This window comes from Choloepus didactylus, chromosome 7, assembly GCF_015220235.1.
Source record: "Choloepus didactylus isolate mChoDid1 chromosome 7, mChoDid1.pri, whole genome shotgun sequence".
Classification (NCBI taxonomy): domain Eukaryota; kingdom Metazoa; phylum Chordata; class Mammalia; order Pilosa; family Megalonychidae; genus Choloepus; species Choloepus didactylus.
In genome coordinates, this window is record NC_051313.1 from 32,725,113 (window position 1) to 32,797,201 (window position 72,089).

Sequence of the window (72,089 nt, forward strand, 5' to 3'; positions counted from 1 at the left end):
ACACCCAAAGCACAAGCAACAAAAGAGAAAATAGATAAATGGGAACTCCTCAAGCTTAGAAGTTTCTGCACCTCAAAGGAATTTCTCAAAAAGGTAAAGAGGCAGCCAACTCAATGGGAAAAAATTTTTGGAAACCATGTATCTGACAAAAGACTGATATCTTGCATATATAAAGAAATCCTACAACTCAATGACAATAGTACAGACAGCCCAATTATAAAATGGGCAAAAGATATGAAAAGACAGTTCTCTGAAGATGAAATACAAATGGCCAAGAAACACATGAAAAAATGTTCAGCTTCACTAGCTATTAGAGAGATGCAAATTAAGACCACAATGAGATACCATCTAACACCGATTAGAATGGCTGCCATTAAACAAACAGGAAACTACAAATGCTGGAGGGGATGTGGAGAAATTGGAACTCTTATTCATTGTTGGTGGGACTGTATAATGGTTCAGCCACTCTGGAAGTCAGTCTGGCAGTTCCTTAGAAAACTAGATATAGAGTTACCATTCGATCCAGCGATTGCACTTCTCGGTATATACCCGGAAGATCGGAAAGCAGTGACACGAACAGATATCTGCACGCCAATGTTCATAGCAGCATTATTCACAATTGCCAAGAGATGGAAACAACCCAAATGTCCTTCAACAGATGAGTGGATAAATAAAATGTGGTATATACACACGATGGAATACTACGCGGCAATAAGAAGGAACGATCTCGTGAAACATATGACAACATGGATGAACCTTGAAGACATAATGCTGAGCGAAATAAGCCAGGCACAAAAAGAGAAATATTATATGCTACCACTAATGTGAACTTTGAAAAATGTAAAACAAATGGTTTATAATGTAGAATGTAGGGGAACTAGCCATAGAGAGCAATTAAGGAAGGGGGAACAATAATCCAAGGAGAACAGATAAGCTATTTAACGTTCTGGGGATGCCCAGTAATGACTATGGTCTGTTAATTTCTGATGGATATAGTAGGAACAAGTTCACAGAAATGTTGCTATATTAGGTAACTTTCTTGGGGTAAAGTAGGAACATGTTGGAAGTTAGGCAGTTATCTTAAGTTAGTTGTCTTTTTCTTACTCCCTTGTTATGGTCTCTTTGAAATGTTCTTTTATTGTATGTTTGTTTTCTTTTTAACTATTTTTTCATACAGTTGATTTAAAAAAGAAGGGAAAGTTAAAAAAAAAAAAGAAAAACAAGGAAAAAAACATGTAGTGCCCCCTTGAGGAGCCTGTGGAGAATGCAGGGGTATTCGCCTACCCCACCTCGATGGTTGCTAACGTGACCACAGACATAGGGGACTGGTGGTTTGATGGGTTGAGCCCTCTACCATAGGTTTTACCCTTGGGAAGACGGTTGCTGCAGAGGAGAGGCTAGGCTTCCCTATGGTTGTGCCTAAGAGTCTCCTCCCGAATGCCTCTTTGTTGCTCAGATGTGGCCCTCTCTCTCTGGCTAAGCCAACTTGAAAGGTGAAATCACTGCCCTCCCCCCTACGTGGGATCAGACACCCAGGGGAGTGAATCTCCCTGGCAACGTGGAATATGACTCCCCGGGAGGAATGTAGACCCGGCATCGTGGGACGGAGAACATCTTCTTGACCAAAAGGGGGATGTGAAAGGAAATGAAATAAGCTTCAGTGGCAGAGAGATTCCAAAAAGAGCCGAGAGGTCACTCTGGTGGGCACTCTTACGCACACTTTAGACAACCCTTTTTAGGTTCTAAAGAATTGGGGTAGCTGGTGGTGGATACCTGAAACTATCAAACTACAACCCAGAACCCATGAATCTCGAAGACAGTTGTATAAAAATGTAGCTTATGAGGGGTGACAATGGGATTGGGAAAGCCATAAGGACCACACCCCACTTTGTCTAGTTTATGGATGGATGAGTAGAAAAATAGGGGAAGGAAACAAACAAAGGTACCCAGTGCTCTTTTTTACTTCAATTGCTCTTTTTCACTCTAATTATTATTCTTGTTATTTTTGTGTGTGTGCTAATGAAGGTGTCAGGGATTGATTTAGGTGATGAATGTACAACTATGTAATGGTACTGTAAACAATCGAAAGTACAATTTGTTTTGTATGACTGCGTGGTATGTGAATATATCTCAATAAAATGATTTAAAAAAAAAAAAAGAAAAAAAAAAAAAGGGAACCTCAACAGGCCCCACTGGATCATCCCATGGAGGTAGGTATTCTTATTCCCCTTTTACAAGGTCACACAGCTAGAGAGGAGCAGAGCCAAGATCCCAGCCCAGGTCTAGCCGGCACCCACTGGACTCCACTGACTGAAGAGGGGTGTGGACAAACTCAACTGCAGGTCCTCGACTCCTTTTGCCTTTCCAACCTGGGTCTGGCCCAGGCAACTATCACAGATCTTGGCCCCTGGTAGGCACAAAATAAACGGAAAGAAGGAAGGGAGGGAGGGAGGAAGGAAGGAAGGAAGGAAGGAAGGAAGGAAGGAAGGAAGGACTTTTCTAACCTCTGCTCCCATGTCCAAAACTAGAACTCTACCTATTCTCTTCTCCCACTGCAAGGTCTTACAGACCTTAGGGGAGTTGCTAATGAGGTGTGACCCTAACCTGGCTGAGGACAGGGCATGAGAGTGATCCCAGCCAGGACAACCCATGCTCCCTCTCTGGAATTTGAGCTCAGAGTGGCAAAGAGACGGAAACACAAGTAAGTCCTCTCTTGCCTCCCAGAGTACACTTCGTCCTGCCTGTTGTTCTCCCTGGTTCTGCAGGCTTCCTGACAGTTCCATGAGCTCCCAATATCCTTTCTAAATTTAACCAAAAGAAATCAAAGCATTTGTCCACACAAAGACTTGCATGTGAAATGCTTATAGCAGCTTTGTGCATACTATCCCCAAAGTAGAAACAACCCAAATGTCCATCAACTGATGAATGGATTAACAAAATGGAATATTCTTCAGCCATAAAAAGGAATGGACTCCTGATCCATGCAACAATATGGATGAATGTCAAAAACATACTGAGCCAAAGAAACTGGACACAAAAGAGTAGATACTATATGAATCCATTTAATGAAACTCTAGAAAAGACAAGTCCAATATGCAGTGACAGACAGCAGATCACAGTTTCCTGGGGCCAGTGAAGGAGCGAGGGTTGACCGGGAAGGGGCATGAGGAGATTTTTAGGGTGATGCAAATATTCTGCATCTTGATTGTTGCACCAGATTCATAGGTGTGAGCATTCATCAAAACTCATCGCACTGTAACTTAAAACAGGTGCATTTTATTGTACATAAATTAGACCTCATTAAAGCTGATTTTTTAAAAATTAAAAAAAAAAAAAAAAAAAAAGATGTAGTGCTCCCTTGAGGAGCCTGTGGAGAATGCAGGGGTATTGGGCTACCCCACCTCGATGGTTGCTAACGTGACCATAGACATAGGGGACTGGTGGTTTGATGGGTTGAGCCCTCTACCATAGGTTTTACCCTTGGGAAGACGGTTGCTGCAAAGGAGAGGCTAGGCCTCCCTATGGTTGTGCCTAAGAGCCTTCTCCCGAATGCCTCTTTGTTGCTCAGATGTGGCCCTCTCTCTCTAGCTAAGCCAACTTGAAAGGTGAAATCACTGCCCTCCCCCCTATGTGGGATCGGACACCCAGGGGAGTGAATCTCCCTGGCAACACGGAATATGACTCCCCGGGAGGAATGTAGACCTGGCATCGTGGGACGGAGAACATCTTCTTGACCAAAAGGGGGATGTGAAAGGAAATGAAATAAGCTTCAGTGGCAGAGAGATTCCAAAACGAGCCGAGAGGTCACTCTGGTGGGCACTCTTACGCACACTTAAGACAACCCCTTTTTAGGTTCTAAAGAATTGGGGTAGCTGGTGGTGGATACCTGAAACTATCAAACTACAACCCAGAACCCATGAATCTCGAAGACAGTTGTATAAAAACGTAGCTTATGAGGGATGACAATGGGATTGGGAAAGCCATAAGGACCACACTCCACTTTGTCTAGTTTATGGATGGATGAGTAGAAAAATAGGGGAAGGAAACAAACAGACAAGTTACCCAGTGTTCTTTTTTACTTTAATTGCTCTTTTTCACTTTAATTATTATTCTTGTTATTTTTGTGTGTGTGCTAATGAAGGTGTCAGGGATTGATTTAGGTGATGAATATACAACTATGTAATGGTACTGTGAACAATCAAATGTACGATTTGTTTTGTATGACTGCGTGGTATGTGAATATATCTCAATAAAATGAAGATAAAAAAATTGATAAAAAAAAAGATTGTCTTTAAGAACTGCAAATTTATCAGTAAAAAAAAATGTCAATTTCTTTAATTAAAAAAAAAAAAAAAAAAAAAAAAGACTACACTCTCTACTCCTTTCCAGCCCGCTGGCCTCCCCTACAGATTTCAGACTAAGATTTCAGCATAAGCTCTTACCAGGTTTTTCAGCTTGCTGACTTCCCCTAAGGCATTTGTACTCAAGACGATAATATCACTCTCCAGAACTTCCAGCCTGCTCACCTGACCTAAAAATTTCAACTTGAAAGTCCTCACAATCACGTGAAACAATTCCTTAAAATAAATACTTAAAAATATCTAGATATAGATATAGATATATAGATATATAGATATATCACATATCCTTTTGGTTTTGTTCCTTTGAATAACCCTGACTAATACAGCTAAATTCATTTAACTAGGAAATAGAAGAGACAATTTGTATCCAGCCTTGGCTGACTCCCATGTTTTGCTTCTCATATGCCAAATAAGGTATCAAAATTCATTTTACTGATTTTTTTATTAGAGAAGTTATGGGTTTACAGAACAATCATGTGTAAAATCCAGGATTCCCATATACTACCCCACCACCACCATCTCTAATTGATGTGGAATACTTGTTACAATTGATAGATAGCACATTTTTATACTTGTACTGTTAATTAAAGTCCATAGTTTAGCTTTGGGTTCACTGTTTGTGTAATGTAGTTCCATGATTCTTTTTAATTTTTATTCTGTTACCATATATATAATCTAACATTTACCCTTTTAATGATATTAAGGTATATATTTCAGTACTGTTAATTGTGTTCACAATGTTGTGCTACCATCACCACCATCCGTTATCAAACATTTCCATCATTCCAAATAGGAATCCTGTGCATTTTAAGCCTTAACTTCCCATTCCCTATCCCCAGACTGTCCCCTGATAAACTGTTTTCTAGATTCTGATTCTATGAGCTTGCTTATTTTGATTGTTTCAAAAAAAGGTGAGATCATACAATATTTGTCCTTTTGTGTCTGGCTCATTTCATACAACATAATGTCTTCAAGGGTCATCCATGTTGTCGCATGTATCAGGACTTTATTCCTTTATATGGATGAATAATATTCCATGGTACGTATATACCACATTTTATTTATCCATTCATCAGTTGATGGACACTTGAGTTGATTCTATCTTTTGGCAATTGTGAAAAATACTGCTCTGAACATTGGTGTTCAAATATCTGTTCAAATCCCTGCTTTCAGTTCTTTTGTATATACCTGGTAGGCAGATTGCCAGGTCTTATGGTAGTTCTATACATAGCTTTCTGAGGAACTGCCAAACTATGTTCCACTGCAGCTGCACCATTTTACATTGCCACCAGCAATTAATAAGTGTTCCTATTTCTCCACATCCTCTCCAACATTTGTTATTTTCCATTTTTTAAAAGCTCCAATCTAATGACTGTGAAATGGTATCTCATTGTGGTTTTGATTTGCATTTACCTGATGTCCAATGATGTTGAGCAACTTTTCATATGCTTTCTGGCCATCTATATATCTTCTTTGGAGAGACGTCTGTTCAAGTCTTTCACCCATTTTTTTATTTGGGTTGTTTGACTTTTTGTTGCTACGTTGAAGGATTTCTTTATATATCCTGGATATTAATCCTTTATCAGATATGTGGTTTCCAAATATTTTCTCCCCTTGTGTAGACTGTTATTTTATTTCATGATAAGTCCTTTGAGGAACAACAGTTTTTGTCCTATTAATGTGCTGTATTTTATTAATAGATTTTCTTATGTTGAACCAACTTTGCATACCAGGAATAAACTCCACTGAATCGTGGTGTATAATTCTTTAAATATGCTGTTGGATTCAGTTTACTAGTATTTTGTTGAGGATTTTTGCATCTATATCCACAGGAGATATTGGCTTGTTGTTTTCTTTCCTTGTGGTGTCTTTATCCAGCTTTAGTATGAGGGTGATGTTGACCTCTTAGATTAAATTAGGGAGTGTTCCCCCCCTCCTCAATGTTTTGGAAGAGTTTGAACAGAAATGGAGTTAAGTCTTCTTGAAATGTTTGGTAGAGTTCCTTTGTGAATCCATCTGGTCCTGGGCTTTTCTTTTTTGGGAGTTTTTTTTTTTTTTTAATTCAGTTTTATTGAAATATATTCACAAACCATACAGTCATCCATGGTATACAATCAACTGTTCACAGTATGATCATATAGTTATGCGTTCATCACCACAATCTATTTCTGAACATTTTCCTTACATCAGAAAGAATCAGAATAAGAATAAAAAATAAAAGTGAAAAGAGAATACCCAAACCATCCCCCCATCCCACCCTATTTGTCATTTAGCTTTTACTCCCATTTTTCTACTGATTTTTTTTCAATTTTTTAACTTTGTTTATCAAAAAATTAAAAACAAACAGGCAAACAACAACCAAAAAAACCCCACAACATTTCAAACAAAGCAATGGATTAAGGAAAACAAATAACCTAAAATAACTACTTTGCTTCCAATATGTTCCTACCATACTCCAAGAAAATTAATAAACCATGTTTTTGGGAGATTTTTGATTACTGATTCAATCTCTTTACTAGTTATTGGTTTGTTGAAATCTTCTATTTCTTCTTGAGTAAATGTAGGGGGTTTGTGTGATTCTAAGAATTTGACCATTTCATCAAAGTTATCTTATTTATTGAAATAAAGTTGTTCATAATATCCTCTTTTTAAAAACAAGTTTAGAAGGTTTTATTTAAGTAATACAATTCAACTTCATTAATTTGAACTTTTCTAATTTGAAATCTAAAGCCATGTAGCTCTGGAAAACAAAGTTTGTGTAATCCATGCAAGAATACAAGGAGAATATTGAAGCTACTTAAAAGAACACATTATTTTGAAACTCTCCACACATAGAAGGTACACAATAGTTATTAAACACCTAATGAACATTAGAAACCTCAAGTTCTTCCTAATCATGATTTACATATTAATTACTTTAAAAGAATCCTTATTTGGCAAATTGGTCATTTTAGTTCAAGCAAATTAATTTGTGCATATGTTTTATCCTTTGCAGATAAAAAGTGAGCTGCCTGAGGGTATTACCCAATGGACATATTCCAGTTTGCTAATGCTGCTGTTTTGCAAAACACCAGAAATGGATTGGCTTTTTTAAAGGGGGTTTATTTGGTTACAAAGTTACAGTCTTAAGGCTATTAACTGTCCAAGGTAAGGCATCAACAATAGGGTACCTTCACTGAAGGATGGCCAATGGTATCCGAAAACCTCTGTTAGCTGGAAGGCATGTGGCCGGCATCTGCTTTCTCCCAGATTGTGTTTCAAAACAGCATTCTCCAAAATGTCTCTGTCAGCTTCTCAGGGCAAATTCTGGGCTAGCATCAGCAAAACTCTGCTTTCAATGCCCGTCTTCAAAATGGCTCTGTAAGTTGCAGCAGCAAACTCCTTCTGTCTGAGTTCTTATATAGGGCTCTAATAAAATAATCAAGGCCCAGGTTGAATCGACAGGACCACACCTCCATGGAAATTATCTAATCAGAGTTAACACCTACAATTGGGTGATTCACATCTCCATGGAAACAACCTAATCCAACGGTTCCAAGTTAAACAACACTAATACACCTTCTCCCACAAGATTGCATCAAAGAACAAGGCTTTTTCTGGAGGTCATAATATATACATACTGGTATAGGACATAATACAGTATCTTATGCCAAAATACAGTACTCAACAAATATTTGTAAAAATGACCACACAGCATGATGTACTCAGAGCTAATTTAATTGTCTTATAGTTCACATTCTTTTTCACTGATTTGTTCTGATCTTTCTTACAATTAGTCCTAGTTTTACTATACTTCCAAAGAGCAATCTGTCTACCCCTTTATTAACTTGTACAAATTTATTTTTAGTAAAAATTATGATACAAATATTTTTCCCTGGTGATTGGTAATATGTGGTACTCAATTCTGGGACCGCTACGTACTGCCTTGCAATTTCAGCCTTGTTTAAGAGAATGGCGCCCCTTAGAGCTGTGCAATGTGGCAGCTTGTTCATTTTCTTTTCTGGCTCAGGATAGAGAAAACCTAATTCATCAGATTCCCATTCTGCTGGAGACAGAGATTTATAATTCAGCACAATTATTAAAAGGACTACAAAGATAGACCATTCTGCTTAGAATAGAAAAGAATAAAGACATCTAATATTTAGTTTATTCCTTCAGTACTGTCAGAACAGAGGTCAAACTTCTTTCATAGTGTTATAATGCATATGTTCAGACTTTACTTCCCAATGAATCATTTTGGAATATTTCTTTGTAATATTAATAATTGTCTTTGAAAATAGGTTAATAACTGTCTTTGAAATTGTTCACTGATCAACTAAATATTTTTGTCCATGTGCATTCATATTTAATCACTGCTCTAAGATATACATAATTTTTCCAGTTTCAGTGTGCACATTTAACTTGTAGTGACAACATGTGGTTTCTAGTACCAGATCTTTTAATTAGTTTTATGGCCCTAGACAAGCCATTTTAGATCCCCACCTTCATCCAGATCAAACAGGTCTAATAACAGCTTTTTAACCTACCTTATAGGTAAGCAGACATAAGATTAACTAAACAAAAATAAGGTAAAATATGTTGGGTTTTATCATATTAACTTTTATAATATTTGCTTGACATTTTTATAATTTAACCAAAATAAAGATTGTACACTTCCAGAACTACAAAATTCAGTCATTATACAAGGTGAATTAAAATAGTAAAGCCAGTTATAACAACAAATCCATGTCTCATTTAATTACATTAAGAAATAATAATTATCAAAATAAGTAACATTTCATGAAAATATTCCTGTTTACTCTAGCTTAGGAGTTCTTGCCCAAATCAATGGATTGTGTGGCATCAGCCACTGCATAAGGTACTCAAACAGTTGTATTGTCCATAGACTTTGTCAAACGTATTCGGCAGCCCAATTTTCATGTGTCTGTTATTCCATAGGCCAGATCAAGCATGTAATTCTCCTCATCAGTGATTGCTTTTAACTTCTCAAATATGTGTTCTTCAAAGATGAGGTGGCAGGTAGACCAGGCTAAGGTTCCCTCACATGCACCAAAACCATCAATATCTGAATTATTTTCAACCACAGCATCTAGCAAAGAGTCACCAATTTTTCCTTTGGTTATTACTGTTTCACCATCATGGTTTATAAAGTGTATTGTTATTTTATCTTCTGAGCTGCTCCATGCCAGCACTGACATGCTCAGCACCCAGCTTGCCCCTGCACTCCCACCAGACCTCTGGGTCCCCAGGAGCCCACAGGCTCCCATGTGAGGTCGGGCGAGGAGCCACCACCAATGGGAGGCACTGCCAAGAACAGCGGTGGTGACATGCGGGAGGCAGGCACCACCAGTGGTGTCCATGGCCAGGTAAGTCCATAATATCCTCTTATAGTCCTTTTTATTTCATTGGGGTCAGTAGTAATGTCCCCCCTTTCATTTCTGATTTTCATTATTTGTAACTTCTCTCTTTTTTTTATTTGTCAGTCTCACATATGTTGGGTCACAAAACAAGTCATGATAAATTCAAAAATATTGAAATCATACAGCATATATTCTCCAACCACAACAGAATGAAGCTAGAAATCAATAACAGAGGGAGAAAGGGAAAATACACAAATATGTGGATTTAAAATAATGTACTTTTAAACAACCAATGGGTTAAAGAGGAAAGCAGAAGCAAAATTAGTAAATACCCTGAAGTGAAAGAAAATGAAAATACAACTTACCAAAACTTAGGGAATGCAGCTAAGGCAGTGCTAAGAGGGAAATTTATAGCCCTAAGTGCTTTCATTGAAAAAGAAGAAAGACCTCAAATCAGAGACCTAACCTCAAAACTGTGACTCAGCCTGATTTATTTCAAGTATCTTGTCTGCAGATTCACTGATTCTTACTTCTGCCAGCTCCAATCTGCTCTTAAACCTTCCTGGGCATTTTTTGTTTCAGTTATTATGGTGCTCAACTCCAGTAGATCTGTTTGGTTCCTTTTTAAAATTTCTATCTCTTTACTTAGATTCTCATATTGCTAATTCATTGTTTTCCTGATATGCTTTAGTTCTTTTTCTGTACTCTCCTTCATCTCCTTGAGTATTCTTAAGATCAATTTTTTAAGGCTTTGTTTGGTATGGCCAAATTCTCATCTTCTTCCTTGGTGTTTTCTGTATTTTTATACTCTTCCTTTGGGTGGGCCATCATTTCTGTTTCTTTGTTTATCTTATACTCTTTTGTTGGACACTATGCGTTTTAATATATTAAAATGTTAACTCTAGTATTTACTCCCTGGGATGTCTGTTTCTTGGTTTTATAAACAGCTTGTGATAAGAGAGAGATTTTCCTGAGCTTCAGCCCTTCTATCAGGAAGGTGTGCCCAAGGTAAATGCAGTGTACAGGGTTTTCCCTGTCTTTCTGGGTCTCTGTCTTGTCCTGGGCTTTCACTTGTTAGTTATTTGGCATTCCCCTGCTTACAGGGGTTGGTTGTCTCCTCTGTTTCCCAGGAAACAGAGCTCCCACCCCTGGATATTTGACATTATCAGGCCTTTGTCCCAGACAGTCCACCTCTATAGTTTTTTACACTCCTTTTCTTGTCTCACACTGCTTTTACCTGGAGGGCAAATTCTGGGAGGAGGGTCACCCTGAGAGGACTTTCCTAAGTCAGTATTTCCCAGCCAAAGTAGGGCCAGGGACCCATAAAGGGGATGCAGACCAGCTCCAAAATGCCCTGGGGAGGGAATCATAAAGGGCTTCACAACTCCTCCAACAGTTCCCCAAAGCTGAGCTTTCCTGGCCTGCAGCAAATGCAGCCCTTCAGCCCTGAGAAAGTGCTGCAGCTTTAAATCTCCACCACCATCCGCCTCTGTCTGAGGAGGATTGAAACAATGGCTGCCACCACCTTTGTTAGGGCAGAGTTGAAACAACAGCTGTTGTCACATTTTTCCAGGGCAGGTTGAGACAATAGCAGCCCTCAGAGCCAGGACCCAGTGATCCAAATTCACTAATCAAAAGCCATGATCAGCGATCAGCCAGGCACACCCCTGTTCTTGGGAAAGAGGATTTTATGTCCCTTTCTTTCACCAGCAGCTAGCCAGGGACTGGATCTTGCAGTGTCCCACTGTAAGAGTGGGGGACGGGCACTGGTAGCTGCTGTGTGGAGAGAGCAATGAATAGTTCCTCACTTGAGTTTGTCTGCCTTTTCCTCCTGCTCTTTCTTGGATGCTGTAGTGTTCTTCGGGCCTCAGAAGTTTCAAAATAGTTGTTTCAGACAGTTCCTGCCTATTTAATAGTTGTTTTGTTGGGAGGACTGCATTTTGGAGCACTGTACTCCACCATCTTTCCAGAAGTCTTCATTTACTGATTTTTAAAAGAGAACCTAGCTCAAATATGTGCTCTTGGCCATACCTCAATTTAAGGCATCCAATTATTGCCTAGAATATGCTTTGTCCTAGAAGTCAATTTGACTAAAATGCCCAGGGATTAAGTGAAACTAGCAAGTACTATCACCTTCAGCACCAAAAATGCAGTGTTCAATTCACTGCTCTCAAATGCCATTTCAGTCTCATTGTGGGATTTTATAGGCCTCAGTGAAAGCTCTAAGTTTAACAACAAAAGAACAATGTTTTCCTTACCTATCCATGAAGTTCTCCGATTGGATAAATCATATGTCTAACAAAAGTCTTGCATCCAAAATCTATAAGGAACCTTCAAATGAATAATAAAAAGAGACAAAATCCATTTTAAAATGGACAAAACAATTATAGGAGGCACTTCGTAAAATATATCTCCAAATGCCTGACAAGCATTTAGAAATGTGTGCGATGCTTTCGTATCAGAAAAATGCACATAATACCCACAATAAAACATACCTAAAATGAAAAAGACTGACATCACCAAGTACTGAAAAGGGTAAGAAACAACTGGAACTCTCACACATTGCTGAAGGGAATGCAAATTTATACAACCACCTTGGAAAACTATTTAGCATATTCTACTACAGCTGAAAATACACATACTCTTTGATCCAGGAATTCCACCCTTATGCATATAGTCAAAAATGCAAGCATATGTTTATTAAAAGATACTGCAACCACATGCACAGAAACATTACTTGTAATAGCTCAAAACTACAAATATTAATCAACAATATAAAGGATAAATAAACTGTGGTATATTTTTACAATGGAATGATATACAGCACTAAAAAAATAGAACTACAGTTTATGCAACAAAACAGATCAATTGCACAGACATAATGCTAAGCAAAATAAACAAAATGTTGCATCAGTCCATTTACATAAACTTTTAAAAACAGGCAAAACTCTATGTGATGAAACTCAGAAGAGTAGTAACACTTTGCAGAGGGTAATGACTGCCAGTGGGCACAAAGGAGGCTTCTAGGATGCTGGTGATTTTCTATATCCTGATCTGAATAGTAGTTACATAGATATGTTTTATTTTTAAAAATTCATCAAAGTATACACTCAATATTTGTGCTTTTTACTGTATGAATACCATAATTTAATAAAAATAGATAATAAATAAATTCCCAACTACACACAGCATGGTAAAAACGCAAAACAGGATGAATGGAAAATATGAAGTATAACCTGGGATAAAACACCACTTAGCTACAAAGGAATCAGATAAACAAATGGTAAACTTCTCTTCAATATGCAATTTATAGCTTTTAAATCAACATAGTAAAGGTGAAAGAAATAAAAAGAAAATGTATCATTCTAATATAAGGTAGAAAAGGAGGGGAGGGGAAATGTAAAGGAAAAAAATAGAAAACTAAAAGCACAAAAAAAGTGGCTGAAATAATTTCAGATATAACAGGAATCATATTACATGTAAATTGGTTAACTTACCTCTTAAACTAAAGAATTTTAACATCAGGTTAGATTTTTTTAAAACCTTGCACTGTATGCTGCTTACAAGAGACAAGCCTAAAACAAAAAAATGGCACATAAAGTTTGAAAAGTATGGGAAAATATATACCAGGTAATGCTAATAGGAAGAATATTGGTGGTATGATTTTAGAATCAGGCAAAATAGAATTTAAGGCAAAACACATTACTAGAGATAAAGTGAGAACTCCCTAAAGAAGATATAAGTATTATGAACATGTATGCACCCAGTAATGTAGCTTGAAATATTTACAGTAAAAACTCGCAGGATTTCAACTTGGCATTAACATATCAATAATAGTGGAGTTTTATTGTTTATATCATTTTTCCATATGCAATATACATACAAAAATATGTCATAAGCGTAGAGTTCAATTAATTTTCATACAATGAATGCAACACTGTATCCAGCACCCAAATCAAGAACATCACCAAGACTCCAGAAATTTGCTGGGCCCTTTAGAGTTACAGCTTCACAAAGATACACATCACCCTGAAGTCTAACACGTCAGATCAGTTTTGCCTGCTTCTTTCTTTCCACATTTTGTTTGTGAGCTGCATTCCATTGCTGGATGTAGGTGTCATGTGTATGGGTTAATATACCACACCTTATCTATTCTTGTTAGGGTTACTGGACATTAAGGTTGTTTGCAGGTTTTGCCATTTACAAACAGCACTTCCACAAAGGCTCTTGTGCATATCTTTTGATGAAGAACATGGGCTTTTCTATTGGGGATTTTTCCTAGCAGTGAAATTACTGAGTCACATGGTTTGCTTATGTTCATCTTTAGTAGATTCTGGCAAGCAGTTTTCCAATATTGTTGTAGCATTTGACACTCTCACCAACAGTGTATGAGAAAAAAATCTGGCTGCTAGACATCCCTGCCAATGTTTTTTCATTTTAACCCTTCTTAGGTATATAGTGGGATTCCTGGTTTTAATTTGTATTTCTGTGAATGAAGTTTCTTTCATATGTGTTTTTTGTCCTTTGAATATCCTCTTTTGTGAAGTGCCTTTTAAGTGTTTTATCCATTTTTCCATTGGATAGTCTTTTTTTTTTTCTTATTGATCTATTATATCTATATATGTGCTGGATAGGAGTACTTTGTGAGATGTATACAACCTCTAAACTTACCTCTAAACATGGGAGATTTTAACACACTTATGAGAAACTCATAGCTAAGAAAAAAGAATAAAATAGCAGGACTAAGGAATATTTATAAGGCTGACTATATACATTTTATGCCTGACAAATAGAGAATTTACTTCCTTTTTAAGGATACCTAGACTGCTTGTGAAAATTGATCATGTACTAGGTCACAAAGAAAGTCTTGACAAAATTTTTAAAAATCAGTATTATACAGATCATGTTCTCTAACCAGTATGCCATTAGAGTATCAATCAACAATAAAAAGCCAATTTAAAAAAAAAAACTTTAGTGTCCCAGACTCCGGAAAAGTCAAAGATACTTTGGAAAACAGGACTGTGGAAAGCTGTGCTCAGCATGACTATGGTTCTGTGAGAAGAAACAGGTGAGAAGGTCAAAAGTAACCAAGGGAGCTCCAGTAGCAGCACGTGCCATGCTCCAGGTCTGGGAAATGCTGCAGGCTGTACCCCTCGTTTGGAAGGCAGAATACCTTGAGGAAAAAACGATCTGGTTATTTAGTTTACCCCAATGTGTCCCGTTTTATTTAGACATGAAAGAGCATCTATTAACATCTTAAGGAAAAATTTGGGAAACACTGACCCAGAGATTTTAATTCTTTGTCTCTTCCTTTAGTAGCTCACTTAAACCTCTTTGTCAGATTTTGCTGACACCTGAAGTAGGCATGGGAAGCCTCTTTTGCTACCATGCTATAATTCACTGAAATTCATTAATGCTTTGCTCTTTTTGTATATCCTGGAAGATTTTTTTTTAAGTGGAGTTAAGTTTTTTGTTTACTGTGTTACAAGGAAATGTTTTTATTATCTTATGTTTATTATCTCTAGCTCTTATAGTGATTTTAAACTAACCAATGAAAGTGAAATGTAAAAATACACAGAATAAAAGATAGTAACAGGGTTCAGAAGTTGAAAAATGCCAATTATTATTCTTTTCCTGTTTTTCCCTTTACTGTCTTTGAAGAAAAATGGAGGAAATCCTTTTATCTTTTGCAATTCCCAAGATGTTAGGTAATCATTAGGTAAACAAACAGAAATATGAATCTTATGAAGTTCAAATGAAATGTTCCAGCCACACCTCATTAAAAATAATATTTATATACTTAGTAAGAGAAAAGATAAATAAATAGTTTGCATTTCATCTTTCATCCTATTTTATCTTAATATCTTAGGATAAATATAATAATATTGCAAAATATTGAGAAATCGTATATAGTTTTCTTGAGCTTTTCTCTACTTCAAATTACAGTCTGTATAGCTGTTTCAATTTGCTAAAGCTGCCAAAATGCAATATACCAGAAATGGGTTGATTTTCACAATGGGGCTTTGTTAGCTTGCAAATTATAATCCTTAGGAAATGAAAATGTCCAACTCAGGGCACTGACAGGATGATACCTGGACCCTGAAGAAGGGCTGCCAGCATCTGGGACACCTCTATCACATGGGACGGCACATGGCCGGCATCTGTGGGTCCTCCTTTTCCAGATGTCTTTGCTTTCAGCTTCTGGCTTCATTGGATCCCTCTGAAGTGGGGCTTTTCTCCAAGCTCTCTGGGTGTTTCTCTCTCTGAGCTCACTTGGCATTTTTTGGCTTTTAGCCTCTCACAAAGGACTCCAGTAGAGGATCAAGACCCACCTTGAATTGGGGGGGGGGGGTCACATCTCAATCGAAACAACCTAATCAAAATGCCCTATCCACAATAGGTCTGCACCCACAGGAATGGGTTAAAAGAGCATGGCCCTTTCTGGGGTACATAACAGCTTCAAACCACTACAATAACCAAGTAATTTGACTTCCTGAATATGCACCCAGCATCCTTAAGGTATCTGTGGATAGAAACCGAGAAAGGGGAAAAAGTAGAAATTTTAGAGTTGACAATTTTTCCAAGTAATTTTTGCAAAATAGACACTTGCCCTGAATAAAGCAATATCAAAAATTCTCTTTCTCTTTCCTTTTATAAAGTGTAAATTCTATATATCTCAGTAGAAAAGTTGTAAATAAAAAGTGGCCATTTCTAGGGAGTTCTTAAAATTCTTCGGACAGAGCAAGATTTGAATACTACTGAAGTATCAGAATATTATCGCTTCAAGATCAATTAGTTCTACAAACTTTTGTGGCATACTTACTTTTGACCAAGCATTATGCCTGGCATTTGGGATCTATAAACTTCAGTAAAAACCTTGAGGAAATCAAATTTTGTGGAAAACACAAGCAGATAGAAAATTGTTACAATACTATGCAACAAGTATTGAAACAGAAGCATTTAATTCCACTTCTGGGAAGAAAAGGGCACAATATTTTTCAAGTGCTGAAATAAAAGAACTGCCAATCAAAATCCTCTAGCAGCTAAAATACTTTACAGGAATGAACAGAAAATCAAGACACTCTCAGTAGAAGGAAAACTTAGGGACTCTGTTGTCAACAGACCTGGCCTAAAAGAACAGCTAAAGATGATCTCCAAACAGGAAAGAAATGTTAAATAAAGGAATCTTGAAACATAGGAAAGGAAGAAGGAACAATGGAAAGAGTAAGAATATAAGTACATATATTTTCCTTCTTCTCTTGAGTTCCTTAAATCATGATTAATAGTTTAAGCAAAATTTATAACACAGTCTGATATGATTCTAAATATACAGGGTAAATATTTCAGACAATTATATTATAAATTCATGAGGATGGTAAAGGGACATAAAGGGAAGTAAAGTTTTTATACTTCACTTGAATTGGTAAAGTGACATCAGTAGACTGTGATAAGTTTTGTATATGTAATGTCATCCCCAGAGCAACCGCTTACAAAGCTATACAAGGAAATACACTAAAAACATCACTAGATAAAACAAAATGAGATTCTAAAACATTCAGGTAATTCACAGGAAGACATGGAAAAAACAGAGAAGCAAAAAAAAAACAGAAAATAAGAAGAAAATGGCAGAGTTAAGCCCTAACATATCAATAGTTATGTAAAATATAAATGGCCTAAATACACCAATTAAAAGACAGAGATTGGCAGAGTGGATTAAAAATCATATGCTACCTACAAGAAACTTACTTCAAATATAAAGATACAGGCAGGTCAAGAGTAACAGATTGAAAAAGATGTATCACTCAAACATTAATAAAAAGAAGCAAGAGTGGCTACATTAATATTAGATAAAGTAGACTTCAGAGCAAAGAAAATTACCAGAGACAGAGAAGGCCATTATATAATAATAAAAGAGTCAATCCAGCAAGAAGACGTAGCAATCCTGCACCATAAAAAAGAGTTGCAAAATATGTGAAAAAAGAACTGATAGAACTGAAAGAAGAAATAGAAAAATCACAATGACAATTGGAGGCTAAAATCAGCAAGGATAGAGAAGAATCCAACACCATCAACAACCAACAGTATCTAATTGACATTTACAGAACATTTACTACCCAGTAGAAGCAAATAAGCATTCTTTTCAAGAATCCACAGAATATATACTGAGATAGATCATATCCTGTACCATAAAATAAACCTCAACAAATTTAAGAGAATTAAGTCATATGTCCTGGTCAGTCTTTGAACCTCTTCTCTTTAACATCTACACTAATATTCAGTGAGAAGACCCCTTCCAGATTCATGACTTTAAACACCATCTGCATGCTGATGATTTTCATACTTATATCTCTAGCCCAGACATCATCCCTTAACTTTACAATCATATTTCCAATTGCCTACTTGACATTTTCACTTAAATGTGAAGTGATAGATATTTCACACCTGAAGATCCAAAGTTGAAATCCTGATATTTCCCTCACTAAAGGCTACTCAAGTAATGGCAACTCGTTTAAGTAGCTCAGGACAAAATCCTGTAATCATCCATTACTTCTCTCTTTTTCTTACATCTCATGTTCATTATGTCAGCAAATCCTCTTGGCTCTACTGTTAAAATATGTTTTAACTAGTTGTCACCTCCTCCACTGCTATATGCCTTATCAACATCTTGCCTAAATTACTGCAATAGCTACCCACTCATCTCCAGTATATTCTCAACATGGAAGTCAAAATGATCTTTTAAAAATAAAAATTAGAACTTATCACTATACTACCCAAAGCCTTCCAAGAACTTTCCATTTCAGAGTAAAAACTAAAGTCCTTACAATGATTTGCAAGGTCTTCATTGTCGTCTCTTACTACTCTCTGCCTTTCTCCCTTCACTCTGAATACACTGGCCCACTTGCTGTTCTGGGGCCGTGTCAGGTGTGCTCGCTTCTTGATCTTGCTTCTACATGGGCCACTGTTCCTCCCATATCCACATAGTTCTCTCCTTCATCTTCTTTAAGTTGCTCATTTGTCATCTTCCCAGCAAGACCTGCCTTGAACAACTCAAAATTGGAACCCTATCCTGTTATTTGCTATATCCCTTTACTGCTTTATTATTCTTCATAACCTTCTTCATACCTTCCAATATATTATAAAACATAGTTTTTGTAATTGTCTGTCCCCCTCTCCCTATTAATTGGAATGTAAGCTTCATAAGGGATTTTTTTCTCCTGTTCTGGTCACTTCTTTTTCTCCAGCACCTAGAACAGTGCCTGGCATAGTAGACACACAATAAATGTTTGTTGAACAATTGAATGTACTATGGGCATGGTTTAACATGCCTTTTCCCCCTAAAACAGAAGGTATCTACAGGCAAATGCAAAGTGATTTTAATCAATTATCAGGTAATTGTCTGAAGCTAATTTACATAAAGCAAAACTCAGGTTAAAAATTGCAAATACAAATGATCCAAGTTTCCTCTATTTCCTCAAAGCTCTGAATTGCTACATAATCAGTTTATTTTTGACAGTACTTTGATAGCACCTCAGCACAAGCATATTTATGATTCAACCTCATTTCTGGTTTCCAACTCTCATTTTCTATTTTACTGACTTATAAAGGGTTATATATATTTATTTCTACATTATTTGAGGACGCAATGACGGATACAAAGAGCTAAATGAAACTAGTGGTCAATTGAAGAATCTAACCAACCGGGATTCTACACAGCAGTCACAGATCGTTCGTTATCTTTCTAAATTAGTTATCTGTTACACTGTCCTTTTCAGTCATAATAGACAAATTTTCTGTTTGTTTTCAATAGCTCTATTATCTCTTTCTACAAGTAAGCTTTTGAAGGAACCTTTCAATGACAGCTTGCCAACTGAGGCAGCCAGATCTGCAATAATTCACCAAACTAGTCTAACCTTAGTTGCCTGCCTTTGTTTTAGGGATTAAGCCTCTGATTGTCTGGAATGTCAAGGAAGGGGCCTGATCATGTCTCTTATACAGTGTCCTATTTCCCACTGAAAACTGTTAACCTCTTGTTTTGTATTATATTGATGAAGAAATCTATAAAGAAAGTACTCCTATTCCTGAGCAAACTTTCTGCAGTCTGTTCACTGATAACCCATTTCTATGACACAGTCCCTGAGTAGCTGTTGTCTAATTACTTAACAATCACGTTGGTCTATACCTCGCAAATGAATTGGGCCCAAGAGCTACGTATGTAGCATATAAAAAATTACTTATCCTTAAAACACAAACATGCCACACTCACAACATGAATTGTGAACCTGATGGGTTATGTAGGTTGCAAACAAATAATAAGTAAATAGTGAACAGTCTTGCTGGACCTACAATCAGCCAGGTGGTTACTACATTGTCTCATTAGGAGAGGAACGCAGAGAATGAATAAATAAGGAAGTAAGTGTCACTGATACCCCAAACAAATCTCATTCTGACCTCACAAACTGGAGAAAACCAATGTGAACTTGCATTTTCTGCTTTTAGTCTTCACCAATATTCAGCTTTCCGAGTTCCTTCAGGTGTTGCTGGTTCCTAAAGCTATGCCCATCCAGCTAAGAAGGGCAGTGTGGGCTGTCAGTACCCATTCCTGGGCTGCTTCAATGCACTCATTCATTCATTCAACAGCTAGTTATTGACTATCTGCCATGTGCTAAACACTTTATACAACACTGGAAATATGCTAGCAAACATGGACATAATCTCTCTCCTTATAGAGTTTTAAAATGTAATAGAGGAATGGATAATAAACAAATGAGGAATTAACAGTGACAGATATTCACAAATGTGAAGAAAATGAATGTATTCTCTGAGGAGATGATATGTACGCCATAATCAAATATACAAAGTTTGCAAGTAATCTAGAATCAGCATCTAAAGGGTAAAACAGAATACCCTTATGATCTCTCAACTTTGAGCTCAATCCAACAACCAGGGCAAGAAGGAATAGGTTTCTTATCAATTTAAGCATGAGTTGTGTGCAGAATGTTCTATTAGGGAATGTGGGAATATAGGAAGCACAGTTAGTAATTATTCAAGAATATTTATTTTATAAATTATGCAGTATTTATTTACCATGGAGAAAACAGAGCAAAGTAGCTCACTTAGACTATATCTATACACATCAAAAAACTGATTGAAAAGTGATAAATTCACTCAATCAACTGACAATTATATCAACACACTAAAGTAATGATTTGGCAGATTTGTTTTTCCATTAATTAACAATTCAGCTTCACATTAGAAAAGGCTTTCAAGCTTATGCAACTTGTTACACAAAACACTAAACTGTTTCATTTTTATATAAATACACTGAAAATAAAATATAAATATAATAGCTTAGGTTACAATATGACTCAATTTATACACAAAAGGAAAATTGAAGCAATGGTTGGACACAGAGGTAGATAACTGGTAGATGCTTTGAGAGTTTGATTTCCTTAACTGTTTTAGAATTAGTAGAGAGCGGTGAAAGGAGTACTTTTATAGCAGGAGCAGTAATATCAGGAATAACAGAAAGGATGATGAAATGCTACATTACCGTTCCATTTGAGACTGTGAATGCTAGAGCTAAATGGTAATGTAAAATATTAAAATTCTTTTCTTTAGAAGGGGAGAATACATATGTATATAATATTTATGTACACTAGATAGATATTTATAGATATACACACCATCAGATTACAACAAAATAATTATAACAGCACTGTTTGTATGATTAGTGGAAAAGAATAAAGAAAAAAGAAAATATCTTTGCAAATGAACACTTGACCTGTTCTGAACTGACTAAACAATATACACTGCTTCTACTGCTTAACTTTACCAGAAAACAACCATCCTTCATTTCATTTTGTGGTAAGTAATTTAAGTAGACATGTGCTTTCAGGGTAGTGATCTAGTTGTGTGCTACTCTGGAATGGATGAGAGGTGATTTATGGGTAATGATCCTTTGTTAAAATAATCTTTTGACTGGCAGTGTTAAATGGTGACGTGTATCAAGCACACGATGAAGTTGTTCGTCGAAGTCAAACAACTAGCATTGGTGGGGATGATTTGAGTAACGAGTGGGTAACAACAGAGGCAGGATGACTATCTTAGAAAACATTCCTGAGTTTCCTGGCGAAGCAAAGCTTAAATCTCTTCCAATAGACAGTGTGCTTAATTTTTCTAGGAATAATCAGCTCCTTTGATATTATGATAAAAGAACTGGATATCCTCTCCAGAAAAATCCACATATGCATGTTCACTCAAAATTTTCTTATATTTTCAGGGGATTCAGACTTCCATGGAGCCCATCCATAAAACTCCTAGGGTGTCCTTAGTAGGGCAATACCTCCTATGTTGCACATTAAGGAAAATCAATTATCTAATACTAAAACATGCATATTAAATCTAAAGTGCTATGAAGGAATAAACAGAGGTATGGATGAAAAAGAAGATAGTGCAGTGAATGGGGCAGAAGGGTTGCCATGATAAATGAAATTCAATATGAAATAGCACAGCAATGGAATACTGAGCCAAGGTGGGTAGGTACAGAGCAACACGGGACCAGACAATGGAAAGAATGAAAGGAGGCAAATCAATTAAATTCTTTTATAACCTTGTTAAGGACTGTGGGAAGTTGAATTAAGTACCCCAGAAAAACACATGTTCTTAATCTCTATCCCATTCATTTGGGTGTAAACCAAATGTAAATAAGATATCTTCAAGATGTTATTTTTAGTTAACATGTGGCCCAATTGAATGAGGTTGGGTCTTAATCTGGTTTCCTAGAGTCCTTTATAAACAGACAGAATTCAGAAATACTGAGAAAGAGCCATGGGGGGGAGTGAGAAGCTGGAAGACAACAGAACCTGGAAGAGGAAGGAGAGGACATCACCATGTGCGTTGCCATGTGACCGAGAAACCAAGGATTGCTGGCAGCCAGCCCCAGAATGCCACAAACATTGAGGAAAAAGCATCACCTTGCTGACAACTCAATTTTGGACTCCTCCTAGCCTCAAGATCGTGAGCTCATAAAACCTTGTTGTTTAAACCAACCCATTTTATGGTATTTGTGATCACAGCCAGGAAACAAAGGCAGGGACCAACCATAAATCAAACTAAATGGAATAAATTACTCTGCTATGTTCTTAAATGAGCCCATTGGGGATTTAGGCCTTTGCCTTGTGATTTTACCTCTAGCCAAGGCTTTGCTGAACTTTGCCATGTGCAGTACAATGGTATTCTTCTAGTACTCAATGAATTGGTAATTTGATTTTCACAAGTGAATAACAACCATAGACTATAAAAGATGTTGATCATATCTAGTGAGTACTGTAGCTTGGATTAGCTTACTAGCGCCCATCTATTCACTGAGTTTACTGATGACTTGTTAAAATGATCTAATTGAACAATTTATTTGTAATGTAGTCAAATACCTTGCAGAACTGTAGATTTTTTAAAACACTGAACTATTAGGTGATACAGAGAAGTATAAAACTCAATCTCAGCCTTCAAAAGCTTTATTCTAGTTGAAGATGTAATATAATAGTAGGTTCATAAAAAATTAGAATAAATATATATGTAAGACATTAACACAATATATGTCCATAGGAAACTGCCATACTACAGGATTCACAGCTCCATCTTTAGGGTTGTGTTCTTAAGGATACAGTCTCTCCTGTTGTGACTCCTTGATAAGGGATCATTGTGGAAGAGAAGTACACCACAAGCAGAAAACTATATTCAAATTTAATGTTGATCAAATAAAATGTCATTGTGGTTTTTGCTTTGAACACCTGCTTGTTCTGGCTAAATATATTTTCTTTGTGCAGTCCTGAAAAAAAAAGTAGGAGACTGACAATATGGCATGATGGACCTGACCATTTCTTAAGTTCTGTTTGTTTCCCCCCTAGGCTGTAGGTATTGGCATCTGCCTTCCTAATGTAGGTGTTGGTTTCTTCTTTCCTTTGAGAGTCAGCACTCTGACCTGTTCTGTCAGGCTGGCTCCGTGTGCCGGCAGAATACTCAGCTGCATGGGTGGTGTGATCTAGTGAGCTACGGTCCTACTGCATCTCCCAACCCCTCCTACAGATACCTGAAATGCCTCTTTTTAAAATTTATTCCTTTAATCTTGAAGTTGTTTCTGTTTTAACATCTCATTGCAGATACAAATAGCATTGAAAACAACTTTGGGGTGTCACCCTCAGTACGAAATTGAATGAAGTTATGAAAGAGGGCTGTGCCTTTGGGGAGGGTGGAAGGGAAGCTGGGATATCAGCAGGGAAAAAGAAAGTGTGAAAAGAAGATGGGTGTCAAACCTCATTGACCTGCAAGTTTCCTTGAGTGCTGGTGCTGTGTTCTGGGTCTCTGATCCCAGGGACTATTTCCAGCCTGACCCAATTTTCACTGCAGCCTTTCATCATGGGAGAACCCATTTCACCTTCAGGGCTCCCAACCAATAATGTCAGAACAAATCATCACAACCACTAATTATATTTCTCTATTGTTCTTGTCCAAACAGGGCGATGGTCTTTATGAGAATGCCTTGGATAGTAATTTCACTTCTGTACTATTCCCTTTAATTAATATTAACCAGATACCTCTTTACACAAGCTAGTTACAAAGAAATACAGAAACTTGAGATCGAAAGGAGAAACAAGCTAGTCCTATCAGTAAACAAATTCACTGCTTGAAGTTTATTCAAGAGGTTTAACCCTCCAAAAACAGCTGTTTAAGGTAAAAATCACAACTTGGAATATTAATAGTTATTGTCATTTGTAAGTGATTTTAAAAGGCAGAAATATGTAGTAGTTGGATTCTAAATTGTGGATTCTAAATTATGGCTAAAAATTCTGTCCCCAGTCCCCTAAAAATACTGATGACAATAATAGAAACTACAATTAAGGTAATATATCCAATGGAATCCCAAAGTAATTAAACTATTATATCTCTTTCTTCAAGCTTAATTCAATACCAAAAGTAGATTCACACTCTAAAGAGATAAAAAACAACTAGCAGTACTGTTACAAAATCATCATTTCTGCCAGACATACATTTAGATGTCTGAGGTAGAGCTCTGAACAATGATTTAGCCAGTTGTAGAAATCACTACACATTTAGAAATTAAAGACTTTCAATTTTGTTTTGAGAAAGGAAAGGAGGGTGCCTCCTAAATACAGGAGCTTTACATGTACAGCTCAGGCCTCACAATATACCCAAGAGATAGAGTATTCTGTCTATTTTATAGGTGAGACAATTAATGTTCAAGAGAAGTTAAGCAACACACTCGTGGCCACAGAGCTCAGAAATAAAAGGCAGAGCCAGGTCTGCCAGATTCCAAAGTCTGAGCCCTTCCCACCACCCGACACTGCATTTTATAGGGCAAAGGATGTTGGAAACTTTTTGTTTTCCTATCTTCAGAAGGCTCCTTTCTAGAAATAGATCTTCAAAACTTAGACTGTACTTACTAAAATAAGAAAATGTGGTTTATCTTTAAGTTTTGTCAAGTATTTTTAAAGCAAAGAATCACATGATTACAAAAAACCTAAATATTTTTAAAATTATAATCAAAAAATCATAACTTTTGTTACTGATTTTTCAGATAAATGTCAGGTCTGAGGAATACGACCACATGAGGCACAAATCTTTAGAATCAATCACTCTGAGTTGTTTAATGCCTATGATATACTCTTTTTAATGCATTTTTATGGTGAACTGCAACATATGTACATAACAGTGATAACTTTCAAAATACAATTCAGCAAATAGTTAGAGAGCAAATTTCAAAGAATGTCATGGGTCACAGTTCCACAGCTTCAGCCATTTTCATTACTGTAAAACATAACTTACATACAGAAAGGTGTTAACTTTCGACATACAGCTCACAAACAGTTATATAAGTAATTTCAAAAATTGCCATGGGTCAAGTATATAATGCCTATTATACACTTTTGCTGTCCAATTACCTAAATTTCTTATCTTTTAGTCTATCTTTGCCCCAAATCACTTTGAACTTGTAATTATATGAGACCTTTGAGGTGGTCTAAGCAAAGTAACTAAATATATAAAAGCATAAATGCATCCAATTACACAAGCATACATGTAGAAATGAATAATAAGATTAAGATGGGTAAAGCACAATAGCCAAACATTTTCTGTCTTCAAGCTTATGTGTGTTTATTAAGCTTTCTGGACAACTGAAGTTCACTGTTTTTGGTCCTAATAGGAAACCCTACACCCCGTAAAAAAAAAAAAAAAAAAAAAATTTAAGACTTTTAAAAGGTAAGACTTAAGCTGTGTGATGAGCTGTGACTCTTCAACTGGCATAATTCCATGTGTCCATGGAATCTAATGCTAATTTGGACAATGGAAAATACCATCGTGGTCACCACACTCTTTTATATTCTAAAACCCCTTTAAATGTATCTGCTCCCTGTCAAACAGATGTATTGGATTTGGAACTGCTTGCCCATGATATATTCCTTCTTAATCCAATATTTGAAGACAGATTTTGAAAAATAAATGTAAAAACCTTAAACTTTTTCTTAACAGTGCCTACGTCACTGAAGTTTAGCTATCTCTTGTTAAATTCCAAGAGATAGCCATAAACTCATTTAGTTCCGATTCCTAAGCCATTAAGACCACATAGCATGAAATCAGTCCCAGATTGATAAAAATGAAATACTGCAAACAACTGTGGATATGTCTGTGATCTATGACAGACCTTTCTGGTCCAAAGCAAAACACAGTATTGGGCAAGTCTCATCTCATTTTCGGTTTTGCCTAACATCACAAAACCTACTTATTTCTAACATATGCAAACTGGAAATGGTAAGTATGTGAACTTAACTGTATTTTGATTTTTTAAATAGAGACTTTCAAGAAAAGTAAAAATAGGATGCTAAAAATAGGATGCTATCTCTCTGAACAGTTTATAATCTACATTGAAGCTTTTGTGTCTTAAATGTGATCCCTTTGGAAATGCAGACCTGTCCATTTCTAAAGTGGAAATACTTCTCAAACAGCTCCCTCCTGAACATTCTGCATTCTGCTTCAAAAGGGGTGCCAGAATGACCCATCTGCGGCATATCAGTGGAGTAGAAGAACACTGTCAGGGTGAGGTCCATGCTTCTAGTTCTATCACCATCTACCTAATGTTACGATTGCACATCTCCAGCACTGGTGTGTTCAGAGAGTCTGATATGTCCTCCTTGGTGAAAGAAGTGTTTTGACTATCATCGAGTATCTAGTATTGAGTGTTTCTGGCATGTGATGCTGTCCTATACTTTTCGTGGTGTTTACAGGTGAAATAGGAACCACACCATTGGCACTCGGTGAGCTTAATGAGCCCCAAGAACTCACATGAAGTGGGCAAATGAGATAGGAACATGGCACTAGTGATTATACTGACTACCTTCTTTGTGATTATTCTTGCTCCTTCTCAGCCTTGCCAGACCCCTGATGACTTCGTGGCTGCCACTTCTCCAGGACATATCTTGATTGGAGGTTTGTTTGCCATTCATGAGAAAATGCTGTCCTCAGAAAACTATCCCAGACGGCCAGAAATCCAGAAGTGTTTTGGGTGAGTAAAGCCACTAAGAAAGCATTCAGATTTCAAGATTATACTGTGGAACTAGGGCATGTATAAAGGTTTACTTGTAGTAACATCCAAATTGCTTTCATAAAATTTAAATTCGCATATACTTTTTAAGTTGTTTACAGTTAGTCTTGCAATCATTCCTTAAAAGAGAGGAATATTGTTCTTATATATATAATCAAATAACCACTGTTATACAGCTAATGAATGCTTTTCGTTATTACAGTTATTTGTATTTTGCCTTTAAAAAAATCCCTGAAGCCACTTAAGAAAACCAATGAGAAGACACTGTAGCTTATCCTTCACTACCAGCACAAATAACACATTTATATTTCTATCACCCACAAAATCTATTTTGTTTTAAATATGGATCTATTATTTAATGCTCTGCTTAAAATAGACTACGTTTAAATTTTTTCTTCTATGCTGATATTTTTGCTAACACTGTATTCATTTCATTCCTGAAGCAATCCATTTGTTTCATGATAAATTAAGATACTACCTCAACTCACATGTTCCTTCTTCCTTGATGAACACTTTGCGTTGTGAAAGCTTGGCTACAGAAAAGATATTTGGCACAATGCAAGATGGAAAATAAAACCAGGTGGATGGAGGGTTGTTACAAATGGACTTTTTTGAGGGCAGGAGATTGAAATTCTAACTTCAGTTTTGGAACAAAACAATTTTTTAAACTTATGCAAATCACTTAAACTCTTCGAATTCCAGTTTCCATTTCCCCATCTGTAAAATAAGACCCTGGATAACCTCAAAGAGTGCAGGCAACTTCTGTCACTGTAGTGATGTGATCCCCATGCTCCCATCTAACTCTAAAATTCTGATTCTATCTTGATATTTTAAATTTTAATCTTCTCTTTTCTCCTCCCTCTTTTTCTTTCTTTATCAAAAAGTATTCATAAAGCCCTCCAAGAATGCTCTCAGATAAAATGTGATCCCACATCACTCTAAGACAGATTTCTTCTTGACATTCTCCCCCAAAGTTGGACACTTGGAGCTATTGTCATCAGAATCATTGATTATCAGGAATACCAGGGAATAACCCAAAACAATTAATGAAGATTTCAGAGCACCAAATTAGCACTCAAAAAATACTGCAAATTTGGGGAAAAGATAGGCTAAAAATTAAGAATGGAAAAGACTGAAGAATCATTTGATCTCATAAAGGGCAATTATTCTGAATAAATTCCACTGAATTGAAAATCTTTTCATCTTATTGTCACTCCTCAAGAGAAATAATATTAATTCAGTATTGAACAACACCTTACTAAATGCCTACATTTCCCAGACCCTATACTAGGCACTGGGGGTGCAGAGGTGAAAACAAGCACGTCCTGGCTATCACAGAGCTTACTTGGGGGACTCTGAAATATTATAAAATTTGATTGTAAGACAATTCATTACTTTAACCTTTCTCTCTAATTTTTTTTTTCTTAAATTAAAATTGTAATGCTGATTTGCCAAACTTTATGTTTAGATGGCTCACAATGACAAATCATTTTATTCAAATAGTATTATTTAATTTATCAGAACTATTAATGAATTAAAGGGAAACTTCAGATATCAAAACCCTGAACAATAATACCCTGCTTCCTGAATTTAAAAAAACATGCATTGAACCCTTATTTTGTATTAGGAACTGTTTGTAACCCTTTGTACACAGAAGTCTATGAAATGAACTTGACAGCAAATCAATAATCAAACAACTTGATGCTCTGGAATAATCACAGATCAAGGTATAAATTGGAAAAAGTCCTCTGAATGTGGAATCAGTTGTGCCTCAGAACTAAAACAGTGCTCTCTATCAAGATGAACCCTGTGGGTTTTCATTCAGAGCCTGTTTTACCAGTAATTCCTAAGAGTCCTGTTTACCTGGTTCCTAACCAGGTTTTCTGAGTCAAAAAAGCAAATATTTTAAAGCACCTGGGGAAAGCCAGGGTACTCACTGAAGACTGCTTGGAATAGAGTCACAACCCAAGGGAGACAAAGGATCTTCATGGAGAGGGGTCAGGAAGCTACGAGAACCAGGCACACCTTAACAGAAGTGGCCCACCCTCCAACATCCTCACGCTTTGGATACCCATATTCTAGAACTGACTCATTCAACTAACACAGTAACTGAGGACATGCACCATTTTAGGCCCTGGGAACAGAAGATAACCCAAGTTATCCACTAGCTTCCTGTTTAGGAAGAGAGCATGAGTATAGATAATCATCATTTGGGGCAAATAGAGGATGTTGGTAAATCCATCCATTGGTTACTGAGGTGTTTCTCAGAGTGGAATCCATGTGTACATTCTCTGGGATAGGACACAACTCTATGAAAATTTAATACATGTTTTCATTTGGATGGTAATCTGAAAGTATTGAATATGCTGGTTCATCTGGATAGTCACTTTATAAGTGAGAATTGCAGAAGAAATGAGTCATATACAAATAATGAAGGCAGGCCAAACACTCAGGAGGCTGCTCTGTAGCAGGCAGTATGATAGACACATGGCAAGAAGCAATTTAGCTTCAGCCACCACATTAATGTTGCTAACTTGAATTTTATTGGTTGGCAATTTTGTTTGTATTTCATTTGTTAATTTGTTTTGGTTTACAGTAAAACAAGAGCTACATCTAGTTTTTCACACATTCAAGGAACATCATAATAAAAACATTTTAGTTCAAAAAAAAAAGGCAGATGCTTTGACAGCAGTAAAATGCCGAGATCTAACTATGAAAAAGGAACAAAAATTGGATGCATCCACGTAACTGCAGAACACTAAACTGAGTGTTCAAAAATCATCAAGAAAAAGTTAAATCCTGTTCCATAGACTGTTTAAGGAAACTATGGGTTCATATATTACTCTTTAGAAAGTTTTCTTTCAAAAATTATTTTTAAATGAAGTTTAGATCCTCCCAAAGGTAACTTCACATATCCAGAAATTTTCAGTTATAAGGCAGAAGTAAGATATCACCATGTCTACAAAAGAGTAATGTTCTGATTCCAGAAAATACTTGTTTCCCAGCAGCTTTGAAATATCCGTCTTTCTTCAAACTCTCGCCATGATACACAGCATTGAGATGATCAATAACTCGACACTACTACCTGGAGTCAAACTAGGGTATGAAATCTATGACACTTGTACAGAAGTCACAGTGGCAATGGCAGCCGCTTTGAGGTTTCTTTCTAAATTCAACTCCTCCAAAGAAACGGTGGAGTTTAAGTGCAACTATTCCAGCTACACGCCAAGGGTGAAGGCTGTCATAGGTGCCGGCTACTCGGAAATAACCATAGCCATCTCCAGGATGTTGAATTTAGAGCTCATGCCACAGGTAGGTTTTGTTCTACCTCCTTGTGTGGGTTTTGATCATATTCATTATTATGGAAGGATCAGGGTAACTTTGGGAAATTAATTAAGGAGTTACTTTTACTTTAACCTTTCTTTCTCATCAAAGAAAGAAAGTGCCCTATCAGGAATAGCATAATGAGAAAAGTACTAGATGAGTAGTCACCCCTCAATCTTTCAAGTCTAGTTTCTGATGGTTTTCGGCATGATTTGAATAAGATGCAAACCTCTGAGGCCCCAACTGCCTTGTGTCCAAAAGAGTATCAGTTGGGGACTCTGAAGAAAGTGAGGGGTATGGGGGTATGGTGGCCAAGGACAGCCTCTCAAGGAAGTGACATTTAGCCCCTTGAGGAGGTGACACTTGAATGAAAAGGGGCAGTCAAGGGAAGAAGGGAAAATGGAGGAGAGAGTCTAGGCAGAGAAGTGACAAGTGCAAAGTTTGGAATGTCCAAAGAATAGCAAAAAGGTCAATTATGTCTAAGCTCAGTTTGAGGAGAAAAGAGTATATAGTAAGAGATACATTCATAGAGAAAGGCAAGGGCTGGGTCATACAGCATCTTGTAAGCCAGGGTACGGTTTAAATTTTGTTTGGAGTGTGATGGTGAGAGTTTTAGCAGAGACTGTAGAGCTGCTTCTCTCTGCAATGCAAGCCTATAAGCAGGAAGGGCTCTGGAAAACCCAAGTAGAAATTAGAGAGCCCATACACAAAGTTCCTGCACATTACTCAAAGTCAAGCAAGTCCCCTTGGCTTTTATTTAGAGGCCACTTACCTTTGTATCACACCACTCTGTTACTCCTTAGGTCACTGTTTTCCAAGCTCATGGAAGGTTAGAAAAAAAAGATTTATAATCAGATTACCAAGAAAGGACCACTGATAATCTGATGACAGTGAGCAAATAGGAAAAAATATAACATGATAAATATACATGGGAATTCAAAATACATACTGTTCTGGAGCTAAGTAAACAAATACATACATCTGTAAAAGACCCAGAAAAAAATGTAACATAATAAATGTATGTGAGAATTCAAAATATATACTGTTCTGAAGCTACAGTACATAAATGTATATACCCAAAAAAGATCCTAGAAGTTCCATTATATTATAGCCAAGTAAAGCCTATAATGAAAACTCAGTTATAAAGAAATGTTAAAATTATGTTTAATGGTTTCATTTAAGAAGGCAAGCAGATAAGAAAGTTATTTTTTAAAAGAATGTAAGCTATATATAGGCAAAGATAATATTTACTGTAGAGTTATTTTTAATAACAAAAATGAGGAACAGCTAGAAGTGCAGTAAGAGACAAGCTTAAGAGATAATTGTGATGACTACAGTGTGTCACAAAAAAATACTTATGACATAAATTTAAATGAATTTTATTCTAAAATTATAATTATTTAAAATGAATGTATGCTCAAAGATTGGAAGAAAACAAGAGATAATGAAAATAGTCAATATATTAGAATGGTGGCATTGGGGGTGATTTTCTTTATTGTTTTATGTCTACACAGTTCTTATAGGCAAAAGGCACATGAGCAATAATATGTCTTATATCAAAACAAATGAAGAGATTGTATGGTATGTGAATTTTTCTCGCTGAAACTGCTTTTAAAAAAAAAAGTGGGAAGGGAGCCACCCAATCATTTCAGAGATAAGATTTTGATTCAAAATTTCTGGACTATGTACACTGCTAGCTAAGTGATAAGTAAGAAAAGTAGATGTATTTCATGATGGTTAACTCACATATATATGTAATTTCCATGATAAACAACATGGAAAGTAAGGCAACCCTCCACAAGTAACTGATTTCACAGAAGCCCAAACAGTCTGATTCCAAAGTCTTTCCACCATACCATCTGGCTGCTATAAAATATAGTAAAAAATCACTGGGTGCTGACTGAGCAAGTGACATGGTGCTATTACAGCTATGGAAGGCAATAATTCTACCTAGAATAAAACCACCAAATCTATAAATCAAGCAAAAGTTTGCACACATTAGGTCTCCCAAAATTCTGATGCTTATTAGATTAGAACAAGGGTCAGCAAATTACAGCCTTTGGGCTAAATGTGGATCTCAAGCTCTAGAACAAAGAATGGTTTATTTCATGTTTGAAGGGTTGTAAAAACTACGTGGAATATATGACAGAGTATATGTGACCCACAAAGCCTAAAATATTTTCTGTCTGGCCCTCTACAGGAGAAGTTTGCAGAGCCCTTTACTAGATGATTATTTAACTAGATGATTTCTTTTACCTAGAATAAAATTACCAAAGTTGCAAATTAGACAAAATTTTGAACATTTTGGGTGTCCCCAAATATATTTTCCCTGTTTGACTAGCTGCATTTTTTCTAAGTACTTAGATAACATCCACTATTGGCCCTGGCCTGAGATGTAAGATAGATATAGATGGATATGGTGGTGTAGATGGAGATGTAAGGTACAGCCTGAACCCTAAAGGTGCTCATGCTGTATGGAATATGACGTGATTAGAGATCAAAAAATTTAAACCCATCATCAGGTGTTAAGTATCACAATTGAAGCTAGTTGTAAAGTGGGTATTAATTGAAGGGAAAGGATGGGAAGGACCAAAGAATTTAGAGAAAGTTTTTGGAGACTTACAGAAATCAAAGAGAGGAACACCTGTGGTGAACAGCTGCTTGAACTCATCAACACCATGGCTAAAAGATTCTGTCAATTTCCAGGTTAGTTATGAATCAACTGCAGAAATCCTGAGTGACAAAATTCGCTTTCCTTCATTTTTACGGACTGTGCCCAGTGACTTCTATCAAACTAAAGCAATGGCCCATCTGATACAGAAATCTGGTTGGAACTGGATTGGCGTCATAACCACGGATGACGACTATGGACGATTGGCTCTCAACACTTTTGCAGTTCAGGCTGCAGCAAATAATGTGTGCATAGCCTTCAGAGAGGTTCTCCCAGCCTTCCTCTCAGATAATACCATCCAAGTCAGGATCAATCAGACACTTGAGAAAATCATTGCAGAAGCCCAAGTTAATGTCATTGTGGTATTTCTGAGGCAATTCCATGTTTTCAATCTCTTCAATAAAGCCACTGAAAGGAATATAAGTAAGATCTGGATTGCTAGTGATAACTGGTCAACTGCCACAAAGATTATCACGATTCCTAATGTTAAAAGCATTGGCAAAGTTGTGGGGTTTACCTTTAGAAGAGGGAATATGTCCTCTTTCCATTCCTTTCTTCAAAATCTCCATATGTTGCCCAATGAGAATAACAAACCCTTAAAAGAATATGCCATGCTCTTGTCTGCCTGTGCAGATGTCAAAGACAGTGACCTGAGTCAGTGCATTTCCAACCATTCTCAGGGGACTTTGGTCTACAATGGTGTAGAAAGGAACTTCTCCCTGAGAAATGACTTCTTGTGGGACTATACTGAGCCAGGACTCGTTCACAGTATCCAACTTGCAGTGTTTGCCCTTGGTTATGCCATTCGAGATCTTTGCCAAGCTCGAGACTGTCAGAACCCCAACGCCTTTCAACCATGGGAGGTACTAACTCACCCAGCTAAAAAAACTCCCCTACCATCATTTCCCCCATTTCTTCCCCTTCCTTAAGTTGCAATAGATTTATATTACCAGCTCTTAATCTTCTCTCTTGTATAAGTAGACATCTTCAGTGTTTATTAACTTGCATTTCTATCACAGCTCTTTGTTCTTGTGTATAACAGACAGCCGTGTCATTTTACTTTCAACTCCTCCACTGAGCCACCATAGTTATGTTTTTTTATTTTCTCAGCTGATCCTGTTGCTGGTTCCATTTTCCTTGCATTTATGGATTTGTATCAGATCTTGCTGTTTTTCAATGCTTCCTATAAGTTATCTCTTTTATTGCTTTTAAATACAGAAGTTAGACCAGGCAAATCTAATGGTGCTTTTTATTACTAATAATTATTATGGATGAAAAAATTAAAGCTAGGAAGTACTAGAAATATGACTCCATGCCCACTGCTTGTCACCGTGCCGCTTGGGGGTTAGTGGTCCCCAAATCTCCAGTTGTGATTCTTTTATTTAGGGTGGTCTCCCTAGGATTCCAGCCTTCTTCCAAAGGATGCAAAGGAATTTTTTTGGTCAATCATAGCAGTGCACATGATATCCCGGTTTAATTGAACCACCAATTGCATGTAAAAGAAGTCTTTCCCTTTATTCTCTTTGAATAGTCTATAGAAACTCAAATTAAAGCTAAATGTGGCCCTATTTAGTGAAAATTTTCTTTGTGTTTTCTTAATGCCCATGAATAAGGCATTTAAATTAAACTGCTTTTTTAAATGGTGATAGATTTTATTCATTAGAGACAAAAAAATTTCTACAATGTGTATTCAAAGACAAATGTGTATGTCTTGAATCAGAATCATCTTCCAAACATGTATTTGAAATTTGTAAGAGAAAAAAAGGTAAAAGAGAATAAGACTCAACTCTTCCAAATGTAAGTGGCCATCCAGAGCAGGTTATTTCTACTTTTTTACTTTTTATTTTAAATACCTGCAAGCACAAACTCCAAGGTTTGAGATAACCAGCTTATATTTAGGTGGATCATGAAATGGTAAAACAATTGTAGGCCAAAAATCTGATGAAGAGGTAAGACTAGAGATTAGGATCATTTTGTAATTAAAACTCTTTTAGAAAATATGTATTTCCACATCTAATGTTTTTAAGATGCTTGTTTAAAAGCATACCTTTTGCAGTGTAAAACTTTATTGGGGCATTGTTATAAGCTGTAAATTAACTTTTTTAGGGTGCCACTCTTCACTACCCTACAAGTTCAGCCAGACATTTTCTAATACATTTCAGTAGATTGCACCGAGTGCATTACAGAAAAACACTTTCCATTTTAAAAAGTAGACCATCATGGTGGAATTTTAAGAATGAGACCTGGAAAAAGAAGAAGGAGAGAAAGAGACAACCATAGACATGGAGGGGATAGAGAAATAACATAAAGAGACTCATAAGTAAAGAGAGAAACAAATAACAAGACAGAAAATTTCCTTTACCCCCTTAAGGATCTGGGGAAGTGTATTAAGTCAGGAATAAGTGTGAAACATTCTGAGGAAAAGGTTTGAGACAGTATAATCTAAGAAGAGTTCTGTAAAATGTTTTATTTAAACACCAGAAGCCTGGGGTCAGTCTCTATGCCCCTGAGAGTCTGTTTATTTAGATACAAACAGAAACAGATTGGAAAGGGGGAGTAGGGGTGACTTGCTCTTTTGATCACAATGTGAGTGCCAGATCCAGTCAGATAAATAATGCAAACAAATTGTCTTTTTTACAAAGAGATCTCCCTAGACATTAAATTAAAAGACCAGCAACCTTTAAGGCCTCTGATCAAAGGTACACTACGGAGGATTGTTTTGTCCCCTGGAAAAATTCAGCAATATTTAAATGATATTTTCTGAGTGCATTCTTAGATTCAAATAATTTTAAAGGACTTTGTTTTCCCAAGGCTTGAGGATAATACTTAGGTTCTCTATTAGAGTGATTTGTGAGCAGTATTCAGAGACAGGGCAGTCATGCTTGTTTTACTTCAACAGATTTTTAATGTTTCTCAGATGTGCATGATGATATAACTTCCTTATTGTCACTGGTGATTTGTGTTTCTTTTTTTTTCCCTTCACTTCTCGTTATATATGAGATAGTAAGAATGTCAAACTTGTTTTCATACACTTCCTTACAAATATTTGTTGGGTATCATAATATTCCAGGCACTGTGTTGAGTGCTACAAGATAGTAAGGAGAACAGGACAGAATTTCCACCCGGAGTCCTCTGCCTACTGGCGTACAAATCAAACAATAAAGGAGTCAGTTACAGTGCAGACTGGTGCATTACAGCGCTTCATATAAATACAAGATGGCAGCTTGTGTTAAAAGCACATTGCTGAGGCAGCTATTCTATAATTAGCAGTTCAGGGAACATTTTCCCAAAATCATGATGTCTATGATGAATACAATAAATGGATAGGAGTTAGCCAGGACAGAAATTCTAGAGCAAAGTCCCAGAGGGGAGAGGAAACATGGCATCCTCAGGGAACAGAAAATAGGGTCATAGGACAGGAGCCACATGGAAGCTGCAGGCAAATGAGCCTGGAAGGGTTTCTGAAGGATGCATTATGTGGGCCTTGCCAACCTGAGACACCTCAAACAGTATGTGCAGCAATCGTGTTAGAATAAAGATGCTGATTCAGTAGTCCTGGGTTGGGGCATGAGGGTCTGCATTTCTAAAAAACTCCAAGGCAATACTGGTCCTGCTGAACAGGAACAGTCCTTTAAATAGGAAGGTTGTAACCTATGTTCAGAAGGTTGGACTTGATAGATGAATGGGGAGCCAATTAAAGATATTTTAAGCAGGAAAATGATGTTTTCTATTTCAGAAATAAAATTCAGACCATAGGGTAAATTGATTAGAGGACTCAAGACTCAGAGGGAGAAAGACCAATTTGGTACTACAGACATAAAATAAGGACGCCTTGTGCGTGACAATAAAGATGGAGAGTGGGCGAGTGTGTACATGGATATTTGGAGGAGGAATGAAGAGTATTTGGAGGCAGATTGGATGTAAAAATGATGACAGACAGCAGAAAAGATATTGCAAATGATTGGGCGACTGGTGCCATTTATTGAGATGGAAACAGATAAAAGTGGAGGTCTTGTAGAGAGAAAAAATAAGCATTCCATTTTGAATGTGTTGAATTTGAAACCTTACGAGACATCGAAGTGTAGCAATCTAATAGGTGGTTGAATATTAGCCCAAAAGTCAGGAGAGATACATGCTACGATGGGAGTGATTTTGGAGCAGTAAGGATAATTATAACTAATAATTTTTAAGGTCTACTGTACTGAACACTGACATTCATCACCCCTAATGTTTATAATATTATGGTAAATCCACAGGACTCATTCCATCCTAAAGAACTTGCAAGGGGAAGTGCTGCTGATGAGCCAGACTTACAGGAGTTTAGATAGAGGGGACATGGGAGTAAGGGTGTGCTCCATAGTTGCTCATGTAATTAGCAGTGAAGCTGCCCCAGATGTGGTCCAGTGTGCTTTCTGCTACACCATGGGAAACTTCACGAAAGAAAAGACATGAGCTGGACACTAGGACAGAGATGTAATCATGCTGTCTCTGCTAATCCCTAGTTCACTGATATAGATAGCTCTTTTCTCAAGCACAGCTCACTTGTGAGAATACATTGCCCATCAGGGCAGTTAGGGAAATGGAAATCAACATCAACCATAACAGCTGAACTGGCATGGCCTCCTGGCTTTGTGTTCTTAAAGACAGGACATTACCACACGAAGGCACACTGTATAATAATGGAAACGCAAATCCTACTCTCTTACCTTTGTAGCATCAAACGTATAATGAATTTCAGGGTTTCTACAAAAAGGTAATAAATAATTGGTAGAAAAGTCACTTAATAGCTTAATAACAGAAGTGTTAATGTCAAAATTTTACCTTAATCCAGAGCAAATGTTCTATCATATTTAGTGAGTAATGACTGCACTGTTTTATTTGCCTCCCCACCCTCTTTCCTGTAAGAACAAGCACAGAATTGCTCTAGTTTATTTACATTATTCAATGTTATCATTATTTACAGAACGTGTAGGTGTCAGAACTTTAGCCTATAAAACCTAATTAAATGCAGGAAAAAACAGGTGGAAATTGTAGTTCAAACAGAAGAGTGGAAGAGGATATGCTCCATAGAGAACTGAGTTACTGGGGCTTACATATGTTTATTGCTTAAGGAAGGAACAGAAGAAAAACCAATACACAGGTAGAAGTGTGAACATTGAAGGTAGGCCCTTACTTACTCTTTTTTCTTCATTCCCTCCTTCTTTTTTTCTTCCAGGCAATTTCTAGAAAAAGGTTTTGTTGGTTAATTCCACCATGTTAGATCTCATACTAGCTTCTTTCAAGTGATGCTAATTAATTTACATTCATTAGAAGGATTAAGTATCTGTGGAGACTTGTAATAAAATCAATACATCTACTTACAGATTTTGTTAAGAGACATTCAGTCATTGCTGGGACTATTATAGCTAATATATTTACCTTAAAATATAACTTGATTTTCTTATATTCTAGTCACAAGAAGAATTGAAGGAAAGAAATAGTCATAAAAGATTAACTGAGAAGAAAGCCAAGTAGAATGATTTTTACCTCATTCCATATATTTTTGTACCCCACAAAAGCCACATAGAATCATGGATTTAGATTATCAGTGGGTCCAATGGATCCAGAAAAGGTACAGACAAAGCCATGGTTATATATAAAGTTAATGGCAGAGACAGAATTGAAACCTGTTTTCCTACCTCCTAGTCCAGTGTTTCACTGCAGCACAAGTTCAATACGGCTGCCTCATTTGTCAGGAAAACATATTCTGTCCTAGCTGTATTGCACACAAGTTCTCACTGTACAAACTGGGTAAAGAGACAAGTAATTTCCCATTACATTTCTTACCGCTCAAGTTAAAAAAAAATTATGAATTAAATTAGAAATAGAATTTAGAAAAAGTCACGTTACTATGCACTCATTGAAACAGACTTGAGAAATGTTAGAGAGAATAGGTCCACACCTACCAAATGAATGACAAAGTATGAACTTAAAGGCTCTCCAGTCACCTAACTCCCACCCGCTAAACTTCTCTGGTGGGGATGTTCCTCAGAACACACCCCGGGAGCAGGATGCTTTTGTTAACTGGGCTGTCTTCCAGATTTCTAGTCTGTCTCCTTTGCCTTCTTTTGGAGATATACAACTGCGGGCTTGGATCTCCCACTCAAACCAGCCCAAAGACCTGGGCCAGCTGTAACCCTAGAAGGAAGGAAGAATTTCCTGCCTTCTATAGCTCCAGAAGAGTAATCATTGGAAATTATTTTAGAGTCAGAAAGAAAAAAACTGAAGAATTATTGAATTAATATGTTGTTAGATGCAATGGAAAGAACACAGAATGAAAGTCAGGATATGTATCCTCAGGTCATTCCTTGTACCCCTTGCTACCCTCATCTAAAAAAAAGAGGAAATGATCCCTACTTCAACCTGCATCACTGAGTTGTTATGATATAAAAGGAAATTACACATTCGAGTCTTAACGAATCATAAATGAATGTTGATAGACTCAAAATGCTTTTATTTACTTGCATAATGTCCCTACTAGTTAGTAATAATAATACCTTAATCTGTGCCAGATACTGGGCTAAATTCTTTACATGCATATTTACATTTAATCCTTACAATAATTTTATAAGGGAGGTCCTACCAGCCTCATTATACAGATGAGGAAGACAACCAGAGCCTAGAAAGAAATCGAACTGTCAAGATCACACCACTAATGAGAGATAGAGCCAGGTGTCTGTCCCAGAAGGCACTTTCTGAAATGCTGCAACAAGGATAAATACAGATGCTTAGATTTCAAGATCATAAACTGGAGAAATTGCCATCAGTATAAATCAACTTGCTTTCTCAAATTCACATAGCAAGACTGGCAGAAATGAGGCTGGAACCCAGGAAGAACCATTCTGAAATCGTTGCCAGGTGATTAAGAATCTTTCTTAACTGGTTAGCATACCCATTGGTCCAGAATGCCTTTTTTTCCCTTATTTTTAAGTGATATTCCTTGTAAGACTATTTTAAATAGGGTGATGGGTACACTTAAAATGTTCATGTGAAACATTTGTTTCTGATTTTATTTTTGATAGTTACTTCATGTACTGAAAAATGTGACATTCTCTAATGGAAGGAACTCATTTCATTTTGATGCTCATGGGGACATGAATACTGGATACGATGTTCTGCTCTGGAAGGAGATCAATGGCCACATGACTATCACCAAGATGGCAGACTATGACCTACAGAATGATGTCTTCATCTTCACAGGCCAAGAAACAAAAAAGGAGTTCAGAAATCTTAAGGTAATGTTGTTGTGGGCTGCTTTGTAGCATTCAAATCAACTGGTCCCTCAACTGCAAAAGTCCTTGACCCCACCTGCACCTGCAGTGATCCACCTATCTGTTCATTGTCCCCACCTTCCCTCCTTACATTCCATTGTCGACCTTGAATAACCTTGTACACACCTTCAATTCCCTTGTCTCTCTATCTCTCTTCATCCTGCTCATTTGACCAAAACACAATCCTGATTAAGTTCAACTCTTTGCCTAATCAATGTAGCACTCATGAAGCTGAACGTGGATGAAAAAGAAAAACCTCACTGACTGGACTCACTTTAATCTGGGATCTCTAACCGCAAGTGGGTTTTTAAGGTTGCTGAGTAATCGATTGCTCTGGCCCATTAACACGTCCACCTTCCTAGGAGACTAGTTAGATTTTCCCTTCTGACTGCAGTGCATCCTCCCCATCCTCACTTCCAGTTGACCCCACTTTCGATTTCACTAAAAAGGCGAAAACAATCAGAACTCCCAAGATGCCCCACCACCACACCTGTGCCCACATCCCTGCCTTCCATCTGGCACTCGGGATGGACTGCCTGTGCTTCTAGCCAAGATCAGTTCCTGCACTTAATTTCTGGATCCCAACCCCTTTCACTGACTCAAAGATATTGCTCCAGCAATTCATTCTCTCCTGCATCCTCCATTATCCTCTCTTCTGCATTATTCACATCATGATACAAATATGCTATAATGACACCCATCTTTAAAAAGAAAAAAAAAAAACTACATTGATTCCCCTACTTCATCCTCCATATACTTCCAATTCTTCTAGTTCTCTTTACAGCAAAACTCCTTGAGAAAGTTGAATATATTCACTGGCACCAATTTCTCTCCTGTCATACTCTTTCAAACCCTCTCCAATCAGGATACAATTCATCAAAATTGTTCCTGTCATTTCATCCATATTAATAAATCCAAAGATCATCTAAGCAGCTAATTATTCTCCCCTCCAAGAAATGCTTTCTTTACTTGCTTCCATGATACTCCCTTGATTTCCTTCCTATGCCTCTAGCCACTACTTCTCAGTCTCTTTTACTTGTTCCTTGTCATTCCCACTACTTCTAAATATTGGTGTACCCAGGGCTCAGAACTGCTCTTCTTTTCTGCTAAACTTTTCCTTATTGATCTCATCCAGACTTATGTCTGTAAATGTCCTATATGCTGATGACTCCCAGATTTTTTCTCCCAAGTTCCAACCCAAATAATTAAGCAATTGCCTAACTGGCATCTCTACCTGGATGCCTTATATGCACCTTATCTTAGTATTTCTATAATTGAACTCCTGATGTGTTCTCCCAAACCTACCCTATCTCTGTAAATAACTCCCTTCTCCTAGTAGCTCACTCAAAAACTCTGTAGGATTCTTGTCTCCTCTCTTTCTGTCACCTTCCACATCCAATCGCAGCCACACTTGCAAAGTGTGTCTAGAATCTGAACACGTTTTACCACCTATTCCACTGCTGCCACCCTCTGGAAGATCAGCAATCTGTCATCCAGATTATGATAATAGGCTTCTAATTGCTCTCTGCTTCCATTCTTTACCCCTTCAACCTGTTGTCAATACAGCAGCCAGATTAATCATGTAAAATATAGTACTCTGCTCAGAACCCTCCTATGGCATCTTGTTTCCTTCAGGGTAAAAGCCAATGTCTTTAGAAGATCTTTAACCCTACATGATCTGCCCTCAATATCTCTCTACCATGTCTCTTACTAACCCCCTAACCTCCCTTACCGTTGCCCCTCCTACAACCCAACAGGACTCTCGCTGTTCCATATATGCCATGCCTCCTCTTAGCTCTAAGCTTCTGCCCCTGCTGTTTCCTCTGCCTGTGACAATCTTCCCTGATGTCCATGTGACTCCATTTCTCACTTCTTTTCAGTCTGAACTTCTCCCCAACCTAGCACATACATTGTACTGTCTTTATTTTTCTCCTTAACATTGATCACTCTCTAGCTTTCTTTACATTTTGCTTATTTTTATTTGGTTACTGTTACCTTCCAACTAGAACTTAAGGTCTTTGAGAACAAAGATTTTTTCATTTCCCTCCTTGCTGTACTTCCAACAACTAGAACAGCACCTGGCACATAGTAGACACTCAGCAAATATTTGTTGAATGAAAGAATGAATATACTGATGTTGTAAATCGCTATCCTTAATCAAATTTTCCCTGTCAGAATTTTCAGTAGAGCCAAATACTTTTTCCTTGGAAAATAGAAATTTAGCTTTTCTTCTGTGTTCTCAAACTTTCATTGTGTCCTTCATTCTCACAACTACCTTGTGAGCCCAGCACGATGCTAAACACTTTAACTTACACTGGACCTTTCGAATCATGCCATGACTTATTTTCTCATTGAATACAGAGAAGATTCTCTATTATTTTTTCAGGAAGAGCCATTATTTTAATTGTTACCTGGCCTTATCTCCAGACTCTATAGAGAAGGCAACCCCAGGAAGGGAGGTGATAGAATGAAAAATAACTGAGTGGAGCTTTTAGTGACTAATGGAAGGGTCTGACCTCCATGAAAAGAGGGGCAAGTTCCCCTTTATAATGGAAACACCTATAAATATCTCAAGAATGTAGTGGAAGCCAAAAATATCTGAGATCAATTAGGTCAAATTTTGAGAACTGCTTGTCATTCTGCAGGCTAGTTACGGTATTGGCATTTCTGATAAATCACCAAAACTCATAGTCCAAAATGTCAGATAATCCTACATCTATTGATATCCCCAAATTATAATACTAAACTTTAGAATATGTTTGCTGTCTCTTGATGTGGGGGGAGGTAGGAGGAGAGAAGGAGTGGTGTTGCTGGAAAAGAAGTTTGCACATTTATCCACCTAATGATGACTCTCTTTATCTAAAAGCTAAATCTTTTTGTCTTCTGGGCACCTTCCAGGAGAGTGATTATTTCAGATTAAAATTTTGCCCTGGGGAATCCACAAGGCAAATATCCTGCCTCCTGAAAACCCAGGTGACAGTTGTGTTGAGAAGAAAGCAAGTGATTATGGACACAGGACCACTGAAGTTTGGCTGCTTTTCTCTGCCAGCAAAATCATTTTCATCTTCCATCAACAAATCAGATTAGCTTAGTGGTTTTACTGTGTTCCAGTCAAACCAATAGCAGTTCAAAGAGTCTTGAGAAAGCCTCATTTAACCATTCTGCTTTAGCTTCCCAAGTATAAGAGTGAAATGATGGCACTAATTTACTTCACAAGATATGCCATGAGGAAAGGATTATGAATGAAAATAATAACATAACTGAAGCACAAAGAATTATAAGCTAGATAGGAAGTATTGGGTTCCATAAAAATAGAATGTTCCTGCATGTGATTCACATTGTGACATGCAGAATTATAATCTAAATCTTCAGAATGATTTAAATATTATTAATATCTTTAGGGTTACCTTTTTAACTTCCATTCTAATAGTTTTAAATTCAAAATGTTCTGTTGTTTTGTTTTATAAGATTAGACTAGACATGATCCTTGGACTTGGACCTTTACACAACATGAGTAATAACTTTCTTCTACAGAATAAAAGCCCAATAGTTTACTATTTTCTTATATAGTTGACCTCTTTACACAGCATGGAATTGGAAATTTTCAGGCCGTCATCTCTTTCCTTAGTTCCACAGCTACACATTTCTTCTTCTGCTAAGAACTTTTTGAAAGAGCTAATTATTTCCATAATTTGTTCACAGAAATTGTTAATTTGACAAAAACTGTGTTTTTCCAAAGATGAATCCTCCATCTGAAACATTTTATGTTTTCTAAGCTTGTTCACCTTCCTCAGGATGGCAAAAAAATTCCATTATGTGTTGAAAATATTGTTTAGTGAACATATCTTTATATTAAGTCAAAAATAGGATAATACTTTTAAAAAATTTATTTGCAATTTCTTTCCACTTTTACTATAGCAAATTCAATCTAAATGCTCCAAGGAATGCAGGCCTGGACAAATGAAGAAAACTACAAGGAGTCAACATACCTGCTGCTATGAATGTGTGAACTGTCCTGAAAATCACTACAGTAATCAGACAGGTAGTTAAAGTCACTATAACACAGACTGCAATACACCGGAACCACTTCTCTTGGGCTGATTTAAAAAACAAAAACATAAATCCTATTTTTGTCCCATGCTTCTACTAGATTAAATTCTGGGCGATTTCATTTTTTCTTGAAATCTGATACATTATACAATAGACACACAACCAATAAATAATAGAGATATAAATGTAACTTCACTTCCAAGGGAAGATGGCATCCCCTCACCTATACTTCCTTTCCAGCAAACCTTAAAACAATGCAAGTACTGTCCATTTTTGTCTTTGTATTTGCCTACAGACATGTATGACTTGTAATTGGGGCAAAAGACATATAAATAAGTAAGTGCTGAATTAATTAAACTGAGTAAAATAGAATCCCAGAGGTACCTGGAGTTAAGAAACGGGTGTGGGATCTCATCATTCCTACCAAAAGGCAAAGTTAAATCTTAAAAGACACAACCTTCTGAGAGGCAAGAGGACCACTGACAGAGAGGAGGTGCTAATAACTGATTGTTTGCCAACCCTATCTTTAACAGTTTTACAAGATCAGAGCAAAACGCACAAACTAGAGAACAAGAGTGTGGTCAGCAGCCTTAGAAGCCCTGAAGGAGCTATCAGCACTTTCCCTGGAGTTAAACCTACCTTAAAAGCATCATACTCCCTTGTTTATTGCAGTACTTCTATTCATCTTCCACAAAAGCTGAAAAACCCAGAGCTGGAATAGCCCCCAAATGGTTATTCTCCTTTCTGTTGGCTTCAAGGGTGAAAATGTATTCCAATGTAAATATTCCAATATTCACTTTCTGTCATTATCTGACAAAAATGTCATTTATCTCAACCTGACATGCATTGCGCTGCCTAACTAATTAGATATTTGGGGAAAAAGTCAATTTCAAGCAATATGATCTCTTAACAACCGTCTGCCACGTGGTATCAATAAAAACACCAAGAGATAAATGTAGCATTTATTTCCCAAAAACATGTACAAATGTCTTTCAAAATCCAATCTGTTTATCTTTTTATTACGAGGGCAAGTTGCTTTCAGGAACAAGTATAAAAAACTGAGGACACTTTGGATGAAAATCAAATTAGGATAATCTGAAAGGACATCATCTCCTATTCTCTTCTCCACATCTCCAGCACCAACCATAGCTCTAATACATAGAAAAGGCTAATAAATGTTCACTGAAGGACTGAAATAGCAGACACTAGCAGTCACTGCTCAAAGGGACAACAGGAAGTGGCCAAAGCAGAGGCAGGAATTCTTTCTGACTTCTGAAATCCTCAGTTCTCCTTTAAGACTCTAACTAATTGGATGAGAAGAATCCCCTCATTGCTGAGGGTAAGCTCCTTTGCTGATTGTAGATGCAATCAGCCATAGATAAATCAACTGACTACACATGCAAATCCATCTACAAAATACCTTCATAGTAACGATCAGGCCAGTGCTTGCTTGACCAAGTAACTGGACACCATAACCTAGCCAAGTTGACATATGAAATTAACCACCACAATTAACTTGTTCAAGATGACAGGAACAATAAGTGGTAGTGCCAGAAAAAGATATAGAGACATGTCTGATTCCAAAGCCCTTACTCTTAACAGAGCCCCTGAACTGCAAACTACAACAGTGAGTTGATAAATGGCTAAGTATCGATCCTGAGTATATTAATTCCTAATGACTAACAGTCCAGTTTTTTTCTTTCTCTTTCTTTCTCTTTCCCTCTCCCACTTCCCCCACCTTTGCCCCTTCTCCCTCACCTTCTTTGAGTTCTGTGCATGTTTCATTTTAACATACAACCAATGTGACAATTATCTATATTGGTTTTCTAGTCAGGACCAGATAACTACCTAGAAGGAGCCTCATTTATAGTAGTGTGAACTACAGGTGTCTCTAGTTTAAATGTTGACAATGTAATTGACTCTCCTCTGTCTTTTAGATATGGATCACTGCCTTTTATGCAACAACAAAACCCACTGGTCCCCTGTAGGGAGCAGCATGTGCTTTGAAAAGGAAGTGGAGTATCTCAACTGGAATGACCCCTTGGCTATCCTGCTCTTGGCCCTTTCCCTAGTGGGAATCATGTTCGTTTTGGCCATTGGCATTATATTTACAAGAAACCTGAACACCCCCGTTGTAAAATCATCGGGGGGACTGGCAGTCTGCTATGTGATCCTCCTCTGTCACTTACTCAACTTTGTTAGCACGGGCTTTTTCATTGAAGAACCACAAGACTTCACATGTAAAACCAGGCAGATGCTGTTTGGTGTGAGCTTTACTCTTTGCATCTCCTGCATTCTGATGAAGTCCCTGAAAATTTTGCTAGCCTTCAGCTTCGATCCTAAGTTGCAGATCTTCCTGAAGTGCCTCTATAAACCAATCCCCATTATCTTCATATGTACAAGTATCCAGGTTGTCATTTGCACACTCTGGTTAATATTTGCAGCACCAGCTGTGGGGGAGAATGTCTCCTTGCCCAGAGTCGTCATCTTGGAATGCGAGGAGGGATCCATCATTGCATTCGGCAGCATGCTGGGCTATATCGCCATCCTGGCCTTCATCTGCTTCATATTTGCCTTCAAAGGCAGGAAATTACCTGAGAATTACAATGAAGCCAAATTCATCACCTTTGGCATGCTCATTTACTTCATAGCTTGGATCACATTCATTCCTGTCTATGCTACCACGTTTGGCAAATACCTGCCAGCAGTGGAGATAATCGTCATTTTAATATCTAATTATGGGATCCTGTGTTGCACATTCTTCCCCAAGTGTTATATTATTCTTTGTAAGCAAGAGACCAACACAAAATCTGCCTTTCTCAAGATGATTTATAGTTACTCTTCCCATAGTGCAGACAGCCTCGCCGTGAGTCATGTTTCACTGGACTCTACAAACAGCAACATCATAATGACCAACCAAGACTCCTGTGGCAAATCTGCAGCCTCGAAGAAAAGCAAGGACCTTCAGGGACAAGCATTTTCACACATATACCAACAAAATGCTACCAGTGTATGTAAAACTTGGCCTCGGAAAAGAATTTCAAGCATATGAATGAGCCCCTTAGGAGCTGCCAGGTTCCCAGATAAAATGTTTCTAGGGTCTTTACTTTTAAGATGTTCATGTATTTTCCCAGTAAATATATCCTATGTGCTTCTTCACTGCCACTCTTTTCACCAAATTTTGGTTGAACATTCACTCTGTCCAACCTCTGTTTAACAAAAAAAAAAAAAAAAATAGAAATTCACAAGAAACTCCCTCATTCCCAACCACCTCTGCCTGCCTCCGTCTTTACCTTCTTCCTCTTAGGTTCACAGCTAAAGGTGTCTCTTGTATTGAAGGTTAGTCCATATATATTATCTTTACTCCACTCTTTACCAACTTTTCTCAAACCTCTTTGCATGGATTCTCCTTCTCTCTTGGGCATCTTTACTCTCCACTGTTCATTTCAGTTTGACAAGCCTTAAAGCAATTACCATGTGCCAGGTAGTATATAAAATATGAAGGTTCAAGGAGGAACAAGACAATTCCAAGTATCAAGGAGCTCAAAATCCAGGGGCGGACAATCATGTGTAGAAATTTTCAATTCAGTGTGGGAAATTCTGTGATGGTAATGTACATAGGACACTACAATATTATAGTGAAGTGGAACATAATCACCCTGGGGGGACGGGTTGGAGGGGATGGGAGGGTTTAAGACAAGGCTAAGTGAAGGCTACGATGGTCAGGGGCTGTGGGAGGCTGAATATTGGCCACCAGTGGTATCCAGACCCTAATTCCTGGAACCTGCAAATATTACTTCTATGGCAAAAGAGACTTTGCAGATGCAATTAAATTAAGGATTGAGATAGGGAGATTATCCAGGAATATCCAGGTGGGCCCTAAATGGAATCATGAGTGTCTTTATAAGAGGTAGGCAGAAGGAGACATGACACAGAAAAGAAGACAAAGCAACACTGAAGCAAGATGCCACTCTGCCTGTTTTGAATTTTGAGGAGGACTCCACAAGCCAAGGAATATGAGAAATGCAGCTCCAGAAACTAGAAATGGCAAGGACATGGATTCTCTCCTAGAGCCTCCAGAGGGAACACAGACCTGCTGACATCCTGACTTTAGCCCAGTGAAACTTCTTTCACTTTTGCACTCTAGCACTGTAAGAAAATAAATGTGGTTGTTTTAAGTCACTGAGTTTGTGGTAATTTGTTACAACAGTCATAGGAAACTAATACAGATGAAGTCCTGAAAGGTAAATAGGAGTTAGACATCAAAGGAAATAAAGAAAGGTGTTCCAGATAAAGGGAAAAAGTGGGAGCAGCAGCACAAAGTGTGAAGAGAAGGTGTGTTCAGAAAACTAAAGAAGAGTCCCCTTTGGGAGGTAGAGGTTAGGTCCTGAATGAATACCACAGACTGGAGTTCCGTGCTGAGGAGCGTAGGTACAGTGGGCAGTGGGTGCCATCAAAGTGTCTGGCTTACGGTCCTATTTTAGAAAGATCACTCTGATGCAGCATGGAAGATGGAGTCCAGTTAAGAGAGGATTAGGATCTGCACCTGGGAAGAGGAAGAAGGATATAGATACGTATGCAAGGTGGTAATTTATTTGAGGTCCTTGGTAAAGGATGCTCTAGGCTTCTGATTTGTTTCATTGAGAGATTATGAAATAAGGAAAAGCTGGTTTAGAATAGAAGGTGGAATATTGAATTTGAGGTGCCTGGGGTAATTCCAAGGAGATATGCCAAGTGTCCAATGGATAGAAGACTCTGAGCTTGGAGGATAGGGCAGGGCTACTGTACGGATTTTGAAGCCATGTTCACATTGCTTCTGCCCTTATAAAACAGATAAACATATGAAGTAGCTTTCTCTTCAGTCTTGACTTTCTCATTAGCTACCACTCACTTTCTTCCTCCTTTTACAACTGAATGTGTGAAGGAATAGTGTCATTATTTCCTTGTAGCTCATTAGTTCTGAGTGCATTGCGTTCTGGCTTCTAGTTTCAATGCTTTGCTGAAGTAACTCACGGAAAAGTTACCTGTGACCTATTTCGGTCAAATTTGATGATAATTTTTAAGTGTCTGTCTGCCTTGAATCTTTAATGGCATTTGTGCTCTAATCTCTTCAACCTGAAACTGCCCTTCTTGGGTTCCTTCCATGATTTTTAAAGACTTAAGAATTCTTCAGTCTGATGCAAATGCTGTCCTAGATTCTACGCTGACATCCTCGACCATGCAGATGTCGGTTCCTTTGCTGGCTTTTCTTCTTCTACTTGACTCTTTAATGTGGGCAGTTTCCATGCCATTGTCTGATTCACCCTTATCCACCTTTAATTCTTCACCTGTCTTTTAGTTTCTAACTCCTCCATTTTCCCAAAACCTTGCCACTGATAGCCATTCCCGTCATCAGTTCCTTACTCCCATCCTTCAGTGCCTGGGTTCATCTCTCTGCCTGGATGTCCTCTCCACCTCTTTTCTCCTAGAACACTCTAATCCACAGCAGCTCCTCTTTCTTGAAGCCTTCCTTTCTGCTGCTGATATAATCCCTATTACCCTTTATTCCATTTGCTTCCTTTTATCTTAATTTAGTCAACTAACATTTATTGAGAGGCTACTAAGTACCAGTTATAATTCCATGCACAAGGGATGTAAGAAAGAGAAAAGAAAGACAAGTTCTCTGCTCTTAAGGAGTTTACATTCTAGCATTTTCACCAGTTTACAATGAGCAAGCAATTCTATTTTAGTGACAGCTCTCGCAACTGCTCTTTCCTCTCCACTGCCACTATTATAATCCCAAATTAGGCTCTTACCAATTCATACCTTCACTGTTTGAAAGATTCCAAAGTAGTTATCCACCGATCCTTCCCTGAATTCCCATTCTAATACCTAAAGTGCATCATCACAGATCAATCTTTTTCAAGTTATTTCCAGTACCACCACTTTCCTTTTCAGAAAATTTAACAACCTGCCATTGCCTTCAGAATTAAGTTCAATTTCCTTACCTTACTAATCAAGACATTCCACAGTCTTACCTCACATGGACTAAAACATTAAAAAACAAACAAACAAACAAAAACGCAAGACATTAATCCTAGTTTAACCTCTTAGCCTAACTTTATTCCTATAAAAGATGGTGATAATAGTTCGCAAAAATTGTTAAGGGGGTAAAATATTATGATGTATATGAAAGTGTTAAGAAATTACAGCTCGGTTTGTGACTTCACCGACTCATTGCTCTGTTGATATGAAAACAGTTTCTCCTATTGACATGAGAGCAAAGCTGGAGGAAAACTTCCAGGTCCTTAAGTGTGGTGACACAAAACAAAAATCCCAGCACGGTTGTTTCATAAGAAAATATTGTTTTGTGAGATTGTTGGTTTCACTGTAATTACATAGCTTTCAACAATTATTTCAGAGAGGAAAAAATGTTACTAAATGAAGGAAATTAAGTTCTAAATTCCTATAAAGTCAAAATTAAATCCTTACCATCATGAAAACAAACAAGTAAGAAAATGACTCTTTTATTTTTCACTTTTCTTTTAACTTTTGAGTCTCTTAAATTCAGTTGGGTATAAGCTGAATTATTTTTACTCTTTTTGTGGAGTAAAGGGTTTCCCATCTCTTTTATTTTAAGTACAATACATAATAAATATTATAAGGAATTAGGAAAATAAAAATAAGCAAAAAGAACATGTGAAAAAGTATTTGTAACTAAACTAGAATCCTCCTTTGTATAAGCATTTCAACTCTTTGCAGAATATCTTGTTAAAGTCCAAATCATTATTTAGGCAAAAACTTCACCATTGTCAAGATAAACTGATTTAAGGGGGGAAAAGCATTTAGAATTCAGTGTAAGACTAACTCATATAGTTATCCCCTTACCCTTCCCACAGAGATACACGTAATAAAATATTTTATTGCTAAAATGGGGGATGGGGAGATAATACACAATGCTCCATAGCCTTTATTGGGAAGATGAAATCAGAAGTTGATGGCCCCCATGAGGAGCCTTCCAAGCCATGAGTGTCAATAGTAAGGTCCAAGTATAATTGTTATCAGTGTGCTCTAGGTTTTGTACAAGGGCAGCCCAAAATTAGTATTCAGTAAATGTTGAATGAATAATTTTAATGTTCTCATGACGATTCTTGAAATGTTGGTCAGTACAGTAACTCAATGACTTTCTCCCAATCCTACCTTCTGATGTTAGGGTCCTCATTGCTCTTTAATTACCTTTAAATGAAATCTTCAGATGGGTCCCTAATGCCAAAGTCAGCAAACTAAGACTTCCTGAAAGTTAGAGTAGAAAAATGTAATTGCACAATCCTCAGAACTACGGGTAAAGGAGGATAGTGAATATGCCAATTTGAATGTATTGTGTCCCCCAAAACACCATGTTCTTTGATGCAATCTTGTGGCCACAGCCATGTTAGTGTTGATTAGGTTGGAATCCTTTGATTGTTTCCATGGAGATGTGTTTCAATCAACTGAGAATGAAATGTTTGATTGGATAATTTCCATGGAGATATGGACTCTGCCCATTCAGGGTGAGTCTTGATTTAATCACTGGAATCCTATAAAAGAGCTCATAAACAGAAAGACCTCAGAACAGCTGAGAGGGACATTTTGGGAGCAGCTCAGATAGACATTTTGGAAATGGCCACTGAAAGCAGACTTTTGCTGACACTTTGGAGATGCTAGCCCAGTGTTTGCTCCAGAGAAGCTAAGAGAGGACAAAATGCCCCAAGAGCAACATTTTGAAGAATGCATAGGAACTGAGAGAGGAGCTGGAACACAACCCAGGATCAGCATATGCCAGCCACGTGCCTTCCCAGGTAACAGAGGTTTTTTGGAAGCCACTGGCCTTCCTTCATGAAGGTATATTTGTGTTGATGCTTTAATTTGGACATTTTTATGGCCTTCAGACTGTAAATTTGTAACCAAATAAACCCTCTTTACAAAAGCCAATCATTTCTGGTATTTTGCATAATAGCATCATTAGCAAACTGAAACAGTGAAAAAAATAAAAACAAATATGGAGAGAGAGAGAGAAAAAAAATCATGTGAGCAGTTTAATCCAGTTGCAGCTCAGCTGAGCTATCCTTAGATTCCTTGGCTGTGTGAGCTAATAAATTTCCCTTTTCCCTAAGCTTATTTATCTTGGATTTCTATGATTTGAAAGTAAAGAATCATGGCTTGTACTTCACATCATGGGTTTTACTTCTCCATCTTTAAAATGAAAAGTCTGGACTAAATTAGTGCAAATCTGCCTTCCTTGTCTAGAATTCCATAATTCTAACGAAGTGAATATGCTTAGTGAGTGTGAGTTCCTTCAGGACTTGAATCTTATATCATTCATTTCAATATCCAGAATTTCTGGCACTTCTTAGTTGCTCAGTAACTATTTCTTGTATTAAATTGAAATAAATGGACTAAACATCCTCTAATCCTATCCTTTCACAAATCTTTTCACCTCTATGATTTTTGCATGCTTATTTCCCCATGTTCCCAATAAAAGCAGATGTCAGATACATATTCACAGCTTTCTCTTTCCTGAGAAGAGAACAATTAATTTTACTAAGTTATGAATGATAAGAAATATATCTTTTACTGGTAATCAGATATCAAGGGAAATATAATAATTCAAAGGGGTTATTTAATATTGATATAATCCAAGCTAGAAAGAAAAATTATTATTCTTTCCATTTATAATGAATTATATGATATTGATATTTCTTGATTTCTATTTGTGCAAAATAGGAGAAAGTGCAAAAGGATTTATTGGATCAGTAGTTAGAAAAATATAAGCCACGTTAGGGAAACTTTAGCTAATCTTCCGTTTATGTCAAGCACTTTTTCATCTTTAAGCATTTCTCAAAAAAAGAAACAAATAGGCCAGCTGACCTTCCAGGACAGGGGAAAAAGATAGCAAGCCACTGTGCTAAGACGCCTAAGAAGGGCCTCTTTTCCCGTTTCTCTGTGACAGTGTGTGTTGTGCTTCAAGGCTAACCCTAAGAAATCTAATGTGCAATTCACCCAGAGTGGGTTTTATAAAACCTTACAAGGCCCCAAATCAGTGTTTGTAATGAGTGCTAGAGGAAGCTGAAAAATGGAAATTTACAGATTAGAAATATAACCAAGGCTTCCAGTGGAAACAGAAGGAAGAAAACTCAACTATTCTATTTTCATAGGATGAATCTCTATATAAAAACAATGACTATCCAAGAATGGCCCACAGTTTATGTAATGCATGCATTTATAAATCATATACACACATTTCTATTATTTTCTGATAATTAAACTATTCTCTATAACCTTATACAAAGAGTTTGGATGGAAAAAACGGGTAGGAGGGTTGATCTCAGTCCTGTCTTTTCCTTACAGTAAATATTTTTAGAAATGTTGGAAGAAGAAATGCCATACACATAAGTATTTCCTGAATCTCCTTGCAAGGAAAACTTATATATAAGTGCTTCCTTGTCCTTGGTATAATATTTGTGTAGCAAATATAACTTCCTAAAGCAGATTTTCCTGATATTGTTACCAAACCTTAACCATGTCTTAGTTTTCTTATGTCAAAAAAAATTACAAAAATGCCTGTCCTGTCTGCTATATTTATTATAAAGATCAAAAGATAATGCACACTAAAATGCACTATTCAAAATATTATTACTATCCTCATCACTGTTATTATTTGTTTTCACAACAATCTTGTGAGGTTGATAAGTATGACTAAGGAGGAAATTAAGGAACAATAAGATTAAGTGTCTTGCCTAAAGTCACACAGCTACTTAGTGACCAAGTTGATATGAATTCGGATACCCCAACTTGCTACGAGACAACACTGTACACATGTATACTGAAAATCAGGAAGAGAAAAGATTCCTAGAATTTTATATGAATGCTTTTTTTCAGGCCATTGGCCTAAAATGTTTAAATTGAGAGAGAGACAGAGTTTAAATAACTTTACAGACATCCAAGCCAAAATATCAGGTTAGAATCATAAACCTGTTTGTCCAGTGAATCAATCAAAACCCGATGTGGAACAAGAGAAAAGGGTGTGTTCCACAGTGTTTACCCCAGAAGAGACACATAATCTCAGACCTTCAAAACATGTCAAAAGTTGCTAGTTTGGAAATATGAAGTATTATATAATACATACAGAAGGATAATCAACAATTCTTTTGAGGCCAATTTGTCAATATCTATCACAATTAAAAAAACACACAGTCTCTGATTTAGCAAGTCCACTGCTAGAAACTTAGACCTCAGAAAAAAATTTCTCAAATAAGTACATAAGTTCACTTATAGGATGTCATTTGCAGCATTGCTTGAAATAACAACAACAACAAAAAGTTTAAATGGAAAACTTTAATGTCCATAAAAAAACAATTAGTTAGAAAAGTTATGGTACATTTATTCATGAAAGACTGTTCATTCATTTTTAAATATTAAATAAATTTACATGAACTGATATAAGACCCTGCTATCAATTGTGAATTAAGGAAACCAGTGGCTGAATAGTATAATTTTTGTATAGATAATATATATAAAGATTGGAATATATACCTAACTGAAAAAACTTGTTTCCCCTATAGAGTGTGGATTAAGTGCATTTTGACTTTCTATAGTTTCTTATTATTCAAATTTTCATTACAATGAGCATGTCTTATTTCAGAAGAGAAATTTAAATAAAATGCCATTTCTTATCCAATCCATTTATGGATTCAGTGCTATACCAGTGAAAATCATTAAAAGATGTCTTATATAGTAAAAAATAGAAAATAAGTAAAGAATATTCTACAAAGGAAAAATGATAAAAGTTGGAGAGGTGCCAGGATGCACTAGTCCTTCCAGATAAAGTGGCAATAATTAAAAGATGCAATGATGATACAAAAATGTGGTAGTTTGAAGTAACTACCCAGGAAAGATCATGTTCAGAAAAGATCAGCCAATCCATTCCCATGGGTGGGACATTTTGGTTAGGTTATTTCAGTTGCCCCAGAAAAGCTGAGATGAAATTCAGAGAAGCTGAGAGATGGAAAAGCCAGAAGCTGAAAGCAACAAAACTCAGGAGAGAAGGACCAGCAGATGCCGCATGTGCCTTCCCATGCTACAGAGAAGCCCCAGCTTGCCAGTAGCCAACCTTCAGAGTCCAGGTATCATCCTGTTGATGCCTTGATTTGGACATTTTTCATGGCCTCAGAACTGTAAACTTGAAAGCTAATAAATCCCCACTGTAACAACCAACCCATTTCTGGTATATTGTGTTATGGCTGCTTTAGCAAACCAAACCAAAACAAAACTAATTCCTGGTCAATCAAGATGGTGGTGAAAGATGCTCCAGAGTGCCATTTCCCTACAGAATCTTTGAACAACTAGCAAAACTGGGAGACATCTTCCTTGGAATCCTGAAAATGGTTAAAGGGTCGCAGTAACTGTGGCAGTCCCAAATCAAGGAAACACAGCTCTATCAAATGGTAGGAGAAGCTTGTGGTGCCCTTGCTGACCACTTCCATCCCTCCAAGACATGGTGTGGAGCCAGTCTGCACTTCCATTTTGGGCCCCTGGACCTATTCCAGAGGGAGCAGAGTATCCCTACACACACACTGTACTAATCAATGCAAACCTCTCAGCTGACAGCCTAAAAGACTGAATCAGGAAATACATCTCTTGACAGATTTGAAGTGATATATAGGTGTTTTTATTCAATAGTAGGAGATTTCAATAAACAACATTCAGTAATGGATAGAACATCTAGACAGAAGATAGAGAAAGAAATAAAAGACTCAAAAGATACTATAAAACAATTAGTACTAACACATATAGAGAACATGTCACTGACATGAGACTATAAATTCTCCTCTAGTGCAAATAGAATGTTCTTCAGAATAGACCACATGTTGGGTCACAAAACAAGTCTCAATAAATTCAAAAATAGTGAAATCATAAAAATGTATCTTCTTTGACCAAAATAGAATGAAGCTAGAAACCAATAACAGGGAGAACTGAAAATTCACAAACATGTGGAAATTAAACAATGCACTCTTAAACAAGCAATGGGTCAAAAAAGAAATCACGTGGGAAATTAGGGAATATCTTGAGGCAAATGAAAATGATAACACGACACACAAAACTCATGGCATGCAGTAAAGGCAGTGCTGAAAAGGAAATTTATAGCTTTAAATGCTAAAATTGAAAAGGAAGATCTTATATCAGAGACCCAAAATCACATCTGGAGGGTCAAGAAAAAGAACAGCAAATTAAATCCAAATTGAGCAGAAGAAAGGAAATAAAGATTAGAGCAGAGATAAATGAAAAAAAAGAATTTTAAAAAAGAGAATCAGTGAAACTGAAAGTTGGTTCTTTGCAAAAGATCAATAAAATTGACAGAACTGTAACTAAAACTGACATAGATAAAAATACAGTAGATGCAAAAATTAAAAGTCAGAATGAAAAGGGGACATTGCTACCTACCCCACAGAAATAAAAAGGACTATAAGAGGATGCAATAAACAATTGTTCAACAAAAAATTAGATAACCTATATGAAATGGACACATTTTCAGAAACACATAAACTACCTACATTGACTCAAGAAAAAACAGAAGATTTTAACAATCCAATAACAAGTAGAGAGGTAAAATCAGTCATTAAAAACCTCCCAATGAAGAAAAGCCCAGGACCAAACGGCACTGGTAAATTTTACCAAACATTCCAAGAAGAATTAACACCAATCCTGCTCAAACTCTTCCAAAACATAGAAGAGGCAGAAAGACTTCTTAACTCATTCTACGAAGCAAACATCAACCTAATACCAAAGCCAGATAAAGTACCACAAGAAAATAAAATTACAGACCAATATCTCTTATAAATGTCAATGCAAAAAGTCTCAAAAAAATACTAGTAAACCAAATCCAACAGCACATCAAAAGAATTATATACCATGATCAATTGGGAATCATCTCAGATATGCAAGGGTGGTTCAACATAAGAAAATCTTAATGCAATACACCAAATTAATAGAACAAAGGGACAAAAAACAAATGATCATTTTAATTGATGCAGAAAAGGCATTTGACAAAATCCAATACCCTTCTTGATAAAAATACCCTAGAAAACTAGGAATAGGAGGAAATTTCCTCAACATGATAAAGAGTATATGTGAAAACCCCAAAGCTAGCATCATACTCAGTGATAAAAGACTGGAAGCTTTCCCTCTAAGATCAGGAAAAAAAACAAGGATGCCCACTGTCACTACTGGACTCACACTGTCCCAGTGCTATTTAACATTGACTGGAAGTTCTAGCCAAAGCAATTAGGCAAGGAAAATAAATGAAAGGTATTCAAATTGGAAAGGAAGATGCGAAACGTTCCTTATTTGCAGATGGCATGATCCTATATAAGAAAACCCTGAAAACTCCACAACAAAAATCCCAGAACTAATAAATGAATTCAGCAAAATGGCAGGGTATAAGATCAACATGCAAAAATCAGTAGTGTTTCTATACTACTGGTAATGAACAGTAGTGTTTCCATAGACTGGTAATGAGCAGTCTGAAGAGGAAAACAAGTAAAAAAATTTCATATACAATAGCAACTGAAAGAATCAAATATCTACGAAAATTAAACCAAGGATGTAAAAGACAGGACCTGTACATGGATAACTACAAAACATTGCTAAAAGATATTTAAGAAGACCTAAATAAATGGAAGAACATTCCGTGTTCATGAATTGGAAGACTAAATATAGTTAACATGTCAATTCTACCCAAAGCGATTTACAGATCCAATGCAATCCCAATCAAAATTTCAACAACTTGATTTGCCTAAATTGAAAAGCCTATCATCAAATTTATATGGAAGAGTAAGAGGCCCTGAATAACCAAAATCATTTCAAAAAGGAAGAATGAGCTTGGAGGACTCACACTTCCTGATTTGAAAACTTATTACACAGCTGCAGTATTCCAGACAGCATGGTACTGGCACAAGGACTGAAGTATAGACCAATGGAATCAAATTGAGAGTTCAGAAGTAAACCCTCATATCTATGACCAATTGATTTTTGACAAGGGTGCACGGTGCACTCAATGGGGGAAATATTAGATTCTTCAACAAAAGGTGCTGGGACAACTGGCTATCCATATGAAAAAGAATGAAGGGGGACCCCCACCTCACACCATATACAAAACTTAACTCAAAATGGATCATAGACCTCAATGTAAGAACAAAAACTATAAAACTCCTAGAAGAAAACATTGGAAAACATCTTCAGGACCTTGTTTTAGGCAATGGTTTCTTAGACTTTACACCCAAAGCACAGGCCACAAAAGAAAAAATACGTAAATGACATTTCATCAAAATTTAAAACTTTTGTGCATCAAAGAACTTCATCATGAAAGTAAAAAGCAGACAACAGAATGGGAAAAAATATTTGGAAACCACATATCTGTTAAGGGTTTAATATCTAGGATACATAACAAATTCTACAATTCAACAACAAAAAAAAGGCACAATTTTAAAATGAGCAAAAGACTTGAATAGACATTTCTTCAAAGAAGAGACAAAAATGGCCAAAAATCACATGAAAAGATGCTCAACATCATCAGCATTAGGGAACAAATGAAAGCCACAATGAGAGACCATTTCACACCTTGTAAAATAGCTACTATTAAAAAATGGAAAATAACAAGTGTTGGAGAGGATGTGGAGAAATAGTAACACTTGTTCATTGTTGTGATAGTGTAGAATAGTGCACCCACTGTAGAAAATAGTTTGGCAGTTCCTCATAAAGTTAAGTATAGAATTACCACGTGACCCGGCAATCCCACTTCTAGGTATATACCCAAAATAATTGAAAGCAGGGACTCAAACAGACATTTGTACACCGATGTTCATAGTGGCATTACTCAAAATTGCCAAAAGATGGAAGCAACACAAGTGTCCATCAACCGATGAATGGATAAACAAAATGTGGTATATAAATACAATGGAATATTACTCAACCATAAAAAGGAATGGAGTTCTGATACATGCAACAGCGAGGATGAGCCTTGAAGACATCATGTTGAGTGAAATAAGACAGATAGAAAAGGACAAATATTGTACGATCTCACAGATACGAAATAATTAGACTAAGCTTACTCATGGTGTCAGAAACTAGAACACAGTTTACCAGGGGCCAGGATGGGAGTTAATGCTTAATTGGTACACAGTTTCTGTTTAGGATAATGGAAAAGTTTTGGTAATGGATGGTGATGGATGGTGATGACGGTAGCACAAAATTGTGAATGTTCTTAAAACCACTGAATGATGTATTTGAATTATGGTTAAAAAGAAAATTTTAGGTTGTATTTATGTTACTAAAATACTTTTTTTAAAACCATATGACTATACAACACAAACAGTGAACTGTAATGTAAACTACAGGCTAATAGTTTATATAATTATTATGTAGTATTGTGTCATCAATTGTAACAAAAGTACCCCACTAATGCAAAGTGCAAATAATAGGAAAACTGAAAGATGGGGTATATGGGAACTCTGTATTTTCTTTGTGATTTTTCTGTAAACCTACAACTTCTCTCATAAAAAAATTTACAAAAAGAAAAATACAATTAAAAACTAAAAATAAGTATAAGGAATTTTTAAAGCCGAATAAATGCATTCACATATATATTTAAACATATGGTGAAATAAGAATCACATAATTCCAGGAAACTGAATATTATTTAATAAACAGAGATGGAAAACTGTAGTGTGATACAGAGAAAATTGATTTAAACTAAAACTTATCTTACACACCAAATAAATCCCACATCAATTATTTGGTCATAAAAAACTTTAGTATGAAAAATGAAGAAATGCTAACAGCCTCGGAATTTAACTAATGTAATAAAAAACTGTCATATTATTCATATTTTCCTTTTGAACTATTTCCTTAAGTCACTTTCCCTCAGTAAAACTGATGGCAAACATAGCCACTGCACACATACGTGCACACACATGTACAGACATTTACATGGTTCTTGACATGTGTTAAGAATCAAAAGCAGGACACATATTTTGACAGAGTATTACAGAGAAAATTAAACAAAATATCTGGACTCAAATGCTTCAAGAATATCAAGCATTCTGTAATTAAAAGATGAAATTAGAAACAACCTAAGTTGTTAGAAATAACGTAAATTTTAACATATTTTCTTAAATAAATATTATGATATTCCTTAAAAAGATTTACTGCAAAATGGAAACGGTTTTTTAAATAAGTTAAATTTTTTAAAATACTATGGATACTCTTAACTACAACTCTGCATAATGTAAATGAAGAGTCTAATGAAGCATAGAGAATTAGAAAATATCTGTGTTCAGATGTGGGAATATGGGATGATTTGTTATAACTTTAATGTTAATTTAATGATATAATAAATTTAAATAACCTAATGAAGTATACTGAAATGTAAATATAATAGGAGTAAGATTTCTCCCATCAACTGGCCATTCTATTGCCGCTAATTAGAGGGAAAGTAGACTATAAAGTAAATGTGATAAATGTGAACTGGATGCAGTAAAAACACAATTGCTTTTTAATAAATAAATGCTAGTTTAAAATTTTTGGAGGCTGAGAAAATTCATGAAAAAAAAAAACAGGGCCTGAAACCACTTTCATTTTTAGTGGAAAGACTATCCCAGAGTGTCTGTTCAATTGACTTTAGGAGGGGAGCGGTTTCCACTAAACTCAGAGCTTGAGTCCAGATGCGTTGCCCTCTGTAGCTCAGGCTACACTAGCAAATGGCTGTAGTAGCCTTACTTTTCCTTCTGACACGTGAAAATAGTCAATATTTAGAATTTTTAACTACTAATAGAAAAAGAAAAAAGACTGAAAGAATATATATTTGAGCTTCGGAATCCAGACTCTAAGTTGGTAGAGGGCAAGAACAGAATTCAACCTATCTACATCCTTGATATTAGATGGAGCTGGAGGGCACTCAGTAGGTGCTTGAGTATTTGGTCATCAATTTAAAGATACTGCTGCCACCTGGTGGACAATTATATATTCACATTTTATGTATAGACAGACTTGTATAGCTGGAACTGAGACCCTCATGGAATACTTTTAGAATAATTCAATGATATACAACAGTATTGATGCTTCAGTTCAGCCAAATAGTGATGAATACAGTCACTAAACTAAAATATATATTTTATTAGTTTACCAAGCATAAGTAATTAAGAAATGGTAATTTAAAGATATAGTCTTAGAATGAAGGAATGTGTAAACAAGTATTTTAAACTGGTTCTTCAGGAAAAAATCACAACTTTTAAAGTTGGCAGGGCAATAATCCCTCATTTTGAACTCTCATATGTTTTGTCCATGGGGAGAAGAGGTTATAGAAATTGTCCTTTCTTCCCCAATCTTCTCATTCTAAGGCATATGAACAAAATCTTCATGAAACATTCTTTAACATTTTCACTATTTATGCAGTCATTCAACATTTTCCAGTACTACAATATTCACCCCCTGGTGCAAGCAACAAGGAAAATTACTTCCGATATCTTTTTACTTCATGCCATGATTCACCTGATGGATAACATGGATATTAAGCACCATCTGGTATTCCTGGTTTAACTATTTGTGTTATTCAGTACCAAGTTTAAGTGTTTATTTGAAGCTAAAGCAGTACTTGGGGCATCAACATATAAATTAAAGAAAATGTAAAATTACACAGTCTTTGAAAATCTTTATTAGAAATGTTTGCACTGTAAAATTTGTTTTCCTGGGGCAAAGCCTCAGTTGCACGACCCTGGTCATGGCCCCTGGGGAATTATATGAGCTGCTGGGTCTTCGTAGACAAATAAAATTTGGCTCCCCCTGAGAAGAGTCTAATGAGAAACACAGGCATATTTGACATCAAGTCAAAAACCTGGTACAGATGCTGTTCTAGTTTCCTAATGCTGCAGAATGCAAAACACCAGAGATGGATAGGCTTTTATAAAACGGGGGTTTATTTCACTACACAATTACAGTCTTCAGGCCACAAAGCGTCCAAGGTAACACTTCAGCAATCGGGTACCCTCACCGGAGGATGGCTAATGGCATCCGGAAAACCTCTGTTAGCTGGGAAGGCAGCTGGCATCTGCTCCAAAGCTCCGGCCTCAAAACGGCTTTCTCCCAGGACGTTCCTCTCTAGCAAGCTTGCTCCTCTTCAAAACATCACTCCCAGCTGCACTCTCTTTCCTCTCTCTTAGTCAGCTCATTTATATAGCTCCACTGATCAAGGCCCACCCTGAATGGGCAGGGCCACGCCTCCTTGGGAACATCTCATCAAAATCATCTCCCACAGCTGGGTGGGGCACAGTCCAAGCAAATCCAACCAGCACCAAAAACGTCTGCCCCACACAAGACCACAAAGATAATGGCATTTGGGGGACACAATACACTCAAACTGGCACAGATGCTATGGAATCGGTTACTGAGGATGGTTCTGGTCTTGGCTTTGACCAGGTGAGCTCATGATGCTGGGATCAGATGCAGATTCTGCTCTTCCAGGAGTATTGGAAGATGAGAAGAGCAGGAGCATGTGGCATAACAGAAGAATAGAGGCATCAGAAGTATCCTCGAGTGGTTTGCAGCAGGGTTCTTGGTGAGCAAACATGCCTTAGTGTTTGCCTCAGTTTAAAGGAGAAAAGGAGACTACAGACTGACCATGTATTTATCATCAAGCAATAAAATTTAATATTAAAAAAAAGTAACAGTAGTTTATTCAATGCTGAGGGGTTTTCTGCTCTGTCACCTGTATTTCAATGGGATTCTCTATGCTAATTGATGGACCCATCATGATTCAATATTATTTGGGAAACTCAATTCTATTTATAGCATTTTTTCTATAAGAAAAATTATTCTGAGGTGCAAAAACACTGATTTCTAAATTCTTCAACCACATTCTATATTGGATTTTTTGCATTATATATGAAATGATATAAATTTGTTCTCAATTAAACAAACATTAAGATCCTTAACCAGAGAGAAAAAAAATTAATCAAACTAAGTGTGCACACACTCACACACACATAATATATAACAGCCTCCAAATCCAAATAATGTCCAATAGATAGTGACATTGATAAATTTATGTCTAGAACTCCTGGAATTTTCTATAGACTAAAGAGCAAAGATAATAAAACTGATAAAGAAAGTAAACACAGAAGAATTTCAAAAACATGTCTTGCTCACCAAAAGTTTTTGAAAATATTAAATTAATATCAGATTGAATAATTAAATTATAGCACAGAAAAAGTTGGCAGGTGAACACACATTAAACTCTGATTCCTTCCAAACACCTTAAAGTTACAATAAAGAGGTTTAAAAAGGCATAAGTCACAAGTTTGATAAAATAGTAAAGGAGAAAATAGCAATGCAATTTCAGAAGCTAGAAACCTCATGGACAAGTAGTAGCTGTTAAAGGAAACCTAAGAAACCTGAATGTTATATTGGCACATGCAGAGCTGCCAAGAAGCTATCCAATTTGCAGTGCAGGACCCCTAAAATGTTCTGGAATATGTGGCACCAGCCCTTACCTATATCAGTAGAGTTGAGGTAAGGCTGAAAACAAGATTGATTGAAAGTTTGTTTATGAGAAAGTTAGGCACACGCTCCCATCATCTCTCCCAATATGAGCACCTAGACAACCTTCCATCTCTTCCACTCTTGCAGCTGTAGCCTAGTGGTTTATTGTCTTAAAGGGTAACACAGAAGATCTCTGGACTGCGAGACACAGGAAGAGGTGAAGCTCGGGTACTAAACTGACAACAGAGGGATAAGCAAATGTCTGTATAAAGAATGCTCTTCCAGATGCCCAGAACACTGGCAGAAGAGAAATAGAGTCTTTTCTGGGGAATCTGAGCAGCCCGAGAGCAGTAACCCAAAGATGTCACATACGGTGTCTCACTGAAACAGCCCAGCTGTATCACACGCCAGAGAAGCCTGTAGTCAACAAGACCCACACAATTTAAAAAAATTTGTTTAGTGACCATCTCTCAAAAATGAGCTGACAGCCAATAGTCACCAGATATTTGAAGAAAGCCTCCAATAGGGAAGTTAGAAGCAAAAGGTAAATCAAACTAAGTAACAAAAACATCTCCCTCACAATACAATACACACACCAAAAAAAAAAAAAAAAAAAAAAAATGGAAGAAATAGACTATATGTAAGAAGAGACAATCCTCAAAATAAGATATAACGTGAATGAGTTAAACAATAAGATATTACACCCATGAAAAAGAAAAGAATATTATTTAAAGACCATTTATAGAAAAAACAGCTATTGGAAATCAAAATATTTGAAATTAACAATGTAACAATTTTATCTCTTGTCTCAGTCATTCTCTCTAACACTTCTATTATAATTCTTGATGACACAAATATAAACAATGATGATCCTTCCTACATCCTGGGCTCAATTCCTTAAACTCTTCTGTTCCAGTGACCTTCTCCTCTACCCATACCCAAGATTATGGCCCAGTCCTTGTCATGACTCATAACTGTGACTTCTCAGTTTCACATGCTGAATTTTCTGAGCAACACCACCTGTCTTTCCAGGCCACTGCCTCCAGTATCCTAAATCCAATAATCCAACAATCCTGGCACCTTTTCTCTGTCCCTCACATTCCTAATATCCTCTCTTCCTATCTTACCTAGCTTAAATTCCACAGTCAATTATTATAATCCTTCCCAACACAGGTGAAGGAAAAATTCCACCTAGATTGACTGAGTGGTCTCACCTTAAATTCATGACCAAGAATTTCAAGTAGGCCTTCAATGTGTCTGGCATACATACTGTTATTCCCTAATCCATGCACTCTCTCAATGTCCTAGATTACTGTTCATATTTGTGTTTCCTAAGATACCCAGCACTTCCTCCAGCATCCTCATTCTCAACTGATGACTTTGCTTCCTACTGTATCAAGAAAACACAAACAGATCAGAAGGGAACTTCCACCACACACACATCCCCACCCACCAGAATCTGGAATCAACATTCTCTGCATTCTGGCACATTACCCCATAAAAATTATCCCTGCTGCTATCTACATGCTCTAGAGCCCATTCCCTCTTGCCTTCAGTAATTCTCCCTTCTCTTGTCTATATCAGTCTTATATCACATCAACATATAAACATGCTGTTATTCTCCACCTTAAAACCACTTTCTCTTAACCCCATTTCCCCACCAGCTAGAATTCCATTTTTCTGCTCCATTTTGTAGCAAATTTCCTTTAAAGTGATGTTTATATTCTTTGTCTCCAATTTCTCTCCCCTGGAGTGACCAAGTATTTTTGTCATCCAAAGAGGAACCTTCTGAGAGTGAAAGAGAGCACTAATAATAATTATGCCAGGACAAGAGGCATGCCAACACTCCCAGAAACTCTAGAATGTGTGGTTACTCTACTTTCTCTTCATTTTCTCTTAAACCCACTTTAATTGGGCTTTATCCTCCACCACTATACTAAATATATTCTTGGTAAAGTACCACATTGCTAAATAAAATCATCTACTCCTAATTCTCATTTTACCTGTCCTACATCAGTATTTAATACAATTGACAACTCTTCTTCCTTAAGATACTTTCTTTACTTGGATTCAAGGATATCATACTTCTTTCTTCCTCCAACCTAAGTAGATGCTTCTTCTCACTCTCCTTCACCAACTTCTCCTCTAATCCTTGATCTCTTGATGTTGGAGTGTCCCAGGACTCAGTGGTTGGTCCTGTTCTCTATCTATAGTCATTCCCTTGGTGAGCTCATCCAAACCCTGACTTTTAACCCCATTCATGGGTTGAAAGCTCTCCCATTTATTTCCTAAACTCTAGACTTGTGTATTCACATGCTTACTTGACATCTCTGCTTGAATATCTAATAGACATCTCAAACTCAAAATATCCAAAACTGAACTACAGATCTTGTCCCCCCAAACCCTTTTCAACCTACAATCTGCCCCATCACTTAATGGCAACTGCATTTTTCATTTCTTCATTCTTCAACTCTACCTTTCTCTCATGCCCCAAAGCAGGAAATCTTGTTGACTCAACATTCAAAATACAGACCATTCTAGTTATTCAAGGTAGTGATGTTCTATAAAGTCTCTGTGAACACTGAATTAATGAATACTCAATCAATGCCCCTAGGGGAAGCACAGCATTAGGATCCTGAGAGCCTCTGGTCACAACAGATCAATACATAATTTTGTTTTATGTGGGTTTCTGTTTAAAGATGTTTATGTCTTTTCTTTCCTCCTTAAACTAGTATACAATGATTCCTTAGGACATTCTTTGTTTCACCAGCCTTTAGAGACTGTTCCCATTTAACCCCATCTAAAACCAGTGTCATTTCTTTCAGAACATTTTAGAGCAACATTTAAACAAAGCCTCTGAACATAAATTTAAGCAAGTTTTAATCATAAATCCCATTGGGGGAACGGGTAATTGAAACTCATTGAAAAAGTTATTGCTTCATTAGCACTGAACTCACAGCTAAGAGCACTGTAGCTAATTCCTGAACAAAGCTTCTCTAACACATGTAGTTTTTCCATCAGGCACATGACAACCTTCTTGCACCTAGGAACACTAGACAACACTTCAGCACTACACTTGGGGGCACTTAAGCAGCAAAATACCCAACAAAATCATTAAAATATGAAAAACATGGTACTAAATATACAGTGATATTTATGGTACCATTTGAAACAAGAAAGCAGAGTGTGATCTTGTTCAACCTCAACAGGGAACATGCAAATCAGATTATTCAAATTTTTCATTGTTCTGCACAGGTCTGTGAATGATCATGAAAGTACTACAAATAATGATTTTAGGATTACATGCAAATGTTAACCAGTAGGTAAGTTATGGAATCTATGAATAATGAGGATTGACTGTTTACCCAGGATCTGACCACTCCTCATCACCTCTACTACAAACATCGTGGTCCAAGCCAATGTCATCACTCACTGTGACTATTGCAATGACCTCTCCCCCAACCCCCAACTGGTCACCTTGGTTGCATCTTTACCTCACCAAAGTCTATTCTGAATACAGTAGCCTGAGTGATTTTGTTAAAATCTAAGTCAGAGCATTTTACTTGTCTTTTCAAAATTCTGCTATAGCTCTCAATTTCACCTAGAGTAAAATTCGAAGCCCTTACAATGAGACCATTATAAGGCCCTAAGCGATGTCTCCTCCTGCCCCAGGCCTCACTCACTCTGCTCCAGCCAGGCTGACTGCCTTGCTGTTAACTAAACACTCCAAGTGCTCTCCCTGCTTTTCACTGGCTCTTTCTTCCATATGGAATACTATTTTCCCATATATTCATATAGCCAACTCTCTTACTTCAAGTCTTTGTCCAAATGTCACTTCTTCAATTAATACTATCTTGACCATCCTATGTGAAATTGCAATATATCCCCAGTCCAGGTATTCTCAAGCCCCCTTAACCTGATGTATTTTTTCCATGCCACTTTTAACATACTATATGATTTCCTATTTATACAGATTATTGTTCACTGTCTACCTCTTCCAAATTGACTATAAATTCCAAGAGAACAGAGAACTTTGTGCTATTCACTGATGCATCACAAATGTCTAGAATTGTGTTTGTCACATACTGGCAAATATTTTTCAATAAACAGTGAAGTTGGAAGATACAGTTGATAAAATCTCCAAAAAGTAAGTTAAAAGACAAAGCAATGGAAAATAGTCAAAAATTTTAGAAGACCTAAGAGATTCACATCCAAATAAAGTTTCCAGATATAGAATACAGAGAAATGATGAAATGGAATTTATCAAAGAAATATCTCAAGAAATTCCCCATTACTTCTAATACTAAATGATGTGAGTTTTCAATAATAGAGTCCACATAGTGCCAAATGCTTTGAAGAAGAGATCCACACCAGAGCTCCTAATTTTGAAATTTCAGAACACTAAAGCAGAAGGGAAGATTCTAAAAGATTTCAGGAAGACAAAAGAAGTGAGTTTCAATTCTAAGGATTAAAATAAGAATAGAACCAGACGTCTCAATAGCAACACTGGATGCCAGAGTTTGATGGAACAATGCTTTCAAAATTCTGAGAGAATATATTTTCTTTCTTAGAATTCTTTCCCTGGCCAAGCTATTGATTAAGAGTGATGCTCCTATTCAGAAATATATTGGTTAAATGAAATTCAACAGCATATTAAAAATGAGATAACAAGGCAAGTAGCTTTTAATCCAAGAACAAAAGGAAGATTTGTGTGTTCATGAAATACCCCTATTTTATGTAATATATATATATGGAATCTCCAAGAGTTTCTGGGTAAGATGGCAGAGTAGGGAACTTCAAGACTCAGTTCATCCTCCAAGGCAGCTAGCAAACAGCCAAGAACTGTCTGAAGTAACTGTTTGGAGGCCCCAGAGACCAGAAGAACACTGTACAGCATCCAGGGAAGAGTGGAAGGAAGAGACTAATAACCTTCAATGAAGAGCTGTGAGTAAAATGCTCCATGCTGCAGAGGCTGATGCCCATCCCCCACTCTCATGGCAGGCCACCCTGGAATCCAGTCCCTGACTGGAAATAAAAGTCCTCATCCCTAAGAACAGGGAGTGGGGCATGGCCGAGCATCAATTGCAACTTTTGGTTACTGAATTCAGAATATTGGGTTCTGGCTCTGAGGGTAGCTACAGTTTCAACCAACCCAGGACAAAAAGTAGCCCACAGCCTCTGTTTCAACCCAGCCTACAACAATAGGGATAGAAGTGGGGGTGATTTAGAGACACAGTGCCTTCTTGGGGCTGTGAGGAACAATTTTCTGAAGGGCAGCTCTTCCCCCAAGAAAAGGGAGTGGGGCATTACCCAGCACTCTTTGTGGTTTTTGATCAGTGAATTCAGATTACTGGGTCCTGGTTCTGTGCTAGGGTATCAACCCACCCTGGACAAAAGTGGCTGGCAGCCTCTGTTTCAACCCTACCCTCTACAGGAGCAGAGTTGGTTGAGATTTAAAAGGTATGGTACCACCTTAGGACTGCTAGGAACAGTTTGCTGGAGTGTACCATCTGCTGGGCAGGCCAGGAAAGCACATATTCAGGGAACTGTCAAAGAGATGTTTGGCATCCTTCAAGGTTTCCTCCAGAGCACTTGGGAACCAATATTGTGCTGGTTTGGATGTATTATGTCCCCCAGAATGCCACTTTCTTTAATACAATCTTGTGTGGGCAGCTGTATTGTTGTTGAGTAGGTTGGAATCTTTGGATTGAGTTGTTTCCATGGAGATTTGACCCACCCAACTGTAGGTGATAATTCTGAATTATTTCCATGGAGGTATGACCCCACCCATTCAGTGTGGGTCATGATTTAATCACTGGAGTTCTTTGAAAACACTGGCACAGACCCAGATGCTAGCTGGCTTAGCTCAGAGATGCTTGGAGTTGTGGACCCCTGACATTGGATGCAGCTTAGAGAGACATTTTAAAGATGGTAGTTGAAAGCTTATGTTGACATTTTTGGAGAAAGCCATTTTGAAATGGAACCCGGGAGCAAGCAGATGCCAGCCACGTGCCTTCCCAGCTAACAGGTTTTCTGGGTGCCAATGGCCTTTCTCCAGTGAAAGTACTCTATTGTTTTTGCCTTACCTTGGACACTTTATGGCCTTAAGACTGTAACTTTGTAACCAATTAAACCCCCTTTATAAAAGTCAATCTGTTTCTGGTATTTTGCATAATGGCAGCATTAACAAACCAGAACTTATATAAACCCCCTTCATGGAGTTTTGATTGAGAAGTACTGACTTAGGCAAGTCCTCTCCAGTATGATCATCCTCCCAGAAGTTGCTCTCCAGACAAAAGCAGCTAGTGACAATGAAAGAAGTGTTAAAAAATATAGAGGTAAATCAAAAACAAATGGAACACTCTCTCAAAGCCACCTCAGCAGGTGGGCATGCTGCCTTCCCCTCTACCTGGGACATGACTCCCGGGGGTGTAAATCTCCCTGGCTATGCAGGATATGACTCCTGAGGATGAGCCTGGGCCTGGCATCGTGGGATTGAGACCAAATGAGAAAAGAGAAATAAAACAAAATAAAGTTTCAGTGGCTGGGAGATTTCAAATGGAGTCAAAAGATCATTCTGGGGGTTATTCTTATGCATTACATAGATATCCATTTTTAGTCTTTAGTGTATTAGAATAGCTAGAAGGAAATACCTGAAACTGTTGAATTGAAATCCAGTAGCCTTGATTCTTGGAGATGATTGTATAACTGTATAGCTTATATGGTGTGACCATGTGATTGTGAAAATCTGTGGCTCACACTCCCTTTATCCAGTGCATGGACAGATGAGTAGAAAAATGGGGATAAAAAGTAAATGAATAATAGGACAGGATGGGGGTATGGGATGTTTTGGGTGTTCTTTTTTACTTTTATTTTACTCTCATTTTTATTTTTTTGGAGTAATGAATGTGTTCAAGAGCTGATTGTGATGATGAATGCACAACTGTAATGATACTGTGAACAATTGTACCCTGTGTATGATTGAATGGTATGTGAATATATCTCAATAAAATTGCAGGATAAAAACAGATTGTCAAGAGGAATGAGTCAATACATGTAAAACACTTAGAACAGTACCTGGCATATATTAAGAATTCAAAAAATATTGTGTAAAAAAATAATATGGGGATAGAAGGTATGTTTTTTTTTATTTTTGGAGTAATGAAAATGTTCAAAAATTGATTATGGAGATGAACGCCTAACTGATTATACTGTGAACTGTTGATTTTATACTTTGAATGGATTGTATGGTGTGTGACTATACCTCAATAAAACTGCTCTAAAAAAATAGAACAGATCAACATTTTCAGAGAAGGAAAAGGGAAAGGAAGCTTTCTCCTAGGGGTGAAAAAATTGCACAAATAGTGCAATCTTGAAAATTGTATCATATATAAAGGGAAAGAATCAGATGAATAAGAGCTAAAAAAATCCGATCAGTTAAACAGGAGCTATTCCAAATGTCTATATATAATAAGTTGAACCAAGTGTCAAGGAAGTACCTCAGCAAAAAGCCAATCAACAAGAAAACCCTAGGAAAGAGAAAGAAACGGACCTCCAGATTAAACCCATCAAGATAATCAGATGCTCAGAAACCAGCATAAAAATTACAAGCCTACTAAGAAACAGGAAGATATGGCCCAGTCAAAGGAACAAATTAAAACTTCAGAGGAGACACAGAATTTGGACCAACTAATCAAAGATGTTCAAATAAATTTCCTAAATCAATTCATGAAGATGAAGGAAAATATGGATAAAGAGATAAAGGATACTAAGAAGACACTGTGTGAACACAAAGTCTTTGAAAAAATAGAAAGAAACATTACAGAAATGTTGGGAATGAAAGACACAATA

At 37.0% G+C, this 72,089-nt stretch overlaps 2 protein-coding genes across 4 annotated transcripts; one reads left to right on the forward strand and one right to left on the reverse strand.

The window, feature by feature from the left end:
* Positions 1-8,519: 8,519 nt before the first annotated feature.
* Positions 8,520-9,835, reverse strand: LOC119540404 (adrenodoxin, mitochondrial-like). The gene has a single exon (XM_037844547.1). It carries the CDS (start codon positions 9,719-9,721, stop codon positions 9,278-9,280), a length of 444 nt encoding a protein of 147 aa, XP_037700475.1. The 5' UTR covers positions 9,722-9,835; the 3' UTR covers positions 8,520-9,277.
* A 17,267-nt stretch (positions 9,836-27,102) lies between these two features.
* GPRC6A (G protein-coupled receptor class C group 6 member A) lies at positions 27,103-47,742 on the forward strand. Of its 3 annotated transcripts, none has more exons than XM_037844383.1 (6): positions 27,103-27,296; positions 30,344-30,647; positions 33,366-34,193; positions 40,392-40,604; positions 44,559-44,682; positions 46,628-47,742. In XM_037844383.1, exons 1-6 carry the CDS (start codon positions 27,103-27,105, stop codon positions 47,740-47,742), a joined length of 2,778 nt encoding a protein of 925 aa, XP_037700311.1. The 3 variants fall into 3 exon arrangements, with proteins under 3 accessions (XP_037700311.1, XP_037700313.1, XP_037700312.1); XM_037844385.1 differs by having other exon boundaries at positions 33,366-33,677; XM_037844384.1 differs by lacking the exon at positions 40,392-40,604.
* Positions 47,743-72,089: the final 24,347 nt, after the last annotated feature.

What these genes read in the sequence shown, in the direction of transcription:
- GPRC6A (XM_037844383.1), top strand. Translation starts at nt 27,103, where the DNA reads ATGGCACTAGTGATTATACTGACTACCTTCTTTGTGATTATTCTTGCT. An exon ending in ATTTAGAGCTCATGCCACAG is followed by an intron (nt 30,648 to 33,365) that starts GTAGGTTTTGTT and finishes GTCAATTTCCAG; the next exon opens with GTTAGTTATGAATCAACTGC. An exon ending in TCACTACAGTAATCAGACAG is followed by an intron (nt 44,683 to 46,627) that starts GTAGTTAAAGTC and finishes TCTGTCTTTTAG; the next exon opens with ATATGGATCACTGCCTTTTA.
- LOC119540404 (XM_037844547.1), bottom strand. Translation starts at nt 9,721, where the DNA reads ATGGACACCACTGGTGGTGCCTGCCTCCCGCATGTCACCACCGCTGTT.